Source organism: Camelus bactrianus, chromosome 5, assembly GCF_048773025.1.
Source record: "Camelus bactrianus isolate YW-2024 breed Bactrian camel chromosome 5, ASM4877302v1, whole genome shotgun sequence".
Lineage (NCBI taxonomy): Eukaryota > Metazoa > Chordata > Mammalia > Artiodactyla > Camelidae > Camelus > Camelus bactrianus.
Genome location: NC_133543.1, coordinates 3,979,556 through 4,051,644, shown reverse-complemented (window position 1 = coordinate 4,051,644; position 72,089 = coordinate 3,979,556). Strand labels below are relative to the sequence as shown.

Sequence of the window (72,089 nt, the reverse complement as noted above, 5' to 3'; positions counted from 1 at the left end):
AGATCAAATCCTACTTTCTGGTTGTTGGTAAGTTGGAGGAGAAAATGCCAGAGAATTGATAAAAAGAAAGTCCAGACCAGCCCTGTGAGTGAGAGGCACACGGGGCCCGAGTCCCACTTGCGTGTGGTGCCTGGTGGGCTCTGGATGAATTTTCTGTTCCTCCCGGACATACCTCTATGACTTTAGTAAGGGGTGAGACATGTAGTGGCCATGATCTGTATTTGTCCTCACAGGGCCCTGTGATCTACACGCCCGCACCCCCTTCTGCTCCTTGGGGATGAGGTGGCAGGTTTAGGTGCTTGGGCACTGCTATGGGCACAGCTGCCAGCATAGGGCTACACCGAGGCTGGCTCCGTTCACCTCAAATGTCACCTCCTGCTGAGCCCCCAGGCGTTAGTCAAGGTAGCTGCATCAGTGCAACGTAAGCAGGGACCATGTTCTCCCCCTGGACAGACTGGTGGGTGAGCAGTGGAAGCCTGGTGTCCTGCCCAAGCCCCATGGCTAGTGCCTCCTCTTTGTCATAGGAGGCACTGGTGACATTTTTGCTCAGCAACTGTTTGGTTCTGAGTCTCCAGACCCACCAGAGAATGCCAGCTTGTTTTTGCCTTTTGAAGTCTGCCCTTGGGATTTGGCGGAGTAGCTGGATGTGTGCTTAGCCCATAGTGTTGACACTGTCACCATTGTTTACCCAGAACCTCGTGTACCAGGCATGGCTCTCAGCATCAAAATACAGCAGCGAATTAAACTCCCTCCTGGTGGATCTGTCTGTTTTGGTACCATAAGGGCTTAGCCAGCATCTGAACGTCAGTGAGGTAACGCGGCCAGTGAGCTCGGGTCAAACACGTTCTCCTCCAGTCACTTTTACTCCATTGTTGCTTTTACTATTCCACAGTCATTAATTTTTAAAACAATGCTTTGGTGCAGGAGCAGAGACTAATTCTCTCCTGCTACTCTCGTTGGGAGTGAGTAAAACTGTCCAGCCTGTAATGCGACCACATTTTGTGGCTTAAAAGCTGCCTAGAATCATTTATGTGGAGTTTTGGTTAGGGGCACTGACGACGTTGGGATCCCCAAGCAGCGTCGCTCCCCTCAGGCCCCTGCCTTCCCTGGAGCAGGAGGTGAGGGTGGGTCTCACCATCCCTGCGTTCCTGGCCTCACACACTCACGTAAATTCTTTTACTTGCTGTCAAAGTCATTCTTGTTCTTGTGTGTTTCTAATTTTCGCTTGTTCCTCTTTTCCTTTTTCTTTATTCCTTTTTCTCTTGTACCGTGCAGTTGCGTCTGAAAAGGTGGCTGTGCATATCCTGCATTGGAAATAGCTAGATCGCCCTCCGTGCTGTCTCCATTGCTTTAAGGAGCAGAAACATTTCAGCTGCCTTGATCCATGCATTATCCTAGTCATCTTGTTATTTTCTAATTTTTTGGAATATTGCTTTGTTAGCACATCACCCACTGGTGTTTGATACCTGTTAAAATCTTTGCTTTGAGGAACCTGTTTGGTCCTCCTTATATTTGGTGACAAATGCACCCTTATTCAATTAGTTTGATTGTTTTGAAGAAGTGAGATGCGAATTGATTTAGGCGGCTGTTGAGGGATTCTTTTCATGGAGTATTTAATCTTGTCAAGTCAAAGTCTGCAGCATCTTGCTCGATTCCTGCTTTTACACAAACGTGCTCAGCACGCGGTTCCTGGCTGTCTCTGTGTGACGTGCGTGACGGCGCTTCCTGACCGGCGGTCACTGGTGAGGAAGTGGCAGGCTCGGGGGTGAGCAGCTGCAGGGGACATTGTTGGAGGAATCAGTCACCGTTTGGTTATTTTTTTTTTTTTGCATTCAACTTCCCCGTGCCATTTACTTTATTTTTCCTTCATAAAGGGGCAGAAGTGGGTCTAAAATCCATGCCACTCTTTTGTTCCCTTTACGAGGCTGGTTTTTCTGAGTACCAGGACAACATGGCCTTCTTCTAAGTAGCTGGCTCACATGGATCTGGTGGACATGGGGACTATTAAAGGGACCGTAGCTTCCTCTCTGCTCCAGCCAGTGGGCATTCAGAGCCGGGTCTGTGGTTTGCCTCAGCAGCCGTGCAGGCCTCCCTGCACCTGCCTTTACTTTTAACCCATGTTGGCATTAAAGAGCTGACTCCATGTTTGTTGCAGCTGACGTCCCCCACTGACGGCCGTGTCGTTAGTTTGCGGTAGTGAGTCTCCAACCCCAAGTCAGCCATGAAGGAAGATGCTTTGGCCAATCTAAGACCTTGGATTCTCACACCTACCCTTGTTCATCTCACCCAGGGGAAGGGTTTGGCCACCACCATCATGCTGATCATGAGGCCTTGTTTCTCCTTTCATGCTCTAGTCCAAATGTGGACACTTCATCCTTCACTGACTTGGTCTCGCTTGATACAGGCCAGACATTCTGAAAGAGTCCATCACATTCTCGGGGGGAACAGAACAGAAGTAAGTCTCGCAAGTAGAAGGAGTCTAGGCTGTCCGGGTTGGCAAATGCAGGCTGGGATCTGTGATTGGTGGGCTGTGCCCTGGACACAGGCCTTTCCCGTGGCTCACGAGCGCCCAGGGGTCGGAGTGAAGACAGCCTTGCTTGGGCTTCTCCATCCTCATCTGCTCAGTGGCAAGTGTGTCTGCTAATAGGAGCTCCAACAGACCTCGGGACCTTCAAAGCTCAGATCACGGGAGAACTTTGAGTCCCTTCTCCAGGGCCTCCTTTGTGAGAATCCAGTGCCTTCTGAGGTGACCGGTGGCAGGAGATGCCTCCCCCTCCAGGGAGCACCCTTCGGAGGACTTTGACTCAGTGCACCTTGCTGTGAGCTTGTGGGGATCCGGCCGTCGTCCCTGCAGATCCAGTCTTGAGATGGGCTTAGCGACGGAAATGACAGGACTAATATTCCAGGCCAGGGCTGGAGGGAGGGAACAGGGGAAATTGAATGTGACCTCAAACACCTAGGTGAGTGCTGGGTCTGTTACTAAAATGGTGAGCATGGGAGGTACCTTCCATAAATTGAATTCCAGAGTAAATCTTGGACATGAGGCATTTTTAAGATGCCATTTTTCGTCCAAGTTTGGACTTCATAGAGGCACTCGGGTCAATGAGCCTGGGGCTGATTTGAAGGAGCCGGACTAGAGATACACGTTGGGAGTCGTCATTCTTAGCTGGTGTTCACAGCCGCGCATGTGAATTAGATCATCTTGAGAGCTGCAGACTGAGGCTGAGGGGGGCAGGGCTGTGCCTGGGTTGGAGGAAAGCCCAGGCCATGCAGCTTTCGTGTGTCAGTCAGCGGCGTTTGGGATTTTCAGGGCAATGTCATTTATCCTTAAAGGGCCGGGTTGTGGGCAGGGCCAGCCAGGATGAAATATAAAGGGAGGGTCGTGGCCACGTGTGCGTCTTGGGAAGATGCAGAGGCTTCAGGGTCCGGGAGGGGAGACTCCTCAGAAGCTGGAGTTGGATTGGGGCGTGGGTTGAAGGTAGTCACACTAACATATCAGGGAGGGAAGAAGGCCTAGGGAGTCCCCGCTCTTCCTGACTCGCTTTTCAATGAACAGAAGGCAGACAGATGATCTGAGGTGAGAAGGGATGGGCGCTGGGAGAGGAGCCAACCTGGAGAATGGTGCTTGAAAAATTCTGGAATAGTCTCCCTGCAAAATAGAGGTTAAAAAAATCCAGACTCTTAAGAACATTGATAGTGACTGGGGAGGAGGCAGTTGTTTTTCTGGCCTCCTAAGTGTAAGGCATGTATCCAGGGATACACAGAATATTCGGGCAGTCTATTCCGGGCATTTGGTACCGGGTAAACAGCACAAGTTTAAAGGGGGACAAGGGCAGCGGAGGGAAACTAGCCAGGCCCCGTGTCAGGTACCAGTCGGCCACCCTACTTGCGTGTTGCATTCACATCCATGCCTCCCAGGTGGGCGGTGGCAGCCCCCTATTGCGGATTGGCAAGCCTTCTCAGAGGGGTTAAGTTATTGGTCCATTTAGAGGGTAGTAAATGCTGTAACAGGATTCAAGCAGGGTCTTGTCAGACTTCAAGGGCGTGTTTTCTCTACTAATTCCGGTACCTCACTGTTGTACGTGAAATGGTGAAGTGGGTCAGTTTTGGGGCCTTTCAGAAAAAGTACGATTTAAATGCCTCAGGACTGATTCACAAAGCTCTGTGTTCTTTGATTGTTCTGAAGCACCGCAGTGCTTTACGCCCCACAGAGGTAAGGTCTTACTCCTTTGACGATGAAGTGGTTGCAAATGATGTACAGGTGCAAAACCAGACTTAGCAGCTTCTGAAGGGAAACTTTCCAATTCTCCCCTGATAGACTTTCTTCTACGGGATGTAGCTGTGCTGCAGCATAGGCCTGAGCTGTCCGTATGGATTGTGGGTTTGATATCCAAATTTAGCATAAAACAGTCAGATGAAGAAAATCAACGTTCACAATTTATTTTTGGGTTTCATTAGACAAGATATACTATCAGGTAATGGCCCATATAGCTAATGAAATTGAGTACAGAACATTGAATTTCTTACTTCTTATTTAGAGTTTTCTTACTGCATAAGTTTGCCTGCTTTGGAACATCAGCTCCTCCACAAGGGCGCTTGTCAGTTTGTTGGTGTGATTGCATTTACACAGTGAATGTAATCTGGGCTTCCTCAGCCCAAACTCTCCAGTGCAGAATCACGGGCTGTAGCCATCTCTTAGTCACGCAAAAACTTCTAAAATTATATGATGCCAGAAAAGAAAGAAGAGAGAGAGAGAGAGATTGCCTTTATCAAAATTCCTTTCAATTCTGACTGCAAACTGTTGTTGAGCAGCTCTGGTTTCCTTTGGATATGAATATATACATTTCTTTGCATGTAACCTGGGTTTTGGACTAGAACACCAAGTCCTTGCTTTCCGCAAGCCACAAAAATAGTAGCCAAATTGCACACATGTGAAATATTTTATTCTTTTTCTGAGAAAGAATCCTTGAATTTGGGACTTCAGGTGTTATTTTTGCTTTTTGCTTCTCCCACCCCTCTTGTAATATCTCACTCCTTCCCAAGTGGCCCCCAATAGGTCGTGGTCCCAAAGGAGCAAGCAAACACCCAGTTGGTCCCCATGCAGTGCTGCTATAGAGGGAGCCCTGCCAAGACCTAAAGGATATTATCAGAGAGGGCTTCCTGGAAGAAATGGGCTCTACATTCAGTTGTGAAGACAGAGTAAGGGTCAGCCAGTAGAAAGCATGAAGACTGTGGCTCATGTGGCAGAGCAGCCCGGGTAGAGGCCTGGAGGCTTGTGCGGTGGGGACTCGGGGAGAGTGCCATGTGTGGTCCAGGGTTGTGGGTGCCCCTGCTGGGGAGGACACTGGTGAGGGCCTGGGGTGGAGGGCTTTCGAAGAGCTTGGGTTTTACTAGAACTGACAGAGGAGGCAGTGAAGGGTGTCAGCAGGAAGTGACCCTCAGGAAAGGTACTTCTGGATTTGCTTCTGATATTCTACAATAAGAAAGGTCGGGGCGGACGAGAGCAGGTCTGGCTGTCCCTTTGAGACCCACCCCATCATTCATTTATTCATAACATGCACACTTCTGAGTGTCTAGGGGAGAGAGGTTGGACCCACATTAGTAAGCAAAATATTCCTTGGGAGCTTAGCAGTGTCAGAGGTTGACTTAGCCTAGAATGTTCTAGGAACAGAGGAACAAATTGCGGAGTTTGGAGGGTGGGAAGGCTTCCTTGAGAAACAGTCAAAATGAGCCTGGAGGCAAGTGGGAAGTAGGAGCAGATCAGGGGGCCCCTGAGGTCACTGGGGACCTGGGTACTGAGGTGAGGATGGGCGAGCAGGTTCGGGGGTGGAGCTAGAACTCTACCAGGGAGCCGCTGAAGGGTTTGAAGTGGGGTGATGTAATCAAATTTATGCTTTGGGAAGGCTGCCTTGGCTCCGCGTTTGTGTGTGTGTGTGTGTGTGTGTGTGTGTGTGTGTAGCGGGGAAGGGGGGTTTGCCACCAACTGGGGAGTGACATTAGAAGACCATTCACAGGCTGGGAGGCCACAAGTGGGAGAGGGTCGTTGGGGCTGCTTGGGGACGGCAGGGGCTGTGTGGATGCCGGATTTCCTTATGGGGAGGGCTTGTTAGCTGGGCCGCCCTTGCGGCGCCTTTTGGCTTGAAGAAAACAGATGGAGGCCACCAGGTGGACTTTCCTCTTCTCTTCTTCCCTGCCTTGTGTGATGATCTTAGCTCAGCCAACATTTGGAAGAGAAGAGCTAAGTTCCAGGGTAGCCCATGACTTTGTTGAGCTCGTCCGAGTGAGATCTGATAGGATTTATGTTTGTGTTCAGATCTGCATGTTCACTTAGCTAGAAAAGTCCTATCTTTTGAATTTCCATACGGGTTTTTACTCTTGATAAAGATTGCTTTCTTGGTGAGAGGAAATTTAATACAGCTGTTGTCATTCTCAAAAAAATCATATCTTTTAAGAAATTTAATATTCAAAAAATAGGAATATTTAAAAATGATAAAGTAAGGCTTTGGTGTAGTTTCTTTGGTTTCCTAGTTAATGTGGACTTAGAGCCTTTGCATTACTTAATAGCACATCCTTGTCAGTATTTAAAGGGCTGTTAGCGCCCCAGGCCCCACCTCTCAAAACATCATTAAAGTTTGCTCTGAAATAGTGAGGTCATAAAAGTTTTGTTTGCAGAAGCCAAACACTTGATTTATAATATGAAGCATAGCTCCATTTTTAAAATAATAATAGGTTCAAAATTAAGAAAGTGGAAGATAATTGAGTTTTTTTAAAAGCTGAAACATAATCTTTCTTGTGCTAATGTTGAACTGGAAATTTCGAAAATAAAAATCCTACTGTAATAACATCTACGTGGAATACATATATGCTTTCCCGTTTGAAAAGTAAGTGCGCAGTGGTTTTTGAAGTCAGGAGCATTCCAGCTCAGATACTGGCATTGATGGTTGCTGGTTTTCAATGGCAGAGCCTAAATTTGCCTTCTTAGCTTTTTTTTTTTTTTTTTTTTTGTAGTGAGAAGGTTGAGTAGTGCTTTGCCAGCATGATTTTGGGGCAATTTGGGGGCAGATGTTGTGAACCAGCAGTGAGATATTTCCATGCATTTTATTTTCTGGACATCACCAAGGCACATGTGGGGTTTGTGCCTGCAGGCTGGGATGCTGTAGGACTCCCTGGTCCATCACAGTTTTGTCCTGGAGCTGCTCCGGTCAGTGAATGATTTTCTGTGGCTTCGAGGTAAGGTGGTCTGATGCACATGATCAGATGTGTAGTTAAAGTGCTATTACATGAAATAAGAGAAACCTAGAAACATGAGGGAGGAGAATTGGCTGAGCTGATATCGGTGGGGAGTCTTCTTAGGTGACTCCCTCCCCGTGATTCCTGCCAATATCCTCCCCAGCCCTGCACGGTAGTCCTGCCGAAGCAAGCATGCACTTTGCTCAGAAACGGACAGAATTTCCTTGTGCCTCTGTTTGTTGGCTTTTTTTTTTAAAGCACATCTTGCCCTTTGCTTAAATGCCACCCCTGCTAGTCACATCTTACACTCATTCTTCTGGATGTCGTCCATATATAGCTGCTGAATGGATGAACTGAATGCAGTATCTCCATGTAGTGGAATATTATTCATACGTAAGGGTGAATAAAAAGGAAAAAAAAATAAAGGGGAAGATGAAAAAGGCCACCTGTCCTGGGAAGTCCACCCTGACTGCTCAACCCACCCTTTTCCCTTTGAATCCCCACCACTTATGCTCCACTCTAGTCTTTTTGATAGTACTTACCACCTTCTAATAAACTTTAACGTTTTCAAAAAAAAAAAAAAGAGAGATGCTGATACCTCTTCAACATGGAAAAGCCTTGATAATAGCACGTTAAGTGAAAGGAACCAGACATAAACGGCCACATATTGTTGACTTCAGTGATCTGAAATGCGCAGAATAAGCAAATGCAGAGGCAGAGAGCAGGTGATGGTTGCAAGGGGCTGGGTGGAGGGGGATTAGGGAATGACTGATAGTGACAGGGGGTTTCTTCTGGGATAATGGAGTGTTCTGGAAATAGATGGTGGTGAGGGCTGCACAACCATGAGTGTGCAGAAGACTGCTGAGCGCTGTCTCTGGGAGTGCCTGTGGTTGGGGCGGCTTTATTTTGTTCTCACCCTGCAATGTGAACTGTCATCTTGTGCTGAGGCAGTTCTACTCCTGTGAGTGGTGAGGCTCAGACACTTTGCAGAGTCATGTTTCTTTTCTCCCCCTTGCTGAGTGTAGGCAAAAAAGGTTTAAGCCTGAGAAAGTGCTCCATCTGCAGAAATATCTTTCAGTTTTGCATGGTGTAAAAATCTTGAGAGCTTTTTAATCGTTGATGACAGTCTGTGAGGGGTAACAGCCCTTGAAGCCTGGGTGTGACCTGGAAGAGCCGCGCTTCCCTCCCTGACCTGGGTGGGGATTTCACCGCCGTTCAGGCAGTGAAGGGCCCAGACCCGAGAGCGGAGTTGACAATCGTGAATATTTACTTGTATTCGCTGCTTCATCTTGGATATTAATTTCAAGCTGAGTCAGTTTGTGGCGGCAGCCTCATCCTACATCAGGAATTTATATTATCTGCTCTTTGAAGTGGAGACCAGACAGACTTTTATTATTTAACAGTCTCCCTTAAATTGATATCTCAGATTCCTTTGTAAAAAGTAAAACAGCAGAAATACACACGTCCTTTATTGCCAGTCTGACCTGGATCGGGTTTAGTCTCTGTGCCTTAGTGGCCTTAACTGCGGGTGGGGAAGATGATAACAGTGCTTCCCTCAGAGGGCCTGGTGAGGGGGGAGTGAGAAGCACAAATTGAGGACTTACACGAGATGCTCATGAATGTCCGAAGTTAGTGCTCTCAGCCTGGTGAGGCCTCAGGAGCAGAGATGTCAGAACAGAGCATTCCTAGCCGGAGTTCGATCCGTGTTGGCAGCTGTTATGATCACTATCACCACTGTGGGTTATCAGGTAGTTTTAAGACTTGGTAATATGAATTCTTGAATAATGTTAAAAGACTAGACATCTCAGATCCAGTTTACATAGTTTTCAAGATTTCCTCTGAGAAATGGATGTTTTATTCCCCATCAGAAGTCTGAGTTGAGTCTCTAAAAAAATTCTGTATTCCTCCATCTTTTTGCTTTAATTCTCCATTTCTTAAAAAAAAAATTTTTAAATGGAGTTACTGGGGACTGAACTTAGGGCCGCATACATGCTAAGCACATACTCTCACAAATGAGGTATAATCTCCCCCATAATTCTTTCTAAACTTTACTTTCTTAGTATTCAGAAGTTAGAGACCTCTAATTCTTTTTCTGGAGACTTGTCCATGAACCTGTAAATCTATTATTAATGGACAAATCTTGGTTTATTAAAAAAATCAATAAAATATTCTGCAATCCATCCAAAAGAAAATGCTCATTGATTTAAATGTTTCTCCTTTATGGTGATTTCTACTTTCTGGTCTAGCTTAATTTATTAACAACCATCCTTATCATCATAATGACCAACCTCGCTCTGAGTGGACACCTGCCTAAGGCTAAAATGCTTTCCTCATGTTTTACTTCATAGCAGGTGTTTGAGGGTAGGTATCAGTGTCTCATTTTTTGCAGCTGAGGGATTGAGAGATGGAGCAGCTTGTCCCAAATTACACACAGCTGGCAGTGGCTAGTTCAGTGCTGGAACCCTGGCTGCACAGGATGCATTTTTAATTGCTCCTGTAATCAGCCTCCCGTTGAGTGTTTTCCCGAGCTCCTGTGACTCCATAAATGGCCAATTTTAGTGATCTCAGCCTGATGAGGACTTCAAAGGAGAGACACCAGTGAGAATGTGAGACAGAGTGGCATAAATTAAAATTGTATATTTTTACAAAAGTTTTATTCTCAGGTAATGAATTAAAAGTTAATTTTTTTTTAAATTTTAGTGCTCTGTGAGCACTAAAAACAAAACATTAAAAATAATTATAGTGCAAAAGAGAAGTGGGCTTTGAAAGTCCAATCATTGCTAGTGATGTTACTTGCTTTTCTCTAGTGGCCCTTATTGACAGAAATACTTAGAAAGACTGAATTGGTTTTATGTAGTCTTAGTATGGAAGAAAAGATTGTCAGTGAATATTGTAAGTAAAATCATTACTCTTTGTTTCCTGATGATGAATAGGTAAGTTGTTTTTATGGCTTAAGTACATTTCCTCATTTGTGAAATTTGAGTAATGTCGTTTTCCTTGTCTAACTGTGAGAGTTAGACGCCTTGTACACAAAGCACCCAAGGGGTGCTTAATAAAAATGTGCTGTCACAATGACAGGTATTTTAGAAGGATCAACTCTGAATACTAAAGGGGGTGGCTTATTTCTGATGCATATTCAATATGTATATATATGATATATATGAATATGGCTTAAAGTAACAAGGATTCATTTATTTTTTTTAGTGCACTATGAAGTTTTAATGAAATCTTTATCATTCTATTGAGACAGGGACTAGTTAAATTGCCTTAAGCAGACGACCTTGAAGATTATTTACACAGAATGTGTATTGTTACAACTCAGAATTCATGTTGCCGTGTAACATCCACTCAGATATTTAAATTCGTGGATTCTGACCAGATCCATTAAGTTTAGAAAAATCCACATTTATCATTTTCAGGGAATAATCTTCTGTCTTTTGTGATTAAAGAAAATTTTGATTTTTTTTCCTGCACTTTTAACAGGTTTAAAATATCAAAACATTGATTTGACATGTAACTTTTTTAATAGAATAAATCTCATGCTGTTTTAATATGTAAATAAATGTTTTTGTATTTCAACAAACTTTTACGATTTCCTGGCTCTTTGAGAAGTATTTTGCAAGATATTTAGATTACCTACTGTTGGAAAAATGCAGACGTTATTTTATGATTATAGGCCTAGTAAAGATCTGTTGGTTTTTGCTACAATGCAAGACATGAGGCCTAGGAGAGCTTTGCTGCCGATTGCCAGGAGGACAGATCCCAGGTCTCAGTCTCCCCTTCTGTAAACTGAAGAGGCTGGACTGGTTTCTTTCCTCCTCTAAGATGAGTTTCCATAAGCCTATGTCTTTTGTTTATATTCAGGAGTATTAGCAATATCAGATTAAATACTGAATACCCTTCCCTTACCCCAAAACAAAGTGCAGTATGTGCTACAGAAGCTTTTAGTTATCTGATTCTCGTTTCTGATCCTACAGGCAATTTTGTGTTGCATGTTTCCCGGTAACCTGGAAGGTCTTTTTAGCCATAGGTGGCTCTGTTGCACATTCTTACTTTCTTAACTTTCCTGTTTGTTAAAGAAAGCTTAAACAACGTTATTTTATTTTTATTTCTTTGCTTAATGCTTCAGAATAGCACAGTCTCCATTATGTCTGTCTACCTGGAAAAATTATTCTCCTTATATCTTAGTTTTATTCTGTCATCTCGCTGTGAACATCTCAGACTTGCTGTGCAAACAATGGCAAAATCGGACTTTTCTTCCAGTGCTAGAAACCAGTGAGCCGGGAATTTATAAAACAGCTAGAAGTGGCCTCTGGAGCACCTTAAAGCTGAAAAGTGTACTGGGTTCCCTGAGTATTGACCCCGCCGCTGTGTGTTAATTGGTGGTAGGAGATTTGGTACATATATGAAGGGGTGTAGTTTTTTGACTTGGCTTTGCATGCACGCGCTGCCACTGAGCCACGTGAGCCTAAGTCAGTTCGTTCTGAGATTTCCCTCGTCTGTGAGATGGGGATGCTCATATCTGCTTTGTAGAATTGTGAGAATTAGTAATTATGTAAACTGTTTACCACAGTGGGTATGTCAAGAGGGCTCGTAAACTTTAGCTACTGTTTTGTGAGAAGCCATCATTTGATAGTCTTCGGCAATTACTAAGAAACATCAAAATAAGGAAAGCTGGTTTTATGATGAAAGATATTTGAGGAGGTTCCATAGTTCCTATACCCATAATTTAGCATCAGCAAAGTCAGAACTGTTACACAGTCGCCCTGAACCAACGTTAAGCCACAGAATTTTTTGTTACTTCAAATATGTTGGGGCTTAAGGGGATCCAATACTTATACACATGTTGTCTCCAGCAGCCAACTGAGAGACGACAGAAAAGAGTAAGCAGGCGATATATGTCTTCTTTTTTACTGATGAAGCCACGTTCTCCATGAACTTCAGGGCTGTGGGTAAATGAGTGTCGTGATACTGTGTCCCAGAAGTAGAGACTCACCCTGTCCCAGGTAACTCTGGGCCACAGCGAGCCTTCCCTTGAGAGGACCTGCCCCATCATGCACAGGGCTGTCCTGCCATGGAGCTGAGCATCCCGTGTGCTTCCCAAGTGTGGCCAGCACTGGAAGGAAAGGAACGGTTTCACATACCCTGCTTGTCTCTCCGGACTCACACCTCACCCTGTTAGTGTGACGAGGGCTAGCTGTGAGCCATGGGTCTGTGGTGTGGAGAAGCACTCTCCGTGGCCAAGAGGAGTGGGGAGGAGGCGTCCCCTCCCTCAGTTTAAACAGGTGGTGGTATGGAACAGAAGGGTGCTCCCCAAGAGTTTATAAAAGGAGAAATAAGGATTTTCTTTGGGACTTAGTCTAGCCAGGAAACACAGAAGATGATTAGAAAGGAGACTTGTAAATCACTTTAATATTAATTTGACATTTGTTGAGCACCAATAATGTGCTACATTCTTTTCTGAGAGTTTTACAGAAATGAATCCTTCAATCTTCTCAACAATGGAGTAAGGAATGTTTGATTTTTATCCCAGGTTTACAGTGTGGAAACTGAGGCACACAGAGGGTAATTTGGCCAAGGTCACAGAGCTAGTAAGTGGCAGAGCTGGTATTTAAACTCTGGCTGTCTGGTTTTGAGGCTCCCAGGGATGGGCTTTGGGTGTTTAGAGGTATCTGCATCCCTGGATCTCTGTACATCTGTGCATCAGTAAGCCCAGAAAGGACAGAGAAAGGAGATTCACACAGTTGCTCACAGTCGTGTCTCGGCCACTGTCCATGAAGAGTGCACCGTGATTAGCGTTGTTTTCCAGGCAGTAGATCTGTTGGTATAACAGAAATTTAGTCCATTGAGTTAATCTAGAAATCCTTACTGCTCTGCTTCTGTCCATGTTTGCCATGTTACTGCCTGCCCGTGGTTAGGCCGTGGAGGAGAAACTGTACTCATGTTTGAACTCTGATATTTCAGTCTGGTTCATAGTTTCACATATTCTGTTACATTAATAAGTTAAGTTTCTGGTTTTCTTGCATCAGTGTCTCGTGTGTTTGGTTAATGTGAAACCAGTCCATGGGAGCCCAGGGGTGCTGACGGTATAATTTCTGAGCATGTTGTGGCACTTCTACACGTGCAGTCCTGACTGGAGGATGTCCGCCTTCCTCACTGATTTCTCCCAAGAGCAGGGTCCTATCCCATCCCTGGATGTGACGCTGGGAGCTCTGTGAGTAGGCCAGTCAGCGGCCAATTCCACCAATCAGAAAATGATGAAGTACCCAGAAGTGGGTTTAATAGAAGAAAAGGGCTTCCAGGTAGTCCAATGGGCTGTTCAAGTCCATTTGGTGAAAAGCTGTTCACTGTCTGTGGTTGAGCTGATTCTTTGCTGTTGAAAAGTCTGGATTAGATGAAGGGATTTTAAAAAGCAGAAAGGAGTGATTTCAGGTGGTACGTCCACACCGGTGAGAAGTGATGGATGACCACCTGTGTGAGGCATAGACAGAGTCTTACAAACTTCATAAAACAGCTTTAAAAGCTCTGCCATCTGAGTGCACTTCATAAGGGGTCCAGGCCATCACTGGTAACGCTGAGAGGGCAAATAACTGATGATGGCATAAAGGACACGGAGGCATCAAAAAGGTCTCAGTCATGTTCCCTTTTTAAAGAATGTGGCACAGTGTAATATATTTGAGCTGGTTTTTCACTGAACAATTTTTCGTGTTTTCTAGGTCTCCCAGCTCCTGAGGTTTCCACGCAGCTGCATGTCCCCTCGCTGCAGCTCTGTCAGCACTTGTCCTGGGCTGACGTGTTGTCACGGGGAGCAGGACGGTCAGCGTCCCCGGCTCCTCCGAGCTCCGTCTCCTCATCCCCAGTGCTGGGCTTCTCATCCATGTCTACTTAGAAGGGTTGCTGAGAACCACACGTGATGGTTGTCAGGGGTGATTTGTGGTTGTCCCTGTGTTTGACATATAGTCAGTATTTGATAGAAACACATGTTTTTTATTATAGTTCTGGCTTCTACATTGCAGTGGTTTTTAGTCTGCATTTTTTTATAACTTTTTTCTTATTTTTAAATAAGCACTTTTATTTTGGGGGGGGGGAATTACTGGGGATTGAAGCCAGCACATTGTGCATGCTAAGCAGGTGCTCTACAACTGAGTAATACCCACCCTCCTTGTCTGCACTTAAAAATAAATATTGCAATACACAAAATAGCTCTTAAACACCATCATGGGACCTATTTTCTGTATAGACAATTGAATACATATGCTATTTCAATAAGAATAAATGTTGGGACTTACCTTTCTCAATCTGTTTACTTGTTTAAAAACGATCATAGCTAGTGATAAACACGAGTCTTGGATACAGCACTTCTTAGGATCTGTTTTGACATCATGGGAAATTACATTCTACAGAGAAGGCAAATTGGGTCTCATTGATATTTGGATGATTTAGCAGATGATCAAGTCTTTCAAACTTGACAGTTTTGTATTTTAAACTAACTGCAAAGTTATCTTCTAGAAGTTGGAATTCCTAAGTTTGTGAAGTGCTCAGTAATTCAGTGTGTATGTGTTTGTGTCTGTGTGAACGTGTTTGTGTGTGATTTCAGGAAGGTAGAAATAAGTTCCATGTAGCCCTCTGATACCTTCCTCCTCCAGTTCAAGATGTAGGCATATATTTACACAAGTAAATTAATATTCTTCAGTCATTTGATATACTGGTGGGAATATGAGGTTCTCACACTTGTTTCAGAAGGGTTGGGGAGCATCAGGTTTGAAAACAGGAGGGGAAAGAGGCAGGGTGGCCCTTCACACTTTGTGCAGGATTTGAGGAACAGTAGCTTTCTTTTTTCTTTTATTCTAAAACAAACTGGCGCTGAATTGTAACATACTATGACTCAGAATTGCTTTTCTGATAAGATACAACTGCCTCAGAGTTTTCAAGGCAACATGAATGATGAAATCCGTTTTAGGAGTTATCTTTAAAGTAGTGTTAATTTTCAAGTAAAAGGCTATAGCCTGTTCTTTCTTCGAAGGGTAAAAGACGTTCTCATTGATCCAAGTGCATGATCAATGTGCTTAGTTTCTTTGGGGTTTTTTTCTTTTTTTAAGTGCTTGTTTCATTGTGGTTTGAATGAATGTTTAAAATTTCTGAATTTTGTTCTTTAGAACATGCTGATTTATCAGAACTGTTAAAAACCTGATTGATCTTTCGTCTTTGTTTGGAGGGGCACCCTTTTGATTACTGTTGTCTGTTAAAGAGGGAAATTCTTCCTCTAGCCTGCAGATCATTAAGTGAATGGTTTGCAGTGTGCCTTTAAAATTCTTTGAATGCTTTGAGCATGCTTGTCTAGTGAATTTTGAATTGACTCATAGTAATGACTTTGCTTTGATTCTGTGGCTTTTGCTCCTCTCCGCAAGAATTTGAATTCTCTGTAGCATTTTGTATACGTGTTCTTAACAGGGGAATAAATTTTACATTTTTTACAAAGGTGGGTTTTCCTATCCCCTCTGAATGCCTTCTATAATTGATAAAACAAAAATCTGTTATTGCAGTGCTTAATTATTTCATAAACTAATTTTTGGCTTAATCAGAAGCAATGAGAAAGAGTGATAATAAAAAATATGAAAACCTTCCTTCCTTTGAAGAATAGAAATCAGGTGGTCAGGCTCACGCATGTTTTGTGCTTGACACACTTACTTTCATGTCATTGTGTATCATGATTCAGAGATGGAGTTGCTTCAGGTTTTATAGATTTTTGTTTTAACATTTTTGTTGAATTCTTTCTCCAGGCTGATGTTTCCTGTTGGGTTTGTGGAAAGAGTAGAAGGGAAACAAATTCTTTGTTTTAATTTCAGGAGGCCTGAGTTGCTGATGAGAAAAGAGTTGAGGGTGGGCTGAGGAACAGAGTGACACTCCCTCTCCTCCCGGCTGAAACTGATGAACAATGAAATCAATTAAGTGTATCAGTATTTGACCAATAGAATTCAGCGAGCCCAAACTGGCAAGTTATGCCCAATGGAAAGTACTGAATTCACCTGCAGAATTAGGTACTTTGCCAAATAGAAGCAGCTTAGAGCAATCAGAAAAATTAGTTCATAGGATGAGATATAAAAGAATGTAATATCTTCTATTTCTGAAAATTTTCTTTGTTAAGTTGTGTAGAGCTAAAATTAATTTTCAAGCGCCAGGAGTTAAGAGTCTGGGTGGTTCTGTGGGATCGTTATTCAGGGATGTGTCTAGATCCTGCTAGAGTGACTGAAGCTGACAGGAAAAGACCCAGAGCTAGGATTTGTTATCCTAGGGTGTCTTCCATAATGGTTCCATAATGGTTACATGTGGGAGCCCAAGATTAGGTTAACAAATTGTAACAGACACCAGCCGCCTGTCAATGTTCAGAAGAAAAATGTGTGCTTAGTAACTGCTTTGCAAGCAGGAGCATGTGCATCCTCACCCTTGTCTCCTTGCCTTAAAAAGCAGAGACAATGCTTTGCTTGCATAGTTGATGCTTTAGATAGCACTCTGCTCATTTCAAAGCAAGGACCCAGGCCCTCAGCTATAAAAGCTGGGCTTGTGTGCTTTTAGATAGTCTATTATCCCCAAAACAAGGACCTGGCTGGTCTCGTGGTCTGCTTTGTAATTCACATATCTAAAGAATTTATCTTATTCCCCTCACCCCATGACTTCCCTAAAGATACACTAAGCCTTTGTACTCATTGTGGATTCTACAATCTCTGTCTCCTCCCGTTTTTCCTCAAGTTCCTACTTACTATCACACAACTGTTAATGACTTTTTCCTTTCGTTATACACAGTAAATATAGGAGCATTTGAGAGGCTCGTGAAGTTGGCTCCCTACATCTTCTCTTTTTCTGGACTTTTCCCACAGAGTCTTGAATAATCATTCCGTGTCGGTACGACTTCTGCCAGCCATAACCCACAGTTCCAGGTGAGAATGATGCAGGCTTTCTCTCTCCTACCCAAGGGAGAGAGAGAAGAGAATTGAGATCTGCTCCCTTTTGGTCCCTTCCTTCCCCAGGGACACTCCAGTTCACCTGCAGCCTTCTGGATTCTGCTGTCAGGGCCTCTGTCCCAGGACTGAATGCAGCCATTTTTTCCCTTGCCAACATTTCCTGTGCCTTTTAGAAGTTGGTCTCTTCTCTGCAATTCAACCCTGGCAGATGTGATGGTGGTCAGCGTGCTGGTGGGCAGGCACCTGGGGACTCCCAGGAGCCATGCTGATTCTCCTGAGTCTCTCATTCGGGGTTACAGAACTGTCGAGCACCGGAGGAAGCCCATTCACGTGAGGGCAGTGCAGCATTGCATCACTTTCATTTTATTTTTGAAATTTCAGTGGAGAAATTATTTGTAGCAAACTGTTCCAGTTTTTTGGCTGACTGCTTTCCTCACCACCATTTCCTTCTTGGATGTGGTGCTTGTTTTAAGAACCAGGTTTCTTCTCTGGTTATTTCTAGCAGGTGGGCTTGCCGAATCCTTGATCTGCATTTGAAGCAGAATGCTTCATCTTGATGTCAAACTGATTTTCTTCATTCTGAATATTTCGTATACACTCAGCAACTGTTTCAAGTGAACTGCTCTTGTCCAATTTCGGTTAACTCACATTTGCTGATCTCCTGCTTTCATGCTGAGGGCAGTTTCTTCTTCCTGTAATAAAAGTTAGCAATTTGCATCTACTATGGGAAGGTACTGGCCCGAGGTGCTTTCGTTCTTAACAGTTTTAATACAATTCACCCATTAAAATTTACACCGGTTTTTACTCTATGCCAAGAAATGTGCATCCCAGTCAATCTTAGAATATTTTCATCCTCCTAACAGGAAACCCTGTATGTATAAGCACTCATTCCCATCTTCCCCATCCACCCCCACCCCCAGGGAGCCACTCTTCTCTCTCTGTGGATTTGCCTGTGCTGGACATTTCATTTAAATCGAGTCAATTCATGTAAATGGAACCGTCTATTGTGACTGACTTCTTTCACACTGAGTAACGTTTTCAATGTTTGTCCACGTTGTTGCCTGGGTCAGTACTCCATGCTTTGCTATTGCTGAATAATATTCCACTGTATGGCTGGGCCCCTCTGTTTACCCATTCATCAGGTGATAGGCATTTTGGTTGTTTCTTCTTTTTGGCTGTGATGAATAATGGCACCTTGATCATTCCTGTAGGAGTTTTTATGTGGACATTTGTTTTCAGTTCTCTTACGTGTGTGCCCACTGAGCAGAATTGCTGGGTCATTCAGAAACCAACTGTTCAACTCTCTGAGGTCCTGCCAGGCTGTTTTCCAAAGTAGCCACGCTGTGTTACATCTCACCAGCAAGGGCTGCTATCTCTGATTCCTGTGTGTCCTCATTAGTTCTTGTTATTCTTTTTTTAAATATAACCTTGTAGTGAGTGTGAAGCGGTTTCTCCTAGTGGTTTTCACATGATTTCCCTTACAGCTAATGATTTTGAACATCGTTTCATTGTGCTTATTGGCCATTTGTATATTTTCCTTGAAAAATACCATTTCGGATCCTTTATTCATTTTTTAATTTAGTTGTCTTTTTTGTTGAATTGTAGGAGCTCTGTTTTATTTGGAGATACAAATTCCTAATCAGATAAATTATTTGAAAATATTTTCTCCTGAGTGTTGTTTTTTCACTTTCTGGATGGTGTCTTTTGAAGCGAAGTTTTAAATTTGATGAACTCAAATTTATCTCTGTTTTCTTTTTTCCTTGTTCTTTTGGGGCAATATTTAAAATCTGAGGTATTTGATTTAAAATTTACATATAAAATATCTTAATTCTTAGGACCGTCCTAGAAGACGGGTGCTGTTGTTGTCCCCAGTCTATGGATAGGAGGCTGAGATGCAGAAAATTTCACTGACTTATGAGTGTCAAAGCTACCCAGTGCTGTGGGAGTTCAGAGCATCATGATTGTCCCCAGCATCTATGCTCCTCACCAACATGCTCCACTACTGCCTGGAATCGTTAATGAAAAAGTCTTTCCTTTTTCGGTTTCTTGTTTGTTTGTTTTCTCATTGGGAACCTCATCTCCTCATTTTCCTTTCGGATATCAGTGTAGGTTTATTTTAGGTCTCATGTAGGCAGAAGCATTGCTATCAGTTAACTTCTTTATTACTCACTCTCCGGTGATCATTTTTGCTATTTGACCTAATCAAGTCATGCTTAAGTCTTTCCTGCTCATGACACTGAAAAGAGTCATGACTTACAGAATGCTCAGAGAAGAAAATAATTGATTGATTTTATTTTGCTACCCAATCAAACCAATCAAATAAAAACCCCTGTGTTGACAAAGTCGGTAAGCCCTCCAGAATAGGGTCACTGTCTTCCTTGTGTTTCATTTGTTTGGTCACAGTGTCTGGATAGTGACTTGCTGTCCAGCAGTTTTGTGAGGATATGGTGCTCGTGAATCATTGTAAGGACAGAATTTTGACAACAGACTGTATTGGTCATTTCACGAGGGAAAAGATAATATAGAAATACTGCTCAGATCTATTTTAAAATTAAGATTGGAATGTTGAGAAGAGTTCAAGAAACCATACAAAGATCTTTTTCACTTATTTTAGATCTATCTTAGGCACATTATGATTACATAGCAGAGTAACTTATCAACTAGATTTGACAAGAGGGGTGTATTATTGATTATTTGTTTTAGTTGAAATATTCTACCTGGGAAAAAGTAATCAGTGCCCATAAATGAACAAATATGTTTGTATTTCTATGTAACATGGGAGCAGACTTCATATGTTTCTATATAATATATATGACTGTGTGTTTTAATCTGTCTGTCAGTGTATTTATAGTTTTTCAGCAATGTTCTAACTTTAGAATTCTTCTAAGAAAATCACCCCCGATTCTAGTGCAGTTTGTACTGTGTATCCTGTCTTATGCATGGGATTCCACTGTCTCCTCAGTGAGGAATTTCCTCCCCTACTGAGGTAGTAGCAGAGTTAAAGGAACTGTGATTTCTAGGCCTTTGCTCTCCATGTGTTTGCATTTGGCTGTCAATCGCGATTTTCCCTTTCTTGAATTTTCATTGTTCAATTAGAATTTTTGAAAATAAGTGTTAATATGTTGTATTTGTCTCCCTAGAAACTTGATGTGTTTGTGCTTTTCAGTTTTCAATTTCTTAAAAATGTAAATGCACTCTTGTTTTTAAGTAGTCCTTTTTCACTAGATATTTGTTTACCTCTTTATAGTTAAAATACATTTTTTCCAATGAATGAATCGGTGTGCATGTTTTAAAAGATACCTTACTTTTTATTTTCCTTATTATAACAATTATATTCATTCTAGAGAATTTAGAAAATAAGGATAAACACAGTAATAACTTAAAAATGGCCTCTAATCTCACCTAGAGATACAGTTGTAAAGCTTCAAATTGAGAATTACAAGTCCTCTCATGTTGTTCTTCTTTTTCAAGATCGTTTTGGTTACTGAGACCCTCGAATTCCCATATGAATTATAACAGCAGCTAATCAGTTTTTGCAGAGGAGCCCACTGGGATTGTGATCGAGACCACGTAGAATATACGGATCACTCTGGGGAGCACTGCCATTCCAAGAGCACTGTCTTCTGATCCAGGAATGTACGTGGCGTGTCTGTCCAGGTATTTAGGCCTTCTCTAATTTCTTTTCAGCAATGCTTTGAGTTTACAGAATATTATTTTACTTTTTTTCTTTGCCTTTATACTGAGGACAAGTGTGCAAGGTACCGGGATCAGAAGTGTATTTCAGCCCCGCCCCTTGCTGCCAACATGGTCGCTGCTCTCTTGCTTTGCCTTGTGTACAATCTTGCACAAAATAGGACCTCAGTAACTCTCTCTTGAATGAATGATTGTATGATTGAAGGATGATGCTTGAGAGTCCTTGTGATGATTTTTTCCTCCAGCCTTTCCCCAATTCTTAACTATGCCCTTTCTCTTCCTAAACTCCAGCCTGGTTTTCAACCTGCCTGTGACATTGATTTTCCCTGTCTGTAGACTCTTCCTTTCACTGGTTCACGATAATGTTAAATGTGGGCTGTGGAAACTTGCTAGATGTCAAGAAAGAGCAAATCCATTGCATGCTAGTATTTTTACAGTGTGGTATTTTTTATCGATTGAAATTAAATCAGGCTGACCCCCTGAGCCCTCCCGTGAGCTCTTTTCACTTTCCTACATCTGATACTGCTCTGGTTGCTACATGTGCCCTTCCCCCAGCCTTGGTTTTTGGGTTGAGTAAGTCATCATCAGTGGACCCCTCTCTTTAAAAGATGAAGAGAACATTGTCTCCTTCTCCCTGGTTGGGGACTTGGATGAGATGAGATACCAGATAAAGAATGGAGCTCCACCTCATTCTGACCCCCGCTCTTTCCGTTCCGTTCTCCAGAGGAAAAGAGAACAATTCAACAGTATAAAGATTGATTGTGAGCTAATGAGATAGACAAGACAACCGAAAATTTATTAAATATCCTTTCATGCCAGAAACAAATGTATTATACACACAAAAAGCACATAAAGCACGGTAGTACTGTGGTTACAAACATGGGTCTGAGATCGAGTCCTGCTCTGGAGTGACCAGTCCTGTGAGATGGAGAACTGGTAGGTCGGCTTAGGCTCTCCAGGACTGGTTTTCTGTCCTGCAGAGATGGGGCTCGCTAGGCTTCCCTCCCCCTAAGAGGTGCTGTGGGGTGTAACTGTCACGCGTGCACAACTGCTCGTTCCTCGTAAGTGCAGGATAGCATAGATTTTGCGGTGATGGCTTTATGACCGCCCCGTGTAGACTCTCAGTGCTCCAAAGGGATGCCTTGTGGTTTGGAGATGGGATTCTCATTTCTGTAAATACCCAAGGATTGTGGTATTGGGCCCTGCTGATTTGAATCTATTCTTTAGAAAGTACATATTGTAGATATATTTTTCAAGCATGTGTGCTTTATTTCTTTTATTATTTATAGTTCTACCCTCTCATCTCTTGGTGTGACTTTTCATGGAATCCAGGAAACAGTCCTAAGCTACCTGCCTCTTCACTCTTCTCCGTGGTGGTTTTCTTCCCTGACTAGAAGAGGGTTTTGCACAGGAAATTTTATTTGTTCCCCTTTTCCTGGAGTCTCTCTTTCGGTCTGCCCATCTCTCACCTGTTCATCTGTCCATTTATCTACCCACTCATTCTTCTGACTTGTTCCAAAAAGCATTTCAGGCAGCTTACAGAAGAACAGATACCAAATAAACAGGTTAGAAAATTGGGCCAAGTTCAAACTGTGAGGCTAGGAGGCGAGCCTGTGTGATGGTTGCAGCCATGAGACACACGTCTCTGCCTGTGACTTATAAGATCGACAGCATGAGTGTACCTGTTGCTCCCAGCAGACACAGGGTAACAGGGTTTGTGGGAGATGCTCCCTGGCTTTGAAATAAATAAGTGGCTCAGGAGAAGCCCAACCTTTCCAGTTACAAAGGCTTAGGAGAATATTTTGAGTGTCTTCCAAAATCAGGGTATTGCATTGTTTCTTTTGTCAGAGTTCTACGTATAGTTGGTTACATTCTATACCTGGAAATTTCTCCAGAACTTCTTACCAAGTGAGTGCCATTGCTCGGGAATGGGGTGGTTCTGCTCATTGACGGGGGTTGGCCAGAAACCGAAAATGACAGCTTCAAAGGAGACTGGGATTTGTCAGTTATGTTTTGTCAGTGCTGTAGATTTCAGGAAATGCTTTCACTTTCTCTCCATCTGAGGCGGCAGCGTGCTCTCTTAGCAGCATCAGGAGCTCAGAGCCAGGGGATGTTGGGGGCGGACTGCACTGCCGTCAAGACAGCCAAGCTAGTCACTGCAGGCGTGGTTCTTTCACATAGTGCATTTCATGTTCTATAGTAGAAGGTTTCAACAGGGAGTTAATTAACTGAGTTAATTAACATTTAATAAATATGAAGCTTTGATGAAAAGTCTGTTATAGGCAGAATATAAGTTGTGAACACTTTGAAAACGGTTTCATTACAGAAATTTCAGTAGGGAAGATAAACAGTTTATCTTATTTATGCCTCTCTTTTAAAGTAACACAGAAACAAGGCAGAAAAGGCAGAGGAGGATTTCTGTTATTCCTCTCGGCTTGCAGGTGCCCTCACATCCAGTGGCATCCGTCCAGACACCAACACTGACACTGGCCATGCTCAGAACTACCTCAGGCCTGAAGACACAAGTGACAAATAGAAGGGGGCCGCGCCCTGTTACAGCAGGTGCTCTCACTTTGTGGGTCCTTATGTAACTGCGCGGTGTTAATCAGGATCGCCCGTTCTACATTGTGTGGCGCTGCTGCGGTGTCTCCTAGTTATTTGTTTCTGTAAGTACTCGTGTATTATTCTCCAATGTGTGTTACTACACATCTAAAAATGCTTTTTACAGATGAAAAATAATGTATATTTAATATAATAAGTCTGAAAAAAGGGACAAAAGAGGCTATCCAGGTCCCACTACTCAGAAATAATAATGAACACTTTAACATCTACTTTCTGTTCTTTTCATCAGTGTGTATCAGCTCTGTCATAAAAACCAGTGAGCACTCTGTGCCTGTTTACTGTGTGGAGACCTCCATTTTCCATTCGGCTTATTACATGTTTTTCTACAATATTCTATCTCCCCTGGCATGATTTTTAATGACCAGTATAGCATTATGTCTTGTGGAGGCATTGTCCATTTTACTTCGGACTTAAATAAACTTTTAAATTCCAAGTGTACTTAACTGAAATACTGAAAAGAGACCTGTGGTGGTACCGAAAGAGCCCTACCTCCCTTCCCCTTATTTCCTGAGTGTAAAAGCTGTTGCCAATATAGTGTATATATTTCATGACCTTTATGCCTATGACATATATATATACCCATACATAGATACATACATACATATGAGAAATCTATGTATATGTGTGTATATATGCTTTTTTGAAAAATAAGGCCATACTATATGTTTTCTGCAGCTCGCTTTATTCACTCAGGGGTATATCATAGACGTCCTCCCACTCCAGACTCACCCGGTCCTTTCAGATAGACTGGAGGGGTCTCCTGATGTGCAGGTGTGGTCTCTTGTGCAAGGACACCATTGGTGGGAGAGTGCTGTGGACAAGGCCCTGGGCCACGGGGAAAAGCCGGCCCCCTCAGTGCCCACAACTCGCCGTGATTTACCGCATCATTGTCTTGATGGTGGACACTTAAGTTTTCTCCATTTTCCACTGTCAGAAAGGATGTTTGACTGGCATCTTTCTTTAACAGACATTCCTGTGATCTTGTATGAGCATGCCTTTAGTTAAGTCTTCTGGAAATTTAGTCCCTGGATGTGACATTTATGTTCATCACAGGCTACTTTCAAGTGACTAGAAATTCCTTCTCCAGTGTGGAATGAAAAATGTAGAATTACTTATGTAACCAATTCTCTATTGCTGGATATGATTTCACTTCAGCTTTTCTTCCCACCAGTGTAACCACTACATCTATTTGAACTGATTTTTTTTCTAAATGAAACGATTCCTAGAAGTGGGGTTGAATCAGTGTGTACACACGTTTTCAGAGTTTACATATCCATTGACATGTCATCCTCCAAAAAGGTCGCTCACAGTTTTTTCTCCCACAGATGGACACTAGCTACAATATCTTTTAAAAATATTTACCAATAAGATGAGCAAAAGTGCTTTTTCATTGTTTTAGTTTGCATTTGATGACCAGTGAGGTAGTGAGCATTTTTCACTCATTAGCCATCTGACTTTTGAAAAGTGAATGATCCATTTTGTCCTTTGCACAAATTTAAGTGAGGAAGCTTCTTTTTGCTTTGTGACAGCTCTTTGTATGTTATGAACATTAATCCCTTGTCTTCATCAACATCTATCACAGAGTTTTTCCTTGTCATTTCTTTCGTTTCATTTTGTTCAGTAGGTTTATATTTGTTGTGGCTCAAAATATTCTTAAGATAGTAAATGTCTTCCTTTTGGGTTTTATCTTTGTTATTATTCTTAGAAATACTTTCTTATAATGGTATAAATCTCTTATGTAGGTTTATTTAATGTCTAAGATGGAGATGATAATAGTACTTGTTATAGTGAGGAGAAGTTGAATTAATGTGAGCAAAGAGTTGTATTTGCTGTCATTAGTATTTTAATATTTAAACCACTATCTGTAATTTTTTTGTGGTCATTATGACAGGAATAGAAATTGTTCTTTCCAGGTGATTCTCTGATTGTCCCAGGACAATTATTGAATTCACAATTTGCTCTTTGATTTGAAATCCCACATGCACAAAATACTTATGTACACTAGAGTCCCTTTTTGAGCTCATGCTATATTTCTGTCAATCATACTTCCTTACTCCAGCGCCATATCTTACATATTGTAAAAATTAATTATTATCTGACAGTGCGATTTTTTTTGTTCTTTTCTTCCATCCCAAACTTTCTTGGCTATTATTATGACTTTATTATTCCTAAAGAATTCTAAAATATTTTGTTCAAGTTAAAAAAAAGTCAGATAAGTGTATTCATGGGATTTTTATTAAGTTTTGAATTATTTTTAGGAGAACTTCCATATTTACAAAACTGTTTTCCTCCATGCAATATGTTGATGTCTCTACATTCACACCTCTTATTTACCCCTCAGTACAGTCCTGTAGTTTTCTCCATGTACAACATGGGCATTAATTTTGAGTTTATTCCAGATTATTGTTGATGTTTTTCTTAATTTTGTAAGTGAGAATTTTTTGCTATTATATTTTTTAACTGTTTAAACTGACACCTAGGAAGGCAGATTCGGTTTGTAAATACTCACTTTGTAACAAATCATTTAAAATTGTAAGTATTAAGTAATTGTTCCAGGATCCTTTCTTTTGTGTTTTTAAATATTTGTTTCCAATATTATCAAAATGGTCATAGCTAAGAAGTATAGGTGTGGAGACTGATGGAGAGAGGTAGTGTGGCTCATGTACAAACTGTGAGCACTTTCAAGGCTGCCTTTAGGCTGGAGAAGCCCCAGAAGAGCCCAGGTTAGACCAAGGGTGGCTTTTTATGCACTTGAAAGCCAGCTTTCCTACCTGTATGGTGAAGCCTGGTGGGCGTGGCAGGTAGATGATCAAGGTCTGATCAAGGTCATTGGCTGCACAGAGCGCTGTGTCTGTGAGAACTGGAGTCCATCGCCATGGGAAATGCTTGGTGCCAGGAACACTGCAGGGGAGCTGGGGAGTCTGTTTGTTAAGGATTTTCCAGTCCTGGGAGTTGGAAGATCAGACTCTGCATTCAGATCTGAGTTTGAATTCATCCTCTCTTGTTTACTGGTCCTCTGACTTTTGTCAAGTTATCTACCCTCTTTGAACTCCTATTTTCTTATCTCTCAAAATAGGAGAATTACGGCCTGCTGCTAGAGTGTTTGATCAGGATAAATGATTTGTTTCTATAAGATGCCACGTACAGTCACAAGCTCAGTGAGAAATGGGCTGTCACCTCTTCATCTGCAACTCAGTGATCGACAGAACATCGGGGCAAAGCCAGCCCGTAATTTGTTTGTGATGCAAGTAGGAACAAAATTAATGTCTTGCCTTTCACTTGCAGTATTCTTATTCCTTTGCTTCATTTACTTCTTTCCTCCTTTCCTTTCCCCTCCTCCACCAAAAGATCCTGAGACTCTCTCAGAACACTAGATTCAAATTACTTTAAAGGGTGTCTCATCCTCATGAAATGACAGTAACTTAAAAAAAATCTGTACAGATCCCAGACGTCATTGTATTTGATTTACACACACACACGCACACCCACCCACACACACAATCAGCCTACATACCACTTGCTGAGGGAGAAGGACCAATTTTTCTGAGTTTTCATTCACTGAGCGTGAGAGCAAAGTCTCTTACGCAGACTTTCACCTTGCTTAGTGCATGGTGTTTTTAATTGGATTTCTGCTTTGTGGCCATAGAACTATTCTTATAGAAGAGAGGATGTGGAGACATAGACATTCTGCTGAGATATTGGTGTCAAAATATTTGAGTTGGAAAGGACTTAGGACAGCATAGAGTCGTAACATTTTATGGGTGAGAATCCATGATGGTGTAACTTGGACAAGAACCCGGGTCTTCTGTCTTCGTGTCCACGTGGATGAAGAGGCAACAGGGAGGGAGATGGCAGGGATCCTTCTTGCTTGAGTTCCAGGGTCTTGCTAGTTTTCATTGCTCAGCTGTCTTTAGTTTAGGTCCGTGTGGCCTCTCATGGGAAGGTCAATCTGTCCTGAAAGACTGAGTTTCTAATCAGCAAAAAGCCCTGGACCCACTCATATTTCCCAGAGTTTTTCTGCTGTCCTGCTGACAGTTTATATAAATGATACCTAAGAAACTACTGGATATAAAATCCTTATTGTTATCTTTTGCCCTCAAGTTCCATAGGAATGGGGTGCCGTCTCAGGCTGTCTAAGGCTAGATCTGAACAAAGATAGGGTGATAGGCTGTGCTGCTGGACCCTCCCCAGTCGAAAGGGATTTCCACCTTAGTTTTTAGAATCAGACAGATGAGTTCAAATCTTGCCTTTACCAGTTATTAGCTATGTGAACTTGGGGAAGAAACTGTACTTGTTTGTGTCCAATTTTCTTTATCTGTAAATAAGTTCAGTATTTATTTTAGGGTTTTTGTTTTAGAATTGAATGAGCTAATTTCCTCATTTATACCTAAAATACTGATCGCGTGGTTCTATGCTGGTGCCTTGGTAAAAGATTACTAAGGGACTCAGCAGTGAGAATGCAGGTGGGGGACCCCTGGATCATAGAGCTTATATTCCAGTATATGCTTGTAAAAAACTGGATGTGCAGTGGATTTTTAGTAAATGTCCATTCCTTTCCTTATCCACATTGATTGTGTATATATCTTTGTACAATATATGAACAATTTTTTATTGCAATTTAAATATCTTTGTAGTATTTAAATTATGTAGCTATAACAAAATACGTGAAATAAAATGATTTGTCTTTTATTTTCTTTTCAATATTCAAAACAAAATAAAATAGAAAAGAAAAAAAGGTTTTGAAGGAGTAGAAATAAATTTATTTCTGTGGAATCAATTCCCTATGTTAGGTTTTTTAGTTGTGTTGTTAAACAGCATATAAAATTGATAGGTTGTGACTTCAGTGTTGATAGCTAGGTGAGTGTAGTTTCTTTTTGTGGTTGTCTTTGATGAATTATTTGAACTAGATCATAAATGATGTGCATGTTACATATTGGAAACGAGGAAAGAGTGGAGACATACTACCTCCAATGCAGTCATCTTGTTACCAAGTCAAAACTCGTACTGCTTGCTGTATGACAGGCCAATAAATTGGGAGATTGAGGTGTTGGAGCAAGGAATAGTGACTTTATTTGAAAAGCTGGCAGACCCAGAAGATGGCTGAATGACATGCTGGAGAACCGTCTCCCCCAAGTCAGAAATCAGTCCGCTTTTATACTAAAAAGGGGCGGGGATGTGGTTGGTTGTTGCAAACTTCTTGCGGTACGAATTGTTTCTTCTTGGAATTCTTTGTTCTTGCAGCTGTCCACGTGGGTCAAATCATGGTGCCCCTCTTAAACCTCCAAAAAAAACCAAAGATGATTTTCTATTTTGCAACTTGCCATCTCAACATAAGTGCAGAAGAGTTAACATCGTGAAAGATCAGAGCCCGGATAATAGGCTCTCCTGGATATTTCAGGCTAAAGGCAACTTTCTTTTACAAAAGGTACAGAGCTAATAAGTCTGAGCCTCGAAAACAGCAAAGGTTTAAAGCCAAATGAACAGATCTAACATGCAGTCAAATTTATTCTTTTCTATTACAATTTCTTTTCCCACCACATAAATAATTTTAGTAAGAAACATGAGCAATTTTTTTACTTTTGCTTCTTAGTAATGGATAAGTGGGCCAAATACATTTATGAGAGCAGGGATGCTGTGTGGGCATTGGGGTCACAGCAAACTCTTGTTGGGGGTGGTCGACTCTGCAACATGTCTGATGCCCCGTGGGTGTTGGTGAGGGACCCCATAACCAGGGGTTCTCTTCAGGAACCAGCATATGGGCATTGACCTCTGGAGACCTTTTTCAGCTGCCGGAAATTTTTTCAGATAATGTGACTGAAAAACCACTTCAGCTGGTGATAATTAGGGAATAAAGGAAGAGGAAAAGGGCTTGGATTAGATTAGAAGAGAAGGACAGAATATCAGGGAACCTGGGGGCTTGGCAGTGGGTCCTTGGGAGAGAGGGGAGCAGAGGTGGGGAGGGGCACGGCTCTGGAACCAGCTCCTGCACCTGTCCCAGGGCCCAAGTCACACAGCTTTAAATTGGCCTAGGACGCTTTCCTGTCTGGATGTCACCCTGGGCAGAACCTTGAGAATCGAAGGTAAGGGGTGGGCAGCACTCACCTAGGGGATCACTGAGGACTTCGTTCAAGTCCACGGTGCCTTTTCTTGTCATGTGTCTTCACTTGCCCTTTATCTTAGGATCTGAGGAGCAGGAGCAAGGAACGCAGGGAGAGATTCAGGAAGACATCTGACTGTGTTAAGAGACGACAGTCACAGCCACATGGGGAGCGAGGACACTTGCAGCAAAGTAAAACGACTTCACAACTATTGCATCAGAGCTGCCGGTGTGAGAGCGCCTAAGCCTGTCTCAGAGTGCAGGGGACAAGTGGAAAGGAATGGTAAATTTCCACTGACAGTTGAAATTTTGTTAAATAGCCTGCTACTGTTGCTTGTATCACTTGACTGAATGCAGGCATATTTCTATGGGCATTTATATGTTCACTCAAAACCACCAGCCACTCTTGCCCCCATCGGGGATGGGCTTTCTCAAGCACAGTGTACCTCCTGCTTGGGTGGGCCATGCTGCGGGTCCTCGCCTGGGGCCGGGCTGCTACAGGGCACTGAGTCCCCGAGGCACGGCCTGCGAGACACGACAGGAACACCTCTGCTCTTGACTGAGGGCCTCCGTTTCCCCCTGCAGTGTAAGAATGCTGGTGACTGAGTTAGAAGCATGCTTCGAAGCTGTCCATGTCCTTGCCATCCAGAAGCGGAGCCTGGGAGCTACCGAATTTCTCCAGAATGCGGTTTACATTCATCTTCGACAGGTGAGTTTATGTCTTTTTACAAGTGGAGGAATTACTGCAGTTTTCCTGGAACTTACTCACCACTAGTCCATCTGATTTTTCTGTGCTTGGATTCAATATGGCATGCTAAAAATTCTGGAGTCAGATCTTGAAACCCTGATGAAGAGGATTATTTTATTTCTTTATATGATAGTGTTTTACTTACAAAATTCAGTTTTCGGTTCTTTCAAAAATTTTTTGGGGGGTTGGAGAAACAACTTTGCTCTTACCATCTTTGTGACCTGTTGCTTTGTGCCTCTCACCTGTCTTCTGTCACTTCTGAGGCGGTTCCATTTGTGACCCTGTCCGGGTTGTTCATGGTATAAAACATAAAGTCTGTAAAACTACAGTCCCATTTACTCCGAAGACATTCCACAAATACTACTTAAATCTGGGTGTGGTTTTAAGAAGACAGAATCATTAGAACATGTACTTGCAGGTTGCTAGTGCAAAATCCACAAATCAATAGTCTAGCACAACATCTAATATCTTTCTAATCTACCTTGGATTTGTATGGATAAGTGAAGCAGTTTGCTCAGAACTCAAGACCAGGGTTAGAATACAGGCTGGTGTAGCTCAGCAGGTCCTCCCAAGCTGATGCTCTGCCAGAGGGCGGGTCCTAGGGGAGAGGGCGTGTCCTCCCCTCCCTGAGCTGACAATTTGATGGGCAAGACCTTCATCAGGTGAAGAACCTGACTTTCTTCTAAGAACAGTGGGTTTGAAATCAGTCCTAAAATCGTGGGAGTGACACAATCCCATTTGTCTCAAGTAGGGGAGAGTGGCTTTGGAGCCACTTGGGAGACTCGTGAGTCCAGGTGGGCAGTGTTGGTGGCTTCCACTTGACCGGTGGGATGGTCAGTGGGTAAAAGCGAACAGATTGAAGGCAGGTTTAGATGGTAAAAAGGAAAGGATGAATGCTGTCTGTGAAGGTAGGATGGAGGAAGGAACAGGTTTCTGGGTGGATTAATGAGGTAAGTGATGGTCCTGCTGTGCTCTGAGGAGGGAAAGCTGTAGAGGGAGTTCTGGGGGATAACTGATGAGTACAGCTGTGGGTAAAGTGAAAGGCTGTTATATGTGTGGTTTGGAAGCTCAGGTGAGAGCCAGTAGTGAGTAGGGGGAGGGGAGAGAGACTTTCAAATCACTTTGTCTTGTGAACATACAAATAAGGATGAGTAATGACACACTTAAAACCTCTATATTCTGTATTTAAAGCCCAGTAACATTTTGCTATATTGACTGCAGAGGTTCTTAATGTTTTTTTAATAGAAATAAAATAAATAGAAACAAAATAGTGGAGATAATGAACATCTTAGAGTTGATGTTTGTCCTTGTATGTATTTTCATACCTCATCTGTTTATAACCATAATCTACAAATAGATCGCTTGCTTAGCATAAGAGTTAAACAGAGGGACGTGACACACAGTGTTGGGGCTTGAAGCTGATCTTCTCGGGCAAATTAAGTCACCTCTCTGTGCCTTAGTTGCATCTTCTGTGACTTCCCCCCGGCCCCTCATCACAGCTGATTTCCTAGACTAGATGTTGGGAGGGAGGCTGCTGAAGGGAATAAGAAGTGGCAACTTCTAGGGATATTGAAGAGAGAGACAAAAACAGATTAAAGCCGATAAACTGAGTAAAAGTACCCTCAAAAGAGAAAGATTCCCGCAGTGTTTTGAGCCCATTAGCGTAAGGGAAACAAAATCAGGTAGACCCAAATCTCTTGAGCATGTGAGTATTGTGGGTGGGAGGGTGTCATCAGAAAAGGGTTAAGAAAAGGCCTTTTCATTTCCCTAGACGTTTCCAGTAAGGATGGGGAGCAGAAGAGAAAACCCCCTGCTTCACAGTGGAAGCTGCTGTTTTGTGCAAAACTGACCAAAGTATGGAGACCAGTCATCAGCGGTGCTGGCAAATGAAGAGACTTCGGGATTGGGTGGGGCACTTGCTGCTACTTCCAGGTGACCTGCTGGCTGGGGGCTGTGAGGCGGGCAGTAGGTTTGCAGGGTGACCCGGGCATAATCCCTGGCTCTGAGGCTGCTGGTCTGACTAGCAAACCTGGGCACGCGCAGTCCTAATGGGGCAGCTCGGGATGTGGCCTGGGACACCTGCTGAGCTGAGGGAGAGAAGAGGGCTTCCCTAAGGGGATGTCATGCGGAGAGTGGAAACGTCCTCCTGCAGGGGAGGAAGAGCCTCTGAACAGGGTGCTGGATGCACAGGCAAGACCAGCCTGAGCACGGAGGCTTCTGGGAGCCAGAAATCATACAATGGCCCGAACCGCTTGTTCCTGCCAGACTGCAGGGAAAAGATGCTGAAAAATTAGGCTAGGGTCAGACGCTGTGGTGTTTTATGAATGCCAGTAAAGGACTGGTCAGGCAGGCACGAGAGAACCCTGTGGGCGTCCCAGCTGGGGCGTCACGCCGGAGGGAAGAACAGAGTTATAGACTTTGCCACTTATTAGCTGTGTGACTTTGAGCAAGATCACCCCGCCTCTCTATATATATATCTTCATCTTTAAAGTGACAGAGTGACAAGCTCGTGTAATCAGAAGGCTTAGTTTTGCTCTGATCCTCTTTGTCCAGTCCTGTCATTGCTGCCCTGTGAGGTTCTGCAGTGGCTGCTCTTACCCTGAGAAGGGAGGGCATAGAGGGACATTGTAGTGCCCGAGGGCAGGAAGAGGTTGCTTTAAAAGCAGACATGTTGCCGCCTGCAGCTGCAGGCCTGCAGGCAGTTTGGTTGAAGGTCCTGCAGGGGACTTTGGAGGCCTTAGGTCGTGGAGAGTACTTTGGAAGCCTTAGCTTCGTCTTAAGTCTTGTTTTCCCTTGCGGACCGGATTTGCCTTTCCAGAGTGATGCTGAAGATTTGGGCTTCTAGTAAAGCTGTTTTCAGAGATGGGTATATACGTAAAATATCGTATAAAATAAAATGATTTATTTAACTTGTGGGACTTCGCAGCTTTTGGGAACAGCTCTGTTGTCCTGGTCTTCACGGAGGACACCAAGGTTCAGCAGAGCGTGTGGGAAGGCAGGTAGCCTGCAGTGCTGCTGCGGGGTGTTCTCCCGAGTAAAGAACTCTGCTGAGTTGACTCTTCTCTGAGTTTGGTTGCCAGATGAGCAGACAGCAAATTAATGAGTTCTGGTGGGATTGTATAATGACAGGAAAAAAGAGGAAACCGTAGTTTTTCCAGACTAAAACACGCTTTTGTTTCCTGATCCAGTGTGTTCCATTACATAATTGATGAGTTGTGTCTATTCTGGGACTTCATTGAAATAAACGTTCAGCCTAAATGTTAAGAGTTATGTTTTATTTGGCTGGAGGACTCGAGCCTGGATGGCAACCACTCAGATCACTCTGAGGGACTGCTCCCAAGAGGTAGGGGAGGAGCTAGGATATATAGAAGTTTTACAATAAAGACCAGGTAGTTGGAACAATAAAATATTGCTTGTTATCTAAAGAAAACCAGATATCTCAAGATCAAGTATTTAGTGCTTTTCTATGTATGGGAGTAAGCAAACATTTGTGTCATTGAATTCATCCCTTTGGCAAGTACCTAGCTATCTAAGGCCAGTATCCTGTCCTTTCTTACTCTGATTCCGCTCAGAGGGCACCACTGTGAGTGGCTGAGAGGCTGGGCTGCAGGCATGCACTCGCTGGGGGTGGCAGCAGCAGCTGATGACTTGGTTTCAGCCTTCTTTGTTTACTGACATGGTTGCAGTATTTTCATTCACAGTGCTCCCCCTTGGTCCTAAATTCTGCCAATATTTTGAGAGACATTTCATGACCAATTTTGTCCCATGGTGCTAGGATGGCTCAATCCTAGTTCAGGTGAAGAATCTTCTGAGTTGCCATTCAAGGTGTTAGTTTTTTATCAGGCCCTGTTGATACTAAAAATTCTCTGGATCACCTGTCTTACTTGTTTGTTATGATCCAGGAAGTGTTTTCCCTTCATTGCTCATTGCCATACCTAGAATCACACTATTACAATTACTTTATTCAGGGTTATAAATTTTATCTATTTCTTCAAGATGTTTAGCCATCATCAATTTTGTAGGCCTAGTTACACTTTGGGAAATGTAACAGACAATTTTATAAAATAGACAGGATATAAGTAATACAGCTAGTAACGTTAATAAAGTCACGATTAAGAATTTAATAGTCGGGAAGTTGTATTTTGGGGTTAAAATTTTGCTTGTGTTTCTGATTGAGTTTGAGTGATCTTATGAGAAAGTTCATATTTATGGTCAGTCTCAGAGCAGGTATTAATTGGTCAGGTGAGGTCTCCCACCTTGTAAGATCAACAGAGGCCTAAACAGAACTATAATTTCTTTTTAGAATAACGTTTCTGAGGGCTATCTAGTTAGAGCCTTGGAGTAGGGAAACCCACCAAGGTAACACAGAAGAACTAGACATAGGTAATTTACCATAAACTTAACAATAGGAGTAGTTCATAATCAAAGGTAGGAGAAATTATCACAGTAATTTTTATGCAGCCCTGGTATGGTGTCTTGGGTCAGCTGTCTACCTCAGATATCGTCTTCTTCTCATCCTGGCCTGGTAGCTTTTTCTCCATTTGGGCATTGTTTTAAGGTGAGCAGTGCTCTATAGGCCAGTGCATTGCAGGGGCTATTTCTGATAGGAAATGAACCCGAAAGTCCGTTTCCTTCAGCTTTGGTGTGTATGGTCTATTTAAGAGTACCTGATAAAGGGTCCTTCCATTCAGGTTGGAGACAGTTCTTTAAGTCATGCCTGTTCCAGTTTGTATAATCCCCTGGCTGCAGGTCATGGGGCATTGGAACTTTACCCAAGGATAGATTAGTAAGCTTCAGAAACAAGGCTAGAGTATCCTATTAATAATTCAGTTAAACTGTACAGCAATGTGACATAACAGCAAGGAATGTTTGGGAAGTGTGTTAGTAAATACGGACGTCAATTAACAAAACTAGAATTTAATATCCACTAAAATATAATCTTTTTTCTCTCTAAAGTTACCCTATTTTTCTCAAATAAAGCCATGTCAAGATTAATTTATTTACATGTTGTCTGATTATTTGATCATATAGGCTTTTTTAAATTGGCTGTGTTGGAAATTTTAATTAGGAGTCTCAGGGTAGAATGTTAATAATGTTTGCTAAGGCCAGGAAAGACCCATCAACGGCTTGTCATGGATTTCTGCCTTACAAATTTAGGTAAATTCTTTTCTCTTTAAAATCCTTAAAATACCTTGAGATTCCTATATCTGTTAGGAGATGATCTTCCTCATTTGTCTGATAGAGCCACTGGGGACCTAAGAGTTTTTAGTCTATTGAGGGATCAGATAGAGAGAAAAGATAACTGTTCCAAGTCTGATTACATAGGTATAATTTATCAAATTGCTTTGAATCATAGCTAGCTTAAAGAGAAGAGATTCTTTATGTCTGGGAAACAGGTTAAAAGCCAGTAGTATTTTAAACAAAATCAAAATTTATAAACATATTCACCAGTTTACTCAGTCCCATGTAACTAATTCTTTTAATCACAGTTTTCATTGGAAATTTAAAATTTCTTACCCAGTTTAGTTCACTGCTATAGTTTGAAATTTATTAGAAATCAATAAATCTCCTTGAAGAGCAAGCATTTTGCAAAACCATCAGAAGACAACCATTAACTGTCTATAAATGACAAAAGATTTAAAATCATGGTTAAACACCGTTACACTATAATCGATAAAGAAACCTGGTCACTATACCCAGAATTATCACTGGTACCATTTCAGATATACCAGAATTTTAGGGAGTCCATATAATTTCTAGAGTATCTATATTAATAATATTTTCTCATACAATATAACCTTAGAAGATTTATTATTCATTTGACAATACCGTGTTATTTAACATGCCAAATGAAATTTACTAGATTAAAATCTCTCTTTGGGATGTTTCAGGGGCCCTCTGTAGCATCCCAAACTTAACTGGAGATTAAAAGAACTTTAATTAGAAATTGATATTTGGAGAGCTTGTTAAAGGTTTTCAGAACACTTGGTCAGATAAACATATAGATCACTGTAACGTAGTACTAATTCATTAACAAGAAAATGCGTCAAAGGTAATGGCAGAACAGATCAGTTAAGTGGTATAAGAAGCTTTACAATCTGTTACTGAAGGTGGATTAACATTTTAAGAAAAAATTTTCCTCTTAACAGCGAGAAAACCAAATCTAGTCTTGTACCTGCTTACTTCTAAGATTCATTTACTTTGCCCAAGTTGATTCTAAACTTAGCCAATTCCGACCACGTATGAAACTTTCCTCAGGGTTCCTCTTCTACAAGCTTTCCATAGCTTTCTCTACTCATATTAGTGTGTCCCTTATTTTCTCTTCCATTCAGAAGTAACCAGCTTCAGGAGAAATTCACTATTTTTCATTAACAAAATATAATTCCATTCTTATATCTTCCTTTGCACATTTATCTTACTTTCCTAGGATACTGAGATCATTCCCTTAATAATAGAGACTATTTCAGGGTGGCATCATCCATTTATTAGTATTTCTAAACACCTTTATTTTCTCTGTAAGAGGAAGTTACATGTTAAGTAATTCATATTTCAATCTTATTTTATCTGAAAATGGCATAGCTATTTAATAAAATCCTATCATTTGACTTAATTTAGCACAACTCTAAAATTTAAAGATATCAAACATTTAGAGATTATCTTAAGCATACATTTTAAAAATATATTTTAAAAATTTACCCAAAGCTCTCATCTCATTTACAATTAATTTACTTAAAATTTTACCACACCACATTACTTTTTTTTTTTCTTGACAAATCTGCAACAGATATAACAGGATCTTATTTGACTTTCATTAAACCTAGGTACAGTAAAAGCATTATACTTAATATTGATGTCTTTAAAGATGTCTATATTAATTAGAACATTCTTAAACTAAACAATATCAAATATTATCTTAATATTGAATATTTTCCAGTTCACGTGACACTGAAAATCAATTTGTTCAGTTTTTATTTTAAAAATACTTAATTTTCAAGCTCTTATTTTTTACGTCAATTAAGCAGATCTCTTTGACTTTGATTTTTTTTAGCTGTAGAAATATCTCACATCAATAATGTGTACACAGTCTTATAAACAGACAAAAGCTAGAGATCTCATAGCTTCACTTTAAAACTTACTTATAAGATAGGTATAATAATAGTTGGAGTAAAGTGAATTTGCTTGCTCAAATCACTAAGGCTTGCTATTTATGAAACAGACATTTAAGATTTCTTGACAAAGTCTGAAGGACACGTCAGAGTTCTGAGTTCTAAAATGCCAAAAATTTCTTGGCCTTAAATTTTATTTCGTTGAGCTAATTAGGCTCAGTCCTAGGTCACTGTTTGCTGTATTTCCATTTCTGATCTGCAAGACAAAGACACAATCTTCCAATTCCCCAGAGAACTGCTCTGTCACCCAGACCCAATTTTCTCTCCTTAATTGGCATTTTTTTATCAGTGAGAAGAGCTGTAAACAAAGAATTCCGTGTTTTAAAACCTTAAGGTTTAATTTATCATGTTTTCCAAAGCTTGCATAAGGCATTTAGTAAGGTCTCTTTTCCTTGAGTTATAAGTTAAACCCAGGGTAAACCTCTTATTATATTTTTTATTAGCCACTGAATATTAGTTTTTAGTTTTACGTTATACTGGACGGCTCATGTAACTCCGTTGGTTTCTTTTACTTTGTTCAATTAATATATTCTGAGGGACAGATTTGTGCCCAGAATTATAACACCAAGAAGGGGAAGCGTTTTTCCATTGAAACAGATCTATCCCACAACATAATTAAGCAAAACTTTTATATAAAGACCATTTAAATATACCAATTTTACAGACTTTTATCTCAATTTTATTAAATCTTATACCTTTAAATTTTATATTTATGTTTTAATCAATTCTTATTTCTAGAAGTAGTGCCAGAAGCCTTTTTTTTTTTGTGTGTGTGCATTGTATCTAATTTTATAGAAAAGTCTCTAGGATGCCCAAGTTTCAGCCAAAGAGCTTAGACTCTTCTCAGTTTTTAATTTGATTAATTGGTCTGTTGTCCCAATCATTGATCAAATATTTCAGTCTATATATACATATATTTTAAACTGCGGCAAATAAAACGGACTTGTTTGAACTTTAATGTTGGGGGGCAGTAGGTGATCTCTTTGGCCCTTTTTTTTACTTTATGTAGTGTAGTATCAAAACCTTGTACCTAAATCCAAAAATGTCCATTTTATTTATCTCATTCAAAATAACAATATAAAAATATTTATCCACTTGGGATAAGCCCCTTATCTTTTATTTTTTGACCATTTAACAATCCTTTTTCCAGTTATTCAACCTAATTAACATTAATAATTCTAAGTTTTTATTAGCATCCCTAGAACCATTTATCGGAAAGGAAAAACACAAATGTAGCATTTCAAACCAGTTTTATTTTTTTCACTAAGTTCTTAGCTTAACCATTAGATATATTTTTCTACCTTTAAAATTGATTTTAATAGATACCAATAAAACAGCTGTTTATAATGAGATCTCTTTCAACTTTCACCAATTTAAAAGTTTTTCCAAATTAAAGGATCCATCATATGGCCATCAATTTATATATATATATATATATAATAATATATATATTATTATTATATAATATATATATAATATATATATAGTGATTTTAAACCAATAAGATGAAGAGGCTCTTCCACATGAGGGTGGGGGTGTTGCCTAAATAAAATTCAAAGGTTTAGTCTTCAAAAGCTAAAGGCGTTGTGGTCCAGGCTGATGAAACAAAGTTTAAGATGGCAAAATATCTGACAATTGGTACAAAGAATTGCTTATAATCCCAATTTATTTGCGTGGCCACCATATGTACACAATACTTGAACCTTTTGTATGGCAGAGTCCAAGGTTTCCTTAAAAAAAAAAGTAAACTTATATATACATACATACACACACTTAAAACACCCAGAGAAAGATAAAACGTTTACATTTCAAGGACACAGGAAGAGAAATCCAAGTTCCCCCTAACGGGGATTTTGTTTTTATAAGTTCAGAATTCCAAAAAATGTTTTTTATCAGGCCTGGTTAGTTAATTTCATAGTGAGTTTTTTTTTTTCTAACTCCCAATTAATGCTGTAAGTTTTGTACGTACATAAACCTGGCTGGGGTAATAGTTGGAGGCTGGCAATCTGTCATTTTTTCTTTTCTTTTCTGTTTTTTATTTTTTTTTTTGAAAGTTCTATTCCACATTGTAAGGTCGGGTTCTCAGAATAAATTTGCTAGTAAGATTTCCCTCAGGGACAACTCTATGGCATGAAGTCTTTGCCTCTACCACTCCTGCAAGATTCTCTGTCACCAGAGAAAGCTGTTACCAGCCAGGATGAGGATCCCATTTTTGGAGTTGAAAGGTTACTCATAAGAGTTTTACTTTTATCCTGAAAAATTCAATGGAGGTAACCAAATTGAGGAAAACATTAGAACAACCTCTTACCTAACCACTCAGCCCTGAACCCAGTGTCCTTCAACTTGGACACACTCGGGACGTCTCCACTGGGTGAGTATTTTCCTGGTATGTTTCCACCAGCCCCTCTTCGGACGTCTCCGCAAAGTGGGTATTTCCCGTTATCTTTCAACCAGGCCCCACCCAGTATGTCTCCACTGGGTGGGTAATTCACCCCAGTATCTTTCAACTGGAGGGCCAGTTACCTGGAAACACCACCAAATAAAACTCAGGATCATCAAACAATATGTGATTTCCGAGAACCAAGAGAGACTCACCCAAATTCATCTGGACTCCCCGAGGAGACAGATGGTCACAAAGGGCCACTTATGGTACCAAGGTTCCAGATACTTGGAGAGTTCAGGTGGAGAAAGTCTGCTCTGGGTCCCTTCATGGTGTCCAAAACTGTTGACTGAAATACATGTGCAGCCTAAAAGTTAAGAGTTATGTTTCATTTGGCAGGACGACTCGAGCCGTGATGACAGCCTCTCAGATCTCTCTGAGGGACTGCTCCCAAGAGGTTGAGGAGGAGCTAGGATATATAGGAGCTTTACAACAAAGACCAGGTTGTTGGAACAGTAAAAGATTGCTTGTTATCTAAAGAAAGCCAGGTATCTCAAGTTCAAGAATTTAGTGCTTTTCTATGTATGGGAGGAAGCATATATTTTGGACTCCCTGAATTCATTCTTTAAACAAGCACCTAGCTATCTAGGGCCAGTATCCTGTACTTTCTTATTCTGAGTCTGCTCAGAGGGCACCATTGTGAGTTGCTGCAGCTGCTGGGCTGCAGGCCTGTCCTCGCTGGGTGTTGGCGGCAGCCGCTAATGACTTGGATTCAGCATTCTCTGTTTACTGACATGGTTGCAGTATTTTCATTCACATTGTAGTATTTTCATTCACGGACTGATTATGGATAACCTGCAAACTTGGAAAGCAACCGAGATGGAATTACTGCAGGTACCTTCTTCTTTAATAAGCCGTGTGCAAACATAAACAAGGAAGAAGCATACATTTGGATTTGGTGGTGTAGGGAAGGGTTTCTGCACATTACAGGAGATCGCAATTCAGAATTCCTTAAGTCCACCTTTCTTTTCTGTAGTGGTTTCTGAGAACAGTTTATGGTAATTAACCAACATTGACAAATGGTGGCACACATTGCATTTAAGAGCTGGCCGGCTGCAAACTTGTGTATTGGACAGGTGGAATTCATAGGCAAATGGTCAGGTGGATGGGAGAGAGATGGAGCCTAGGCCTGGGCCCAGATTCTGGTTTAAATCGGCATTTCCTCACCATACGGCCTTGGACTAGAATGCAACCTCTCTTAACCTGTTGGTGAATCTGTGAAATGGGCATGATAATATTCGTTTCTTCCTGGGATTGTTGTAAGTTCTAAAGAGTATTGTAGCACACATGAAGCACTTAACACACTGGCACTTAGCAGTGTTCACTGTGTGCGGCCGCCCCGCTTGGCATGTGTCAGAGCCGTAAAGGCAGCATGTGTCTGTTGAGGATGCACTGGTAGCCCCTTGAATAGGTTGTGAATATGGTGATTCCCTTTAATCTTGGTAACTCTGTGTGCCATGGGCAGTTATTTTCATGGACAGATGAGGAATCTCAGGGTAAAGAAGACTGTGTAATTTGCCCAAAGTCAGACCATAATTTTGGGTGCAGGGGCCTCTGTTCAGCATGGGCCCCAGGGCCTTCTGCCCTCTCCATTCAGCACCAGAACCAGATGTGGGGTCGGATGTTTCCCAGCCCAGAATATCGGTCAGGCCGCAAGACACACCTGGCTCTGCACTGCTTGAGCAAAAACTCCAGAGGAGAGGAAGTTACAAAAGGGATAATCATAAAAACAGATGACAGCAAACTGTGACCAGCACTGAGAAGGAAAGGAACACGCCTCGCAATGCAGAGCTGCGAGCTTTCCCGTCGGGGCTGCTCTGGGGGCGTTCATCTCAGCTAAACAAAATCTGCTGCTGCACCAAGGCAGGAAGGCAGGGAGAGTGTGGCCAGGTAGACAGGGCCTTGTTAATCATACACATTCCCCATTAAGCTGCAGCTGTCACGGGCACTTACCTAGTAAACAGATGTCTTCCATAATCATCACGCACTTTTCTTGGTAGTTTTATTGCCCCACCTTTGAGATGAGGTCATTGAAGCTGAGCAGTTTGCTGCATGCCCGTGATCACCATGGAAATATCCCCACTGGTCTTTCAACCTAGACTGGTGTGGCTGTCATGTCCCAGCCCTGTGAATGGCATCGTGTTGCTTCTCCCAAGTGTCCCAAATGACTGACATTGATATTCTTAATTCGTAGGAAATGGTATGTGACAATAGGAGAAAAAGGTAGTAAGAATTTGTTTGGAAAACTAGAACAAAATCCAATTCTTCCCCAGATGGGGGAGCGTACCCTGTGTCACTCACCCCACTCACTGCGTGTCACCTCCTCCCTGCCGTCTCCGCATTCAGAAGCCACTCTGAGCCTTTGAAGAACATTTTGCCTCGTGACACTGTTGACTAGGACCTGCGACCTCTCTGTCCCTGGTTAACTCTCTCTTCAAAGCCATTTAAATTTTTTGCAGGCTCCTCCGCTCAGATGTAAGAATATTCTCTTTCAACTTCTTGATGCAGCTCCTTAATGAAGATCTCGTGAAGGAAACTTAGTCAAAACCTGGGAGGTATGCACACAGTGACTGCAACCTCAGCACTTTATGAAGTTCAGAATCAGATTTGTGGGTGACTCAGGAAAGGCTTTTTTATGGTAACAAGGGGAAAGTGAAAGGATGCAGGCTGTGTGAGACTGAAACATCTCGGTCCCAGCCAGCAAGACACCTGCGTTCAGGATGGTGTGTGGGGAGTGCAGAGTTCTCACAAAGAAAGAAGTGTTGGGATGGGAGGGAGGACAGTTAGGTACTTTACTGTGGAGGGAAAAAGTGGGTTAAGCATTTCCTGGTTGAACAAGAGGACTGTGACATGATGTGCTTGTATTTTGGAGAGAAGGGTTTTGTGGGGACAGGCCTAGGGAGAACGCTCTGTGGCTGTGGAGTCAGCACAACAGAGAAACACAGAACCGTGCAGACCTCAAGGCCCCTGCTGGGGAAGAGGCTGCCCTCCGATTCGAGCCCTGGGGGCAGCTTCTGTCCCTTAGCTGGGGCCTCAGAGCTCCCTTCACAACCCAGTCCTGTTGATACAAGAAATAAAATGTGAGGCATGAGAAGGGCTGTGTCCCAGGCTTTGGTTGAGCCCCTGGGTTGTGTCCCACCAGATTTTGTTCCTTGGCTTTGTGCAGTAAAGTATTCAAGAGCAAGCCAGTGTTGAGGAAAGGTAGATTTATTCACAGAGACACATTGAAAGGCAAGAGAAAGTCCACGAGGTGTGGGGTTAGGGTGCTCAGATTAAAAGTAGGTACACACTCCACAGAGTGTGGGCTTTCTCCGAAGAGGGAGAGAGAGGGGTGACCGCGAGGTGGCGCTGTGTTGCTCGTTTTCTTGGGCTTGGTGGTTTCATTTGCTAATATATAGAAGGACCAGCCTAAGGGCAAGGGGCTGGGATTCCCAGGGAGTTGGCCATTTCCCACCCTTTGACCTTTTGTGGCTAGCCTTGGGACTGCCATGGTGCCTTGGGGCATGTTATTCACCATGTTACTATTACAATGGGTGTATAATGAAGCTCAAGCTCTGCTAGAAGTTAAATCTCTTCATCCTGAGCCTCAAGGCCTACTGGGGGTTGAATCCTTCACCATTTTGTTGTTAATTGCTGTGGCCTTCCTTGAATGGCTGTGCTCTGCCCCTTCCATCCTGTCTCACTGTGATGACACAGAGAGAGCAAAGGCTGGGCCCTGCCTGTGCTCCTGCATTTAACAGCATGAAGTGTGGAGTGGGCTTATGATGACTCTGAGTGGTGAGAAAGATGTTTCAGATTTTGCCACGTGAGACATGGGGACCTGCCTGCAGCCATCACAGATTTATCTCAAGGACATTATCGCTTGTGTTGTTACAGAAACAACAGGCCAGCCAAGAAACATGCACTGAGATTTATTACGCCGGCGGGCTCAGATGGGCTTCTGTTCCGAAGCTCTGAGCACCTCCAAGACCTGCACATGAGGTTCTATAGGGTTAATTACAAGTAAGGGGCTATTAGCCAATAAGGCTCAAACAACAAAAAGCAAGGAATCAGTACACTGAAGCTTATGAATTTGGAACAGATCACTTTACTGACAATTGTTGACCTTGGATTTACGAGTTAGCTTATTAGCCCATTCAACTGACACTAAACTTCAGATTTACGAGTTAGCCCAGCAATACTTAGATCAGTAAACCGACACTTATCACACTTAGATTTGTGACTTAGCTCCTTAGCCCAGCTGGGCTTTTCCTTCACAGTGTCATTCATCTTTTCTATATTTCTTTTTTTTTTTTTTAAGTATTTAATCCAAATTTAATATCAGGTTTTTTTGGAAAGAAATTTCTCTTTTTCTTTTCTTTGGGACTCTTTTGGGGGGGTAGGTAATTAGGTGTATTTATCTGTTAGTGGAGGCCCTGGGGCTTGAACCCGGGACCCCGTGCACGCTAAGCACACCCTCTACCACCCCCCCATGATCTTTTCTTTTTGCTTTAGCTGCCAAGAATCTTACATCTGAATTTCTAGTCGGCCTTTAACACTTGCCCTGACTCCAGGGAATCCATTTTTATGACTTTACCTCCCCCTGGTTTCATTTAAGTATTGAATCTCCAATTTCTCTTCACTTTCAGTTTTGCCTTTTTGTTGTTATGGTTGTTAAGGTGTGTTTAAAAAAATTGTTTAATTTCTCTTTTAGCAGGAGGCTGAAAGTAAATAAATATGTAAACAAACAGCACACTTAAATGCTTTTATACATTCTAAGCTGTTTAGTATTTACTTAAATACCGAATTGAATATTAAAGTGATAACATTTTTAAATTATTTTTTAATTTTTTACAAAGATATAGATGATTTGAAATATGATATGTTTCAGGTGTACAATAGATGCTCCATTTATAGTTACTGTAAACATTGGCTGTATTCCCTGTGTTGTAAGATACATCCCTGTAGCCTTACATTACATGTTGCAGTTTGTATAAGAAAGTTGGGTAACGCAGAGTCTGGGGCATGGCTGTGTCTGACCCAGGGTCACGCTCACCCTGCCTGTCAGAGCCCAGGCCCTCACTCCTGTCTGCAGGGCAGCGAGTGGAGGCAGCACTCATCAGCGCTGGCACCACCCTCTGAGCGGCAGTGACAGCAGTGTCTGTGTGTGGACGTGCATAGTGTTTTTCCAGGAGCTTTACATGCATTTCTGCATTTAATAATTAAAGCCCTCCTGTGAGGAAGCGTTTTATGATTTTAATGAATAATACATTTTATTTTGATATTGATAGACTTCAAACCTCCGGAAAATTTACAGAAGTAGTACAGTAAATGCTTAGATACAGTTCACCTTAAAGGGCACTATTTGTCCTTTTGTGTCTGGCTTATTTTAGCATAAAGTTTCAAGGTTCATCCATAATGTAGCCTGAGTCAGTACTTTATTCTTTTGGTTTCATAATATCCTTTTTCTTTTTTTTCGTTTTTGGTCTATTTAAAAATACTTTCATTGAAGTCAAGTCAGTTTATAATGTTGTGTCAGTTTCTTGTGTACAGCACAACAATTCATTTAAATAGGAACATACCTGTATTCATTTTCATATTCTTTTAAACATAAGTTACTATAAGATATTAAATATATTCTCCTGTGCTATACAGTATAAACTTGCGGTTTATTCTATACATACTCAGTATCTGCAAATCTTGAACTATCAATATATTCCTTCCCACACCCACTCCCCTCTGGTAACCATAGTTTGGTTTCTATGTCTCTGTGTCTATTTCTGTTTTGCAGATAAGTTTATCTTTTTGTGTCTTTGTTTTTTGATTTTTTTTTTAAGATTCCACATGTGAGCGATCTCATATGGTATTTTTCTTTCTCTTTCTGGCTTACTTTTCTTTGAATGACATTCTCCAGGTCCATTCATGTTGCTGCAAATGGCATTATTTTATTATTATTTTATGGCTGAATAGTAGTCTATTGGAGAAATATACTACAGTCTCTTTATCCAGTCATCTTTCAGTGGACATTTAGGTTGTTTCCATGTCTTGCTATTGTAAATAGTGCTGCTGTGAACATTGGGGTAAAAGTGTCTTTTTGAGTTAGGGTTCCTTCTGGATATATGTCCAGGAGTGGGATTGCTGGGTCATATGGGAGGTCAATTTTTTGTCTTTTGAGGAACCTCTATACAGTTTTCCACAATGGCTCCACCAAACTGCATTCCCACCACAGTGCAGGAGGGTTCCCAATTCTCTGTAGCCTCTCCAGCATTTACTGTCTGTGAACTTCTGAATGATGGCTATTCGGACTGGTGAGAGTTGAGTCTTCATTGCAGTTTTGATTTGCATTTCTCTGATAATGATATTGAGCATTTTTTTCATGTGCCTATTGGCCATTTGTATGTCTTCCTTGGAGAAAAGTTTCTTTAGGACTTCTGCCCATTTTTGAATTGAATTGTTTGTTTTTCTTTCTTATTAAGTGTAAAAGCTGTTTACATATTCTGGGAATTAAGCCCTTGTCAGTTTCATTTATTGCAACTATTTTCTCTCATTCCATAGATTGTCTTTTTGTTTTGCTTTTTGTTTCCTTTTCTGTGCAAAAGCTTGTAAGTTTAATTAGATCCTACTTGTATTATTTTGCTTGAATTTCTATTGCTTGAGTAGACTGCTCTAGGAAAACATTGTTGAGATGTATGTCAGATGTTTTGCCTATGTTTTCTTCTAAGAGGTTTATAGTGTCTTGTCTACATGTTTAAGTCTTTAAGCCATTTTAATTTATTTTTGTGTATGCTGTGAGGGAGTGGCCTAACTTCATTGATTTACATTCAGCTGTCCACTTTTCCCTACACCATTTTCTGAAGAGGCTGTCTACTCCATTGTATGTTCTCACCTCCTTTGTCAAAGATTTAATGACCAAAAGTTTGTGGGACTATTCTTGGTAATTTTGTTTATCCGTTCATTGATGGATGGATATTGTTTGTAACCTTTGGCTACTCTGAATGATACTGCCATGAATATTGATGTGCAAGTTTTTGTGAGAATATATTTTCATTCTGTTGGCTGTACAGTTGGCCCGCCATTTCTGTAGTTTCCACTTCATGGATCCAGATGGCTGATTGTAAAGGGACTCGAACATCCTTGGATTATGGTATCCAGGGTGGGGGGTTCCTGAAACAAACCCCCCGAGGATACTGAGGGATGACTCTATATGTAGGAGTGGAATTGCTGTGCCATATAATTCTAACCTCTTGAGGAAACACCAGGCTTTTCCAAAGAAGCTGCACCATTGCCCCTTTCCAATGGCTGCGTATTGAGGGTTCCCATTTCTCTGCCTCCTGACCGACACTTGTTATTGTCCATGTTTTGATTATAACCATCCTAGTGAGTGTAAAATCAGATATCATTTTGATGTTGATTTCGCTAGTGATGCTGAGCATCTTTTCATATGCTTATTGGCCAATTGTGTATCTATTTAAATACTTGGCATATTTAAAAATTGGGTCGATTTTCTTTGTATTGGTCAGTTGTAAGCATTTGTTTTATATCCTGGATACTAGTCTCTTATTAGATATATGCTTTGCAAAATTTTTCTCCTATTCTGCAGATTGTCGTTTCACTTTAGTTTTTTTAAACATTAAAACAATTTCTTTCTAGGGGAGGTAATTAGATTTATTCATTTTATTTTTCTTGCTAAGCACGCACTCTATCACTTGAGCTACACCCTTCCCCTTCATTTCACTTTCTTGATGATGTCCTTTGTAACAAATTGTTTTAATTTTGATGAAGTCAATTTTATCTTTCTTTTTTTTCACTTGTGCTCTTGGTATTGTATCTAGGAAGCCATAGCATATCCTTGAACCACAAAGATTTAAACTATGTCTTCTTTTAGAATGTTTATACATTTAGTTTTTACGTTTCCGTCTGTGATCCATTTTGAATTAATATTTTATTTGTTATATAAAATACGGGGGTCCAGATTCCAGATTCATTTTTTGCCTTCAGATACCCAGGTGTCTCTGCACCATTTGTTGAATAGACTATTCTTTCAATGGAGTTTTGTTGGCACATTTCTGGAAAAATGACTGTAAATGTAAGTTTCCCCCCTGGATTTTTTATTGTTTCTCATAGATTTATGCATCCAAACTTATGCCAGTACCATAATGACTTGAGTACTATAGATTTGTAGTAACCATTGAGTGAGTCCTCCAACTTTGCTCTTCTTTTTCAAGATTGTTTTGGCTGACCTGGGTCCCTTGCACTTCCATATGAATTTTGGCATCAGTTCTTCAATTTTTGCAAAGAAGTCAGCTGGAATTTTGATAGGGATTCCATTAAATTTGTAGATCACTTTCGGGAGTCTTAACATTTTTAACAATATTGTCTACCATTCCATGAACATGGGATGCCTTCCATATATGTAGATGTTTTAATTTTTTTTTGGTGATACATCAAAATGTTCAATGTGCAAATCTTGTAAAATTTTCTTAAATGTATCTCTCATTTTATTTTTAATGCTGTTGTAATTGGAAAGGCTGAGCTTCCTAAGGGTGGGACTATATATCAATTTATTTATTTCTAGGATTCCTACACAGCAAATACCCTAGATTTATATTTGCTACATAAATCTATCCACAATTCTTCCCACCCCTGTGTCATAAGAAACCAAGACCCAGGTTAAGCTACCTGAACACTTATGTGGAAGTGAGAAGTGAGACCCTTGGGTGGGGCTTTGTGCAGATTGTACTGAAAGCTTATTCATTATGGCTTCATCTTAATTTCTTTTAAACAATCCTTTCAGTGTATATAGTCAGATACATTAAGAAAATGCCCTTTCGATATGTGGAGGAGCTAAGACTATAATTTTCAAATAATTTCTAGTGAGAGTGTTGTACTTGAAACTAATTTGCATCAATCTTTGAAGATTTATGTTTCAGGAGCTTTGACTATATAATACCTGTCTTTATTCAATAACTACAACTAAATGCTCAAACAACATGTAAGAGTTTGAGCAAACTGCCCCTGCCCCATAGTGCTGGTTGGCTGCAGCTGTAACTGGAGTCAAGTCTTACCTATCCCAGTACGCTTGGATGGATCTGCTCAAAGGGGTTCGTCCAATAGTTTGTCGGTAGTCTTTTGGACAAAGCCATAAAGCATTGATTTAAGGTTGCTGGAATGGAATCTATTTTATTAATATTAAGTAAGCACATATTGAGTGCTTACTGTATGTTGGGAATTGTCCCTCAGCCTCACATGAATATTATTCCGCTTAAAACCTCTCATATTTCCTTGTTATTCACACTTTACAGATAAGGAGTCTGGGTATTAGGTTTTCTCTCTTTTGGGGGGAGCTCATTATCAATGATGGGAAGTTGTAAGGAAAAAGATACTGATTCATCCAGAGAAAACATTTTTCTAAGAGTCAGCACTGAAGAGGTTGATCATTGTTTGAGTAAGAGGAGCCCCGGGTTGTACGGAGTCAGCATCCCTGTCCTGGACACGGCAAGTGTAGCACTGCGTGGTGGGTGAGGCAGCGCGGCCGCGCAGGGAACGCGGATGCCGGGCCGTTGGGCTGTGCTCAGGCCCGGTGGGGCTTTCTCCTAAGGGAAGTGGAACGTCATTGTCAGAATTTAAGTAGGGGAGAGGGGTGCTCTCGTAGATCACTTTTGTCTTGTAGAATGCTTAGAAACATTTAGAAGGCTCGGCAGGAGGTGATGTGATAAGTCAGAGTAGGGTGGCTATGAGGTGTAGCAGTGTTCAATTTTCAAATGGTTTTCAGTCCCAGGTTTGTGGCTCAGTAGCCGTGTCACTTTGGATGACGCACTCAAGGAAGTGAAACAATTTACCTTATTACTTGAAGCAGTGATATACCGACTTCCCAGGACTTCTGTGGAGATCCAGTGAGATAACGTGTGCACAATGTGCAGCGTGGTCCCCAGAACACAGTCAGTGCTGAGGGAGTGCCAGTGAGAACTTTGTAGGTGAGGTGTGGGTGGTGTGACTCGTTGACTGAGGAAATTGGGCCATGAAGGAGGGGTCCAGTCAAATCTGTGAGTGATGGGACTTAGTTGGGAGAGGCAGAGGGTGGAGTTGATGGTGCCCTTGAAACATCTAAGTGCAGTGCCACAATCACAGAGGAGGTCTAGGCCCGGGCTGTGCATTTTCCTATAATCTCAATCCCTGAGGACGCCAAGGTATTGATCATTGAACGTGAAGACATACTTACAGGACAAGTGAATAGTAGTATCATCTCTGTCATCAAAGCTCACGTCTCTTTATTCATCACTCACTTTGATAATTGGGTACTTACAGAGCTCAATTCACCATCCTCACCTGGGCTCAGGCTCCACAGAAAAGATCTTGTGAGTCTCCCTCTTTTCCAGAAGAAAACACATTTAGCTTGTAGACTTCTCTACTTCGCCAGACTTAGAATTTTAGTTTGTTGATTTAATTCTGTTTTCTGTTGGCCGTCTCCTGACAGGAGAGACATTTTACCTCATGGTCAGGTTTCAATTAGCTGTTACTGAGAACTGCTGATCTGATCCATAGTGTATTTTTTCTATTAACTTTGTAGAGTGCTTATCATTTTTCTGTCTTTCCCCTTTAATTTTGTTTCCTCTTCAATGTTCTATCCTATTTGGGGCCTTATTTTATTTTTTAATTCAAAAATGTCTGTTAGCAGTTAAGAAAACAAAAGCAAATAAAAAATGCACATGATAGCTAGATTTAGAATATATCTAGTGTGTTTTCTGTCTCGGCAATGGAGGGTTCTAGAAACTCTTGAAAACCTTCATTACATAAGTTCCTTAAAATGCTGATTAAGAAATAAGACCTTCCTTCCTCATCTTTCAAGCTGCACAGCTAATTGTCAAGAAAGTGAGGGGAAATCCTCAGAAGCCAAGTCAACCAGAAAGCAGGGATTCTGGGAGATACACGAGCCTTAGAAGCCCTGGGGGCCAGTTGGCTCCTGAACTGAGTTTCAGTTGCCTTGACAGGAGGGCAGGAGGTGAGCCCCAGGCCTCTCACACTGGGAGTTGGATGGCTGTTCTTATGTAAGGCCAAGCACATCCTGAGAATCCTGCTTTATAAAAGGGTGAATTAGAAAGAAAAGTAAAAAAGCATTCCTCAAGGCAAGGAAGTAAGGAAAGTCAATTTTTTTTGGAAGCCGGGAAAAATAACATATCCAATGTAAGTATTTAGTTTAAATCTGTTCTGGCATGAGAGTGACCACAAACTCCTGGCAGAAAATCACAGCTCCTCCCGGAAAGAGAAGTTGTGTTTTGAATGAATCAGTGGGCAGCCATTCCGAAAAATGTCTCCAGAGTCTTCTGGATCAAGATACTGGACCTAAACATCTCCCTTCCATGGTCTCATTTAAATAACCAGAAAGGTTTTAAAGGAAAGAAGCCATAATCATAGTTCTATTTATTGACATTAATATATGCTAGGAATTCAGAGGTGACTATGGAGTTGTCACCTCTTTTATGGACCTTACTTTCTATTTGACATAGTTGGGGAACTTGGTGGAGGGTGGTGTTAGACTGTTGCAATTAGCCAGGACAGGAGATTAAGAAAGCAGTGAAGGGCGGGTGACATTTTTAGCTGAGGACAGTCCTGTTCAGTTGGTTTGTAATTGCAGGCTCGTTGAGTTGTCACTGGAGGGAATTGATCTTATGGAGTTTGGACTTAACTCAGGCCTCTTCAGAATGGACAATTGAACCTGGAGAAAGACAGTCAAATCTGTGCAGTCATTAAAGTCCACGTGAACGTGCTGTATCCCTGAGCCAAATATAGGACAAGTAGGCAGCACTTCTTGAGGACAGAGGAGTGGTTTTTAAGGTTCTCCAAGAATGAAGCCCAGGGAACCGAGATGGCCAGTTGTCAAACTGTGACGTTGCTCTTTGGACGGTGTACCCACCGAGGTTATTGGCCGTTAATAGGTTTCCATTTCTCTTTAATGCATGACAGGTGATGAGGACGTGGGCATACACTTTTGACACCTTGTCAAAGTGACTGGGTACCTGCCTAGAAGGGCGGGCACAGCTACGGCTGCGCCATACATCTTGCCGCCCATCCCGTTCCCCGGCTCCGTGATCACGGCAGAGTGGTTCCTTGTTGAGCTGTCCGTCTCCTCTGTGACATCGTAACCCAACAAATTACCGGAGAGTATTAGCTTGGCTTTGTTCTTTTCCATCCTTCCCTTCAAATGATGATGACTGATAATGGACCCAGTTACGTTTGCAGATGATTTACACGTAGTGCTGTCAATACAAACCTTGTAATTCCCACTGTGTGATCTAGAGAAGAAAGTTACACTCTTTCCAAATTGTTTTGATGCACTTATGTGGGAAAATGATGTACGTTTGAATATGTATTTCCTCTCTGAATCATCATGGCTACAGATGAATATTTGTAGACATGGAATGAGTTTACTGTATTTGAATTGTATGGTCCCCTAAATTCTCCCCAGCTTTTTAAAGTCATCACTGGAGTGCTACCTCCACAGTGTCCCAAAGCATCCACCACTGCCTGTTCTTCGGACACTGTGAGTTTCCAAGTTGGAGAAGGCTGCTGGCTGTTGAGGCATTCTCTGGCACATCTCTGGCTGGCTGATGTGAGCTTAGCACACAAGACTTGGCAGACAGTATCTAACCATGGTCACGTCCATTTCTGGAACACTCATGGAGGATTTTACACCTATGCTAGTGGCATACGTTATTTCTTTTAGTTTTCAAAACAATCATAATTAGATTTTATCACCTGTATTAATAAGGAAACTGTCAAAGCGAGTGATGTGCAGACTTTGGACTGGAACACGGGTCTTTCTGATCCCTATCTCTGTTCCCTCCCCAGCCTATCCTTCCAAATGTCCAGGAGACTCTTCCTCAGTCTTGAGTTTCCCGCTGATGTTACCACTGTCTTTGTTTCTGGAGAGGAAAACAAGTCTAAACTTACTTTCCAGTTGGAAATGGAATGGAGAGTTAACGTTGGAAGCCGGGAGAGTCTGTCCTGTGATGAAGCGGTCTCTGAGCCACTTCCATGGGGACGTCATGTCACTGTCTGGGCCCCTTGCACAGCCTGTGCACAGGTGATAAGCCAGATGTGCTGAGCAGTCCTACCGGACAGGGAAGTGCGTTGGAAATGAGTTTGGGTATTTGGTTTCATTACATATGTTCCTGAGGGCCTTGGCCTGGCACTTCAAATGGGACCACTCCCTGTCCCACAGACTCGTGCTCTGGGCCGGTGCAGACCTAACGTGGCCTCAGCCTGAGGCTCAGGGCCCGTGGTGATGAGGAGCATTTTAGTCCAGGGTCTGCCGGAGGCTCTGACACTTCTGGGCCATGGGAATTTGTCCAGGATGATAATAAATCCTCCCCGAGATTCAGATTTCCTTGCCTGTGAGCTGGGGTAGTAATAGTTTCTGAAATGATTGTAATGATTCAGTAACGGGCACAGCGTGTGCTGGCAGGTAGCTGGTGTTTAAGGAGCAGAAGTCGCAGTCACTCTGTCAGCCTCTCACTGTGTGCTCTGTGCTTTGAGAGGTTGTGTGTTTGGTGAAAGTCCCGCCCAAACCCTAGGGTGTAGATGAAATGTTGTTCCTTTACTTTCCCGTCCTTTTCCTCTTTCCCTTCTCTGTGTCCCATGTTTAGGTAGCAGATTCCTCTGTTTCAGGGAATACGGACCTTTCTAGTAAAAGGAGAGGCGGAACGCGGAAAGGTGGGGCCCAGAGGGGGTCTGGAGCATCCGCACAGTGCTGCTTCCCTGCATTTCTGCATCCGTTCCCATCAGTGCATGAAGTCAGCCTTCCTCTTCCTTCCTGTGTCGTTTGGTCTCTGTTTTAAGGGAAAATTTTTTACGGGTCTTTTTTCCATTACATGTTTCGTTCAGATGCTTGTTGCTTTTCTCCCTGTGCTTCAGCATTCCTAGGAGAGAATTCAGCAGTGCAGCATCCTCTCCGAGCTCTATGAGTTGATCGGCTTCCACCGCAAATTCGCCTTCTTCAAGCGGGTGGCCCCCGTGCAGCGCGCGGCCCCCGGCATTACGGAGCCTGGCGGGAAGGCCTGCTACCGACTCCTTCTGCAGAAGCTTCCTGGCTACAGTCTGTCGCTGGATCTGCAGGACTTCAGCAAAGGTGTTGGAACTAAAACATTGCTTCAGTCCCATTAACCATGCCTGGTTTGGGCCCTGCTGTCCTGTCTCATCAGGGTGAATTCTGATTCCTTTAGAATAGGGCTCAGCAGACTTTTTCTGTCAAGGGCTTGGGAGTAAATATTTCAGGGTCTGCAAACATCCTGATCTCTGGTGCAGCTGCTCAGCTCTGCTGTTCAGAAGCCAGAGCATCCGGACATTCCACACACCCACAGAGCTTTATTAACAGCGGTGTCTGGGGCTGGATTCAGTGTATGAACTGCAGTTTGTTCCCACAGCCTCCTCACTATTGACGCCTGCACCAGAGCATGCATTTGCGACAATGGGTGAACCTGCACTGACACGTCATCATCACCCAGAGCCCAGACTTGACACTAGGATTTACACTTGGTGGTGTGCACTCTGTGGGTTTGGACAGATGTGCAATGACATGTATCCACCGTCACAGCATCATACAGAGTAGTCTGTCTTAGTGACCTTAAAATGCTCCGTGCTGCACCTCATTCATTGCTCCTTCCCCTCTAGCCTCTGACAGCCACTGATCTTTTAGTCTCTGTGGTTTTCCCTTTCCCAGAACACCATACAGTTGGAATCAGACAGTTATGGAACCTTCCCAGATTGGCTTCTTTCCCTTAGTAATATGCATTTAAGGTTCCTCCATGTCTTTCCATGCCTTGATAACTCATTTCATTTTAGCACCAAATAATAGTCCATTTTCTGGCTGGACCACAGTTAATCCATTCACCTACTGAAGAACAGCTTAGTTGCTTCTGAGTTCTGGTGATTATGAATAAAGCTGCTATTAACATCTGTATGCAGTTTTGTGTGTGGACATAAGTTTCCATTTCGTCGAGTAAACACCAAGGAGCACAGTTGCCGGATCATGTGTTAGGAGTACGTTTAGTTTTGTAAAAAATTGCCAGACCGTCTTCCAAAGTATCTGGGCCATTTTACATTCCCACCAGCAATGCATGAGAATTCCTGACGCTCCACATCCTCACCAGCATTCGGTGCTGTCAGTGTTCTGCGTTTTGGCAGTTCTGACAGGTGTGCAGTGGTACCTCGCTGTTTCAGTCTGCATCCCCTTGATGACAGATGCTGTGGAGCATCTTTCCATAGACTTCTTTGGCATGTAGATTTCTTCTTTGATGAGGTGTGTGTTCAGGCATTTTGCTCATTTTTTAATCAGGTTGTTCATCCTTCTTGTTGAGTTTAAAGAGATTTTGGTATATTCTGGATATCAGCCCCTTATCAATGTGTCCCTGCCCTTCACCTGCTGCACCGGAGTTGTCCTTTGGGTCTCAGTGGAGTGTCAGCTCTTCAAAGAGGTTCCCTGTCTTCCCTCAGCCTAAATACTGTCCTTGTATTTTTCACTTTCATTGACTCATTTTGTTCTTTTTAAATAGCATTTCCCATAATTTGTAAGTATATTAAAAAAAAGGGCAATGATTGAACACCACCTCCCCCACCAGGCTGTGTGCCCTGTGAGAGCAGAGGCCCTGTCCCCACTCACCATTTCCCATGACAGCACATGACACATGTCCATGTAAAAGTGTGTAACGTGGGGCCAAACCTGATGAGCAGCTATGATGACATGTGTTGGCTACCATTTATTGAGTAGACTTTGTTTCTGATGTAAATTATTAAATCACATGAATGAAACTTGTTTGTTTTGAAAAATAAAACAACAAAGCCCACCTCCATTTGATTGGTACTTTCTACTTAGCCTTCTGACACAGGAGGGGATGTTCACAATCATTTTCTGGAGGAGGTTGGGGAGGTAAAGTAAGAGAGTGAGATCAAATAAAGTAAAAATGATAACTATCAGTTGGCTTTATTTTCACTAAGACATAAAAGTTACTTTAAACCCTATCTCAGCTGTTGTTCTGTTGTTTTAAACATTTCTCATAGAATTAAACGGAAGCCCACTAAACCCTGAAAGGGAAATTGTGTGCTCAGGTCCTGAAAATTGTTTATGTCTATTTCTTGAAATGCACATTTTCCCTGCTGGTTAAAGAAATTCGAGGCGGGAACACAGCCGTGCGCTGTGCGTCTGCCGGCTTCACGGGCTGCTCACTGTCATTTTCATTTTCTTGTGTTGCAGTTTATGAAGGTTTTCCCATGAGATATATTTCTCAGCCTTTTCCTGAATGAAGGATTGAATTTTCCACAGGAAATCTTATGAAAGAGAGTGACAAGGCACATGGGTTTCCCAAAAAGGAATACTTGATGTAATAAACTCTCACTATGGTGAACCTTTTTTAATACAAGCCAGCTGAAAATTTTATCACTAGGTCATAGGCCACAAATCTGTCTTAAGAATAAAAAGATTCAAATTTTATAGAAGAAGCAGTTTGAATCAAGTAGAAATTATGATTTGTACACTAGTTGGTGTTAGAAATTATACTCAGTCTTATCATAATTGCCTGTGGTAGGAACTGGATTATTATTTATTTATTAAAAAAAAAAATCCACTAGATGCTATTTGCCCCATTCTTGATGCAGCAGTGCTGAGGTTAGTTAAGTTGGGCCATTTAGGATTGTTAGCTAGGTTTTCCGGACATTGATTTCAGCCTCTTTATCTTTTTTACAATCTCTTCTTTTGTATCGGCCTTTGGTCTTTTGACAACGTGGAAATACTGCACGGATCTGCCTTTCCCTTTTTTCCTGTCTTTGTGGGAAAAGATTTCTGAAAGACAAACTACTAGGATATTAAGGATTTTGTGTGGGGTAAGTTTGTTCAGTTCTAAGGATTTCAATTAATACGCATTAATACTTGCTATTCAGCTAATGACAGTAAAATTATAAACTAACTTAAGTATACATGAGTAAGTATAGTACAATAAGCCAATCACCCAGATTAAGGAATTCACAAACTTTTCCATATTTCCTTTATTCAGACCTTTGTTCTTTTATTTGTCCTTTGTTGAAGTATTTGACAGCAAATCCAAGAAGACATGTCATTTTACCCTATGTGCTCAAGTAGGCATGTCTGAAAAATGAGGGCCTTTTTTTGATCAGGTTTTTCCATTGGACCCATGTGCTTATTAAGTACCAGCTTTATCATGCATCTTACTAGGCATTAGGGATCCTTGGGGCAATGAGACAGTCCTGGCTCCCAAGGAAGTAAGGGCTGATGGAAGAAACCAACACAGGAGCTTGGGTGCCTCACTTAAGGTCCCTACTGGATGACACCAATTGGACAAAATTTGTGCACAATACAGTAGGATTCACAGAAGGGACTGGTTAGACTTGTAGGGCAGGCCGTGAGAGAGGCGGTCAGCAGGGCTACAAGAGGAGGACTCATTTGATCAGAATCTGAAATCCTTTCTGCCAACCTTTCTACCAAACCCCCAAGGCCATCACAAACAACCCTGTGCTGTAACTGTTTTTGATTCCAGTTACCACATCTCCTTCAGGAAGGATTATAAGGTGGAAAATATTTAAAATCCGTAATTGTTGCCAGAAGGGACATAGAACAAGGAACATGTAAACAACACAAATGTCCATCAGCACATGACTGGATAAAGACGAGGTGATACATATATACAATGGAATACTACTCAGCCATAAAAGATGCCATTTGCAGCAACATGGATGGACCTGAAGACTGTCATTCTAAGTGAAGTGGGGTGGAAAGAGAAAGAAAAATGCCATATGACTTCATTTATGGGGAATCTAAAATTAATAGCAATAATAATAAGACCACAAATGAACTAAATATTGTTTTGATTTCTTGAATATATGCAAGCACATCTGACCGTCCTTTGTGATTGGATTACCATATTCTGTTTATTCTTTTGTAGATGTCCTTATTCCTCTGGTAACTAATTTTAAAAATCTAAAGCTCTAATCTGTTCTTATGAAACAATAATTAGTACATATATGTAAACTAAAAAATGCAGTATGCTCTATACATGTATTTACATGCAATATGTGTATGTGAAGTTGAACTGTAAAAATTCTACCTGATAAAACTGAAAAAGGAAAAAAAATAAAAAATTTATTTTAAAAAAACACCCCTCTTTAGATATTAAAACGTTCATTTCTGAGATTCTGTGAAAGACAGCATGGAAGTAGGTTTTTAAGATTTTCTCCTTGTTCCTCGGTGAGCAGCCTGGGCTGCACAGCTTGGCCGCCACAGGCCCCCAGGACTTGCCGGCTTGCTCCTCACTTGTTGGGAGGAAGATTAGCTGCTTCAGGAATATTTATGTTCTTAGAAGTTGCTGAAAACCCCGCAGAGCTTCTGTTTACATGGAGTGTATCTGTCAATATACCCCATTATAGAAATTAGAACAGAAAATTTAAACCCAAGAACTGACAAGCACACGCTGCCCCAGCACGTGTTCAAAGTAGTGCTGCCACGGTGGCGTGTGTTGGTTCTAGAAAAAATGCACCATACAGTCACGAATGAGGGTGAACCCACAGATCTCATCTCAGCAATGCTATGAAGAGGTGGGACCCAAAGCCCCTAAAACAGTGCTGAAGTCCCCAGAAGTCCCAGAACACACAGAGCCATGGGACCAAGAATCCAGTGTCTCATGGATCATCAGCTGTGGAGACCGCGTCCTGGGTCAGGAGAAGCAGAATTAGGGATAGAAGGCACACAGTCCTATTGACAGCAAAGCTTTAAAGGTTTTGAATTGACTGAAAGTTTGGCAAAGATTTGCATTTAGACTACTACATTTCCTCTCCTGGAGACGTTAGAAGGAAAACACTGATTAATAGAGGATGATTGTAATGGATTAATTATGATACTGATGACATGGGCTGTGAACACTAACCCTGCACTCAGTGTAGACTAAGCCTTTTATGTACACACTTCATTAGGTCTCCACACCCCTGCAACGTGGCATTAAGCACTCATACAACCATGAAACCAGTGACTATAAAACAGTCACAAGCCTTCCTCTCCAGCATGAGGTAGCAAAACCAGTAAGGGTTTTCAATGACAAAAGCCAAAATCATATATTTTTGGGAAAGAAAGCAAATGAAACACTGAAGAACAATAAACCAAAAGAGCAGATGGAATGGAAAATTTTATTGAAGAAAGCAATGATTGATTCAATTAAAACAGCTAATGTCCCTGGTATAATTGAACCATCAATCCAAATTTTTGGAAAAGTGGGTTGTGAAATTACTGTTTCATTTAATATTGGAATTCTTATTTGGACCAATTTGATATGCACCACTGGTGTGAGGTTAGATATTTAGGTAAATAACAATATTCCTATTTTTTAAGTTAACAGGAAACATAACACAGGACTCCAGATTTAGGGAGAGAATGCAAAAAACTACTATCATACTCCATCCAGTAAGGACAAGTGTCCCTGCGTCACCAAAGCAATGAGAATTTGCGCAAAGAAAACACAGTTCCAATTGTGACAAATACGAGACAGTGAGCCATGAGTTATGAGAACAAGCAACTGTTTAAATGCCATGGGCAAATTTTTTTTATCATCTTGAAAACATCACTGATGTTCTAGGTAAGAAAAATAATTGTTTTACTAGCAAATCCAACTGACACGGGAGTTTTTCCAAGTGAGAAGGTGATTCCAAAAAGTGCAGTAAAATGAGTAAAGATGATCTGCGCAGTGACGGAGATGGTCTTAGACTAACCAGCACCACGATTCCCGGTTTTACACTTGCTCTCTGCTCATCACCTCTGACACAAGAACTCATCAAATGATTGTTTTTTCTTTAGGGAAAAAAAGATAAATAAAATCTAAATACAAGATGTGGTATGTAAAGCGGTAATGAAGTTTTCTAACCTTATAATGCAGCCAGTGTAATGTAGCACTTATTCGGGCACTAGAATTTTTTAATTTATTTCTTTTATACCCTATTTCTATCCTAAAGGAGACACTTAAAGTTTTCTACTTTATTCAACGTATCTTGTGAGGGTTGTGATATACACTGGTATGGCAGTTTTAAGAGATTCAAAATCGCCTCTTTGGTTGTGGTCAGGAAAGACAAGGCTCCCTCACAGCTGCGACGGAGAAGGAATCCCCGGAGTCAGCCTCCAGGCAGCTTCCGAACCGCATCTGCTTGCACTTGGCACAGGACACCATAAGCAAGTGTAACTCTGACAAGGAGATTTCCCCAGGGACTTGGGAGGTGCTCTAACATTCTGAAGCCACTTGTTTCCCAGTTAGGTAAGGGTTGGAAAAATAGTTTATTAGAAGTGACTCCCTTTGTATGTGCCTTTTGTCCTGAGTGGTCACTAATTAGCATAGAATATAAAATACCCCATAATATAAGAATTTAGGCAAAACATCTTTCCATCTACCTATCTATTTGTTTATCATATTTATAGTTAGGTTACATTTTCTATGACGTTCACTTCCGGGCACCAGAAAAGAAAGGTTACAAAATATTTATTGTCAATAGGGGGGACTGGGTCTAAGGATTAAAAACCACTCCTGCTAACAATAAAAACCATATAATAATTTTAATCTCAGTTGCATCAGACCTTCCAGAATTACTCCTTCAATTTCACTGTTAAAACAGTAATGGAATCTCTGTTCTTCCAAGACTTGGGCCTGATCGCCACCCATCCAGACATCTGTCTGTTGGTCCCTACTTGTCCTCGAGGCCCCCGAACACACCTTATGGGGTGAACTTTCTTCAGTGTCCCTACTGTAGGGGAAACCAGGAAGTCCCAGGCACTATCCAGGATTCACACCTACCTGCAAAAATCAAAGTCATGTGACTGAAACGGGACAACCCAGGTGGAGTTATAGGACTGAAAGCTCACCAAAAAACAGGTTTGGGGGCCTAACCCAAGCCCTCCAGCTCCTAAAATGAAGAAGGACAGGGAGTCCCAATTAGCCACGAGACTGGGGGGCTTCATTACTCCATGAATAAATGATTTGTTCCAGTGCCACCTTTAGACAGGGAACCCCAGAACCCAAACTTGGAAGCACCCCGTCCCCTCCCCTCTGAACAAATATTCTCTCAAGACACGTAGTGAGAGATGGGAGCCCCGATGAGCTCTGGAATAAGATGCAATCTGAAAGACTGCTGGTAACAAATGGTGTGGAGCTCGGGCAGCCACCAGGGCCACCAGCCCTTCTGGTACCCACACTTCCATCCACAACAGTTTCTTCAGGACCCTTATGCACACATAACCATCAAACAAAAATGATTGCTTAGACATATTTTAAGAGAAATAACATGAGAATGCCAAATTCAAGACAAGTCAGAATCAAGACCCCAGAGTATTTACTGAATGAGATCTCACGTGTGCTCCACAGTGAGCTTTAAACCCTTAGGACACAGTCATGGAACAGTAGGCATTTTCTTTCTTTCCTCCAAGTTGGCTTTACTGCAAAACTCAAACACAGGAAGACTCTGGATCCCACCTCTACTACTTACACAAAGGGCTCATCTCACCATTTGGAGTGGGATCAGCGATGGTGCGGCCGGCTTCAATGTGCGCACTGCCGTGCCCAGCTCCCCGAGGAGCAGAGCTCCCCCCACGGGCACTGCAGTGCCTGCAAGAATCAGGTGTCTGATGAGTGAGCCTGGGGCGGGCAAGACAGGAAGCAAGCACCGCTTCCTCACACTCTGCAGGTGATCTCTGTGTCATCTTGAATAAATACAGTCAGCATTAAAGATGTTTGGCAAGAGGGTAAAAGTTAAGGCCTCCCCAAATCTCCTCGCATTCCTTTAGTGGGAGTCCTGTTAGAACACATGGTGACAAGAGACGCTGGCTTTACATGCGCACGTTGCCCTCAGGGCTGCAGGTGAGGCCACGGTGCTGCCTCCGCCCCACGTCCTGCCCTCGTCCCCCAGACCTCACAGGGGCCGCTGACTCATTTCTCTGACTTTCTCTCCTTGGTATTGCTTCTCTTCCAGCTTTTAAGAGCTCATAAGAACCTCACCAGAAAATCTTTAACAATGAAAGCAAATCAAATGAAATCAACCACAGAAACACACTGCCTTCATCATTACTTTACATTTTAGGAAGAAATTCTTGAAGACGACTCCCTGACCTGAAGGGATGAATGGAGGAGAAAAGAAAAGAAGACAAGCATTTTTGGCCCACAAAAAATGAAAGGTAACCAGATGGTGGCTAGTTTTCATTGCACCCCTCTGCCCGCCCCAATTTCACATGCCCCTCGCAACTCAACTCATCAGAAATCGACTGAAGGAGACGGCTTTGCAAATTTATTGGAAGCCAAAGAAATCGCTCCAGAAACAGTCTCCCAAACCCAGCGAGAACACTGTAAACTGACCAGTGCCAGGATCTGAATACTAAAACACACAGATTCAAACTCCGACACCCTCCCTGGTGGGTGTACTTACCGTGAAGGTGTTGCCGTGAAATTTGTCAGCATCCAACATATAAAAATGAATGGGACACCAGTTTTCAACATCACAGTCCCTCTGAAACAACTGGTAGTCAATTAGCGTTTGTCGGCAGCAAAAGTCGATTTTCTCCCCTGCACGTGGAGATCAACACACAGAAGAGACTGATGATCCCCGCTGCTAGTGTAGCTAAGTGTGTCTAAGCAAACTGGCTCCATCAGCCTCCTGATGAGCAGGGGATTGTGTGAGCCGCGGGGCTCTGCAGACTAATGGCCAGGCATTGAGGGCGCTTCCTTACTTTGGGGAGAAAAACGCGGAAGCAGCACTCGCTGTAAATAAATTCTAATTAAAATTTCAGGTGCAGTTACTGCAGCATAACCCAGGCCAATAGATGAGGCTCCCTCCGTGCTGTCCAGTCATGTGAGCCAGGCTCATTATTGTACCTGTGTGTTTGGTTTAGCAAGTGAATCATGTCTGTTTTCTGGAAATTACATTAGGGTGGAAAACCTTCCAAACATGTTCATTTATTTGCTGTGGAATTTGTTTAATACTCTTAAGAACATTTACAATGACAACCTTCTTAAATAAGCATCTTTGCCCGACAGACATTTCCAGGCACATGTGCCAAAACCTAGGACAACCCAGAAGCAAAATCAAATCCGTTTCAGCTGCACAGCACCACAGAATGCGTCCAGTTTGCGAGTCAACGATTTTTTTCTCCACACCCTTTTACACTTCTGCCCAAATTAATCAGCCTCTGCTTCTCTTGTATAGTGAGTATCGTATGACTCATCTTCTCTGCCTGTAAAATGGAAATGGGAGGTAGTTCTACCCAATAAAATGTCATAGAACTAACCACCAAAATTATATATATTAAAAAAAAAAAGCCAGGGCTTTATGCTGTCCAGGGATATGAATCATTTATTTAATGTGTCAATTGTTACAAGAATAAACTTTTCTAAATGTAAAACCTCCTCAGAAATCTTCAAGTACTTTTCAAGAAAAATATCACAGAAAATTTCTGAAAAGTATTTAAAGGAAAACCATTTTTAACTGAATCATATTCTAGGCACACTGAATAAATTCTCTTTAGAGAACTCCTAATTTTTTTTTTAAATAAATGACCTATAAAAATACACCCAGCATTAATCAGTAAATCTTCATTCCTTATTTTTAAAATTCTTAAGGCATGCTATTTTCTTAAATCAAATGAGGAGGTATTCTCAAGCCAATGGACAACGGAATTACCTAAGAGGACATTATAAACCAGCAAGAGCAACTAGCACTTTGCCAAGCATTCTGCCTGAGAGTCACTCGTACCATCTCATTTTGACCTGACCACTTGGAGGTGAGCTCCATCAGCCCATTTAACACATGAAGAAACTGAGGCTGTAGGTGGTCATGTTTCCAGTACTTGATGGAATCAGGATCCAAACCCGGATCTTTGTCTATAGAGCCTGCGCCTTTACCAGATCACACTTAACATTTCTCACTCTTCAAATGCACTCAGTCCCCGAGGTAACACACCTTCCTTGCGTTTCTGAGAATTTTAGGAAGTACTGAATTACAAGGACTAAGAAGGCATTTGTGTGGGCTAATTTTTTATTTTCTGATTTTCCTGAATCAGCTCAGGCTGAATTCATACTACTTATGAGGAGAAGTCCTGAGGCAGAGGAGAGAGGGGAAGATAAGACAGACATAAACAATTTCAAGAGATCCAATTCATCAAGGAAGCAAAGTATTAAATAAACCACTTCAGCTACACGCTTGTCAATAAACCTTGGTGTCTCTGTCTCAGCCTGAAGGAGGGTAAGCCCTCCAACCCATCTGCCTTCCAGCCACTTACCCTGGATGATCATGGTTCCCTCACCTGTGACACGTGTGTTCTCCAGGGAATCTTTGTAGAGATTAAATGATAAAAATATATGCAAAGGGGATACTTATTTGTTAGACAGTAGGCACGAAACAAATAATAAAATTATTTTATTTCATGAAAATGGGAGGTAGGTCTCCCAATTAAACATTCCTGATAGAATCCCAACAAGGACTTTAATTTATCTGCCAGAAATTGTAAAATAACTTTTCTTTTTTAAAGGCTGTATCCATTCTCCCTACTTTTTACAAATCCTGGCTGTTATCCTGAAAATCTATTCCCAGAACTTGGCATCCATCTCCCATATTTAAATCCTTAAAGTTTGAAATTATGATGAAGCTTGGGCACATAAAGATTCACACCATAATTCACAGAATAAACAAAGACCACAGGAACAGGGCCACTTCCAGACCCCATGTGCTCAGGACAGTCTCCAAACTTCATAAAATCAGATGCATGCTGTTTGAACAGAAAGAAAATTGAATGTGATCAAGGAGGCTGACATAGAGCACTGGCTGGCTCAAGAGACGACTCCTTCACCCCTCATCTGACTTAAGTCATCTAACAGTTATCAGTTGACCTCTAACTAAAAGTAAAACAGGGGTAGGGTTGGAAAGTAACATTTTTTCCTACAATATATACATATTGTCAACTAAAAATTGGCACTTGTCATCTGCCTCTGATTTGATTAAGTCATGAGCCGCTGCAGCTGCTGACCTTGAACACCCTCTGAAAGTAGTTCAGGGTGGAGATCAGGAATGGGGCGCTCTGTGCTCTGGGAAAATGGGCAGAAAATCTTTCAGATAGTTAGACATTTCAGGAAATTTTATGAGCCCAAATTCTTGCATCTCCTCCTATCTAGAAAAGCACTAAAATCATTAACAGAGACACCTGTTCCTCGAATAGCAGCAGCCTCTGACTTAACGTATACTTGACTGCACGTCAGCATTCAATGAAATCTCATATAATGCTGAACTCCCCCTCAAATTCAGAGCAGTTCCTCCGAGCCCTCTGAGATGCTGACACCTGGGCTCTGGTCCTCATTTTGCCCCAGATAAAACTTAACCCACAACCCTCACGTTGTGTGTTTTAACGACAGTACCACAAAAATTAAGCTTACATACTTGGACTCATAGTAAACTTTCAGTATCAAACATTTCTTGACTTAAATTACTTTTTAAAAGTAAATAATTATTCCATTTTTTAAATATAGCATCTTTAAATATAAAGTAACAGATATTTGTGAATCTTAGGAAAATATATTCTGGAAAAATTTTTAGCTAATTAATAAAAAAGCTATTGTGTGGAGTTATAGAAATTCAGAAGTGGAAAAGAATAGTATTGTAACTCAACTTCTTGTTTTAATTGCAGAGATCCCGAGGCCTCAATAGACACATAAATTTGCCTGATTTTATACACTGTCCTTTAACAGAAAGCCTAGAACTAAGATCCTGGTCTTTGAGAAACCAAGACTTGCTCTGCTTGTGCAGGGCTGAATCTGATGAAATTGGGTGGTGAGAAATAACCAGAATGCGGGGGGCTGGGCGAGGCAGTGGAGGAAAGGAGGGTCTCACCTGGTCGTGGGTGAGAAATAGGCTCCCACAGTGCTGGTGTGATGGGCATCCCACAAGTGCCTGAAAACTACTATTTAGCACACCTGCCACCGAAACGCACACAAGCTGTTTAACTAGAAGGCTGACCAGGAGGCTTTCTCAGTGACACAACAAGCTATTTTCACGTTAACTCTACAACTACAGGAAGAGAAAGAATAGAAAGCTGATATTAATTATTAATAATTTACACCAATAGCCAAGGAATTTCCAGGAGAAATATAAAGACTTGTTGGAAGTTTCATTATGTGAACTTACTGCCAATTCAATTGTCTTAAAAGTTGTTCTATAAATTATATTGTCCTTTGCTGTTAAAAATCACATTTGAAAGAAATAATGTTTCTTAACGGTGTTTCTGGAATTTTCTTCTATTTCCTAACACCAAATCTCAGAGCTTTAAAGAAATGGAGGGTTGGAATTTTGTCCACTCTTCTCTAGGCAATTTGTTGTTCCTTCAAAGAACAAGGGGGGAATCACACAGAAAAGCATTTGAGCATCAGGCTGCTTACATTTCCTCTGGAAGTCTTGGAAAATAACGTGGAAATGAATAGCAGGACAGCAACCTGGCGGGAGGGTCACTGGCTAGAAGGTGAGAACAAATGTGTTCTCCAACGTGCTCTGGTAGCCACTAGTTTAAATGAACCGAGCAATTGTTCAAGCATACACGCACCTCTACGTGAAAATCTCAACCGTTACCAACCGCTCAGTGCAGCCCAAAGCAATGGGCGGACTGAAGAGGCCCCCGGCGGCTCATCGTGGTGTCTTACACCATGTGCAGGATGATTGGTTCCTCCCCGCGCACTCCCTCCCCTCCCCTAGAGGGAGAAGGCTGGTCCTGAGTTGAGCTTACCTCATAGCAAGCTGTCTCTCAGCCCTCTGTCTAAAGCAAGATAAAAGCAGGAAAGCTACCTGGGACTTTACAGAACCATCCCAAAAGGGAACTGAAGCACCTTTCTTCCCTCCTCTCTGCTGCCTGGAATGTTGACCTGATGGTTGACCCTCAGGCAGCCACTTTGGGCCATCAGGTTGATGGGCTGAAGATAACAGGCATCTTGTTCTCTGACCCAGGGGCCATCATGCAAACCAGCCCTGGGCTACCGATTGCTTGACTTCTTTATGTAAGAGGGAAATACAATTTTAGCATGTTTAAGCCACTGCTGTTATCTGGGGAACTAGGTGTTGTGCATTGCCATGGTAAGACCTAATAATAAAGTTCAATATTCACCAAAAACTCTTTACCAAATAGTTAATAAATGATAAAGAGATCTTGATTTTTGTTTTAATGCTATGAAATGTAAATCAAGTTACAGCATATGCCAGTAAAACAAGACACTGTGGAGATAAACAAAACAGTTTGTAGAACAGAGACCCAAAGCATCCTCCTCTCCAAGGCACAGAAGGACAGCAGTGACTCTACGTGCCAAGGATGGAGTCACATGGGCTCCCTGTTTTCCTTGTCTTGGGTTATGTTTTGTTTCCAGCCTTGGGAAAAATGGATAAGACTGCTGGTCAAATCATTTCAGGAGCAGCTTCCATCGTGTAGAACCCCAGTCTCTTCCTTTCCTCTTCCTCCTGGAATGTTCTGACACAATATCAGTCCAGCCTTCTAAATTGAGCAAATGGGGCTCAATCAATCTGCTTTTAGACAGAGTTAAAAATAGACATTAAAAAGCATAACTAGGAAATCTTATCTTCCAGAGGTCATTGCACAGATGAAATAGGAGAATATCTGTGAATCACTCTGTAAACACTAAGTACAATACAAACAATATTTGTACTGATTCTATGTTAGATTCATCAATAAAGGAATACAGAACCCTTTCTTACCAGAAGGAAAAGGTGCTTTGTAATTTTCTGTCACTTTAATTCTTCAAAAGTTTCTATAAAATTGATGTCTTTAAAAAAATCAATGCACATTAGGGACTAATTTTAAATCCTTCACATCCCCCGGTTTAACACATATCAAGAATGTTACCATTTCTAGATATTTTATTTAGGAAAGCCTTTGGTATACATGTGGCACAGAGCACGGCAAATTGTCAGTATCACTCAGGATAGGAAAGCCATGTTGGATACCCGAACTTGAGGACATGAAGGAGATGCCTGACATGTCCCACTGACCTTTCAAGCTATTCTTTTGCAAACACTTGTTTCTTCTTGGTCCAGAACAGACACGCATTTGTTGATGTGAGACCCTTTATGTGAAAAGGTCAACCCATCATTGCCACTTTAGAGACTGAAATCTTACCCTCTTCATCCATGTGGACATAGCATCCTTACTGATTCCGAACATGAAAAATGACAATTGATGACATCTCAGGATGCTCCAATGCAGAGGTCCTCTGCTGCAGTGAGGAGGAAAGAGTCGTGTGCTTCAAGATGTACTTACTGTATTTAGCTCACTTGGCAAGACACGGCAACTTGTCTAAGCTAAATCTTAAGAGTGGCGAATAGAGACAACTTCCATGGCAAAGGGCATTCGGAGGCTAATTCCTTGGCCTCACTTCAACGCTTCTCAAGAGCCGTGGGCAATACCTTGAGAAAGGCAGCAACGTGGTACCCAAGTCTTCAAAAAGCTGCACCTCCACTAGTTGACAGTAAAGCAAGTGTCATCTGGCTCAACAGATCTCCCTGTGTCTCTACAGTGTATGGCTACATTTTCTTAATTTTCTCGGTTGGGGGACACTCCATTTTTGAAAATCCCCCTCCCTGCAGTAGAAGTTCTTAGTTTCCCAATCAAAATGCAGGCTTGAAGGGGGGATAACAGAGCTGATAAAACATATATCACTATTTATTCCTTGATATATTATTGGCACATGGACTAAAAATCTTTGGGTCAGTTGGACATCAAGATCATATCTAATTTACACAATTGTCAACTGTCATTTTACTACCAGCTCCTGAAACAGTCACGTGGTCACTAGGTTTTTTTTTTTCCTTCCCTTGACACTGGATTTGATGATTTCTAACAAGACACAATAGATTTTTGAAAAGAAATCTGGTTCACCTTTTGTTTTTAAACTAAATTTGTGTACCTGACCCTGACTTCACTCTAACATTCACAAAAAGCTATCCAAGGACACCCACTTTTGACATCATCTCTAGATGTCTCGAATACACTGCTGAGCTGATTCTTCCAGATCATTAAAATATATATGCACATTATGCTGTGGTCCTCTTCAATTTGTGGTGTTTTCAGTAATCATTACCTCTTTGGATACTTTATTACACATTTAGCATTTCTTTATCCAATTCAGTTACATTAGTATATAAGATTTCAAAAGAACTGGTTCCTCAAAATGATGATATTTAACATCTATGGCCTTTTCTTAATCAAGTAATTCTATAAGGCTGTCAAGGACAGCAGTGGAAGTTGTGTGTGGTGATTGCTGCTTCAGAGTCTCCGGTCCTGCCCCATGATCTTGCAGGTGTTTACGCATCCTTGTGAATGTCAACACATCAGTCTATTAGGAGCTGAAATTAAACTACCTGGATGTTAATTTTTCTTTTAAAAACAATAAACTCAATTTCCCCTACTAATTCTTTATTGTTTCTCATACTGAGGCTCATAACTTTTCCTAATATATATGTTTGGTGGGGAGGGGGCACAGCCCTGAAAGCCTGCAGACAGCACCCACTCTATAAGATTAACCAGAGGTGGCCGTGGATGTTGTGTGACTTCAGCCACTGAGCACGAGCACCTGCTGTCCCTCCAACTGTTCTGCCTCCATTGCTGACAGTCCTGAAGGTCACTGCCTCTTGTAAAATTCTACAACATTACAGTTCATATATTTTTAAAAGGTATCAAATTGTGAAAGTCGTCTATTGATTGTGTAAAATGGGGGGTACTTGCCTTTGCTCATTTCAGGCTAAACTAAGTCCAGAAGGACACACACACACACACACACACACTCAGTTCTGAGTGCCCCCAAAGAAAAGTTTGAAAGTCTTTGGGACAGTGGTGGCACTCAAACCTTTGGAAGTTTGAGCTCTGTGAAAGTATCACTTATTCAGAAATTAAGCATTATAGATCTAGACCAACAGAATCAGGGTCCTCCACAAGTTACTTACCAGAGATTTTTTAAAGAAACTATCTTCCCTAAAATCCAATGATAAATCAAATATCCATGGAAAGAATATAGATCAGTAATATCAAGCAACAATTTCTACACTAATGCTGATTAGCCATCAGCCCAAACCAAAGGACATAGAAATAAGACACCTGGAGATAAAGAGATGGAAGAGAGGTGTTAAAAAGCAAGAATATAAAAGAAGTAATGGCCCTATGGAAACCTGCTCATTTTTTTGAAATACTTGGTTAAAGGAACTCACTCTTGAGGATTGGTAATGCACCAAGAGGAAATCTAGCAGGGAAAAGAAGCAGAAGCAGGTCTCAGTTTTCTCCGAGGCTGATCCTAAATGAAAAAAAATTTCCTTGGCTTCCACAATACACAACCTGCATTGATGTCTAAGCAGAAGAGTGAGGATGAGAGAAAACCGAATATGTGTGGAAGCCACCCTTCACCAACACTGCTGGAAAAACAGAATTGTGGTGTTGGGGCACTGCCCGACCGATATATATAACAGCAGGAATAAGCTCTAACTAGGTATCTGAGCGAAAAATGCTTTTAGCTTTAAATATACTCAAGTAAACATGCAGAGAAATCATGGTAAGTGCTTGAGATTTAGCCTTGCTGTTTAGGTGAGACAAAGGAATTCTTCTACACTTGTTCCATTTTGGAAACATATGTGAGTGGAAGCCAACTTTCACCTAGGTTTTTGAGAACCCAGTTTCTGGTCTCGGGGAATTATGGTACTTACTTATATAAGGTGAGGCACAAGCTCCAGTTGGCTTTTCCATTCCAAAGAGCTTTTACTTGAAACCAGCTTTCAGAATCATGCTGAGAAATCAGAGTTAGTGTTTCTATATGTCACTCCACCTTTTATGCTGTATGAAAGAACTCCACACCACATGCTCAATTTTTAGATAATGTATGAGTTTGGAAGCTGTCCTTCAACTAGCTAATTGGGAACCCACAGTTTCTGGGGTAGGGAAACTACGCTACATACATATCTATGGGGATGCATTAGTACCAAAACGGTTTTTCACTGCAAACCATGTTTACTTGCAACCGGCTCTGAAAAACACACTGAGAAATCAGAGTAAGTGTTTCTGTATGTCACTTAACCGTCAATGCTGGACGAAAGAACGCCTCTCCACATGATAACTTCTGACATTTGAATGTGTGTTGGAGGTGTCCTTCACCTTACTTGTTGGAAACCCAGAGTTTCTGGTCTAGGGGAACTAAGCTACTTACATATGTAACCGGAGGCAGTCGCTCCAATGCGGTTTTCCTAAGAAAACCACTTTTACTTTGAAACCAGCGTTAGTAAACACGCTGAGAAATCAGAGAATGTGTTTCTACATGTCACTCTGCCTTTTATGATGGATGAAAGAACGCCACTCCAAATGCTCTATTTTCAAATCTGTATATGTATGGAAGCCTTCTTTCACCTATTTGTTGGGAACCATAGTTTCAGGACTAGGGGAACTACGCTGCTTTCTTATATTTGGGGACGTCCTAGCACCAACTCTCATTTCCACTGCACACCGCTTTACTTGAAACCGGCTTTGAGAAACATGCTGAGAAATCAGAGATAGTGTTTCAGTATGTCACTTAACCTTCAATGCAGGATGAAAGAACGCCTCTCCACATGCTCACTTATGACAGCTGGATGAGTGTTGGGGACGTCCTTCACTTAAAATGTTGGAAAACAAGATTTTCTGGTCTAAGGGTACTACGCTGCTTACATATCTAAGAGGAGGCACTCGCTCCAATGCAGTTTTCCACACAAACAGCTTTTACTTTTAAATCGGCGTTAGTAAACATGCTGAGAAATCAGAGAATGTGTTTCTACATGTCACTCTGCCTTTTATGCTGGATGAAAGAACATCACTCCACATGCTCTATTTTCAGATCTGTATAAGTGTGGAGGCCGTCCTTCACCAAGCTTGTTGGGAACCCAGAATTTCTGGACTAGGGAAACTACGCTGCTTTCATATATATGGCCATGTACTAACACCAACTCGGTTTTCCTATGCAAACCGCTTTTACTTGAAACCGGATTTGCGAAACATTCTGAGAAATCAGAGTAAGTGTTTCTGTATGTCACTTTACCTTCAATGCTGGATGAAAGAACGCATCTCCACATGCTC

The 72,089-nt window shown here is 41.7% G+C and overlaps 1 long non-coding RNA gene across 3 annotated transcripts; it reads left to right on the top strand.

The window, feature by feature from the left end:
• The first annotated feature begins 16,076 nt into the window (after nucleotides 1-16,076).
• Nucleotides 16,077-54,890, top strand: LOC141577669 (uncharacterized). Of its 3 annotated transcripts, none has more exons than XR_012506902.1 (5): nucleotides 16,077-16,268; nucleotides 17,032-17,165; nucleotides 20,661-20,846; nucleotides 30,187-30,310; nucleotides 53,846-54,890. It is a non-coding gene; the product is annotated as an uncharacterized LOC141577669 (long non-coding RNA). The 3 variants fall into 3 exon arrangements; XR_012506903.1 differs by lacking the exons at nucleotides 30,187-30,310; nucleotides 53,846-54,890 and adding exons at nucleotides 23,324-23,548; nucleotides 29,685-29,864 and having other exon boundaries at nucleotides 17,106-17,165; XR_012506901.1 differs by lacking the exons at nucleotides 30,187-30,310; nucleotides 53,846-54,890 and adding exons at nucleotides 23,324-23,548; nucleotides 28,746-28,920 and having other exon boundaries at nucleotides 17,106-17,165.
• Nucleotides 54,891-72,089: the final 17,199 nt, after the last annotated feature.